Raw genomic sequence first — 72,089 nt, 5'->3', positions numbered from 1 at the left:
GAAGACTGCTTGAAGCCAGGAGTTTGAGACCAGCCTGGACAACAAAAAGTGAGACCCTCTACCTACCAGAAATAGAAATAATTAGCCAGGCATGTTGGTGCACACCAGTAGTCCCAGCTAGTGGGGAGGCTGAGGTGGGAGGATCACTTGAGCCCAGGAGTTACAGGCTGAAATGAAGTATGATTGTACCACTGCAATTCAGCCTGGGCAACAGAGCGAGACCCTGTCAATAAATAAATAAAAATATAAATTTGAGAAAAATGAAAATAAAAATAAATAAAGGAAATGGAAGCATCACAGGAATAAGGGCTGCGCTTATTCTTCCTTAATCTAAAATGAGTATCTTTGTAATGCCCTAAAATCTTTGAGCCTTTAGGTAGCATTTTCATAATCAACATTTTAAATAAAATTGTTAATTGTCTCTAAATTTTCATTAGTTAAATAATTTAATGGCAAAAGTAAAAGGAAAACATTTTCTATTGGTATTCCTTTATAAAAAATGAGATTATCTCCTCTAGGTATTTCACAGAAATTTATAAAAATTATATACCAATAGTCTCTTTTTTAACTTTTATTTTAGTTTCAGCGGTACATGTGCAGATTTGTTATACAGGTAAATTGCATATTATATGGGTTTGGTAGGGATTTGGTGTACAGATTACTTCATCACCCAGATAATAAGCATAGTACCCACTAGGTAGTTTTTTGATCCTCACCCTCCTCCCACCCTCCACCCTCATGTGGGCCCCAATTCTGATTTTTCTTTCTTTGTGTCCATGAGTACTCAATGTTTTGCTCCCACTTATAACTGAGAAAATGCTTATCAATATTCTTAATAAATATTGAATTAATTATTGGGTTACAAGTCTCCCATAAAAGGATAAGGCAACACTTTGAAGTATTTAAATTTCAGTTTATTACTTTCAAATAGGAGCCAAACAAAGCCAGTTGTAACTTGAAATTAATAGCTAAATTTAAATAATATTTTATTCACATATTCTACACTTAAGAGTCATGGAGTAAATGACACAACAAGTTAACATTTAAGAAAGACTGAAATATCATTTGGTCATTATTCTACTATTTTTGGAAAGGTGCAGTTGGTAGTATAAATAAAAAGTATTTATAAAATATCTACTTTATGTTAGACACTATTTGATATGCTAGGGAAACAGAAAAATTAAAGCAGATTAAAATCTTTGCCCCTCATGAGAACATTATTCTAGGTTTGGGAGTGATAAATAGACAATAGATAATAGAAAGATGAGATAATATTCAGAGTATAAGGGTTATGAGAATAAGTAACGTAGGACGATGTATTGCAAGGGTCAAAGGGGGGACCTGGTTTGTTTTCTTATATAGGATAGTCCCAGAAAGTCTAAGATAATGTTCAATAGACTTTGGAAAGACATGAGAGAGCAAAGGATGAAGCTATCTGCTGGAAGTGCCAACCAGATAGAACAAATATTTCAACCATGAGTCAAGTGTGTGTTACATGATAAATTTATTTTTCATTATTTTTCATGATTCATTCATTCAGAATGTTTTTGAACATCTAATAAAGTACTGTTTTAAGGGTAATATGTAATATTTTTAAAAAAGGACATGTTTCTTGCCATCAGGTGTCTAAAATAATTATAATCAAGGAGATAAATTTCATACAGATGATTATATAACTCAAAGGAGAAAACTATATAGGTTTCCAATTGTGGCAACATTTAGTAATTGCATTGAGAACACCAAGAGATCATATGAAATAAAGATGGTCAGAACGTGTTCAGAAGAATTGTAAGTACATTCAGGGGAAGGTTTGCTGTTCAAGAATTTTTTTGTAATAAATCATTTTCAAAAAAGGAGGAAATTATAAACATCTTTCATTAACATAATCTATTTGGGCAGCGTTAGAGATTGTCTTAAAGGTGGAAGATTTTTTTTTAAATGGAAACTTCCAGAAACTGTCTTTCAGAACTTTTTTTTTTCTTTTTTCTTTTTATTATTATACTTTAAGTTCTAGAGTACATGTGCACAACGTGCAGGTTTGTTACATACTTGTGCCATGTTGGTGTGTTGCACCCATCAACTCGTCAGCACCCGTCAACTCGTCATTTACATCAGGTATAACTCCCAATGCCATGCCTCCCCCCTTCCCCCTCCCCATAATAGGCCCCGGTGTGTGATGTTCCCCTTTCCAAGTCCAAGTGATCTCATTGTTCAACTCCCACCTATAAGAACGAACATGCGGTATTTGGTTTTCTGTTCTTGTGATAGTGTGCTAAGAATGATGGTTTCCAGCTGCACCCATGTCCCTACAAAGGACACAAACTCATCCTTTTTTATGACTGCATAATATTCCATGATGTATATGTGCCACATTTTCTTAATCCAGTCTGTCACTGATGGACATTTGGGTTGATTCCAAGTCTTTACTATTGAGTACTATATCTACATCTGTAAAAAATTTGCTATCAGGGTTTTGAGTTAGCATGTAACTAAATGCTCACTCTAATATTGGAATTACTAGGGGATAGAGAAATTAAAACAGATCCTATACATTTTAGATTAAAGTAATTGGAAAAGGAATTGAAAAAAGAAAGATGAGCCCTTAGTTGGACTTTAAAAGATACTGATTTTGTCATTAGGAAAGTCAAGATCCATACGTCAGAAAAATATTTCAGTAACAAACTCTAGCATAAAAAAAGTCAAATTTATCTATCCAGTTATATGATGAATCAACTGTACCTAAATTCCTTTTTTTTTTTTTTTTTTTTCTTTTTGAGAAGGAGTCTTGCTCTGTCGCCCAGGCTGGAGTGCAGTTGTGCGATCTCGGCTCACTGCAAGCTCCACCTCCCAGGTTCACGCCATTCTCCTGGCTCAGCCTCCGTAGCTGGGACTACAGGCGCCCTCCACCACACCCGGCTAATTTTTTATATTTTTTTAGTAGAGACGGGGTTTCACCGTGTTAGCCAGGATGGTCTCGATCTCCTGACCTCTCTATCCGCCCGTCTCGGCCTCCCAAAGTGCTGGGATTACAGGCTTGAGCCACCGCGCCCGGCCCTAAATTCTTTTTAAAAGTATGTTATTTTGTCTGCCTTAAAATCTTCCTCGTCCATTATGTTGATATTTGACAAAGTATTTATAATAGTACTAGTATATGGGTGTCTAATAGAGAAGAATGGGCTAAATAATTAATTTATTCAAAAAAATTTTAATTTGTTTTTCAAGACATTGGAATACAGATGTGAACAAAGAATGATCCTCTCACCTATTGAAATGTCTACTGTGACGAGGGTCAGCAGATTTTTCTGTGAAAAGTCCTAGAGTAAACATTTTCAGCCTCGCAGGTCAAGAATTGCTGCTGCAACTATTCAACTTGGTCACTGTATCACAAAAATAGCCATAGATAATACATAATTGAATGAGCATTTCCTTGTTCCAATAGGATTTTGTTTAGGAAAAAAAGGAGTTGGACTGAAGTTGGCCTACGGGATATAGTTTGCCAATCTCAGTTCTAACAGAATATTTCTCAGTTCTAGCACCATATGCTAGAAGGTGACAAGTCATAAAGGAAAAACAGAGAGGGACAAGGTTAGGGGAATGGAGGAGAGTGAGTAGATTAAAATTGTAAATGCAGTGATGAGTGTGGGCCTCATTAAGAAGGTGCAAGCTTAATATGAACAAAGAATAGAAGGAGTGGAAGACAGAAGTCACACGTCCTTTTGCCAAAGTTGATCCAAGTAGATGGAACATCCAGTACATAAGAGATGCCTGGTTTGCTTTGGGATGAGCAAGTTGGCCAGGGTTTCTACAATGGGGTAAGAGAAAGGTGGAAGAGAAGTGTGATCAAGTAATTTTCAGTGTGCAACATATGCCGATACATAGCTACTTGCTTTTACTCTGAGAAAAATGAGGAACCCTCATTCTTAATTGTATTTAGTAGTAATTTTCAGTAATGACTTTATATTACAATAATGGTATCTACTTAGTGTAATTGTGGAGGGGTTAAATTAGATAAGGTAAGCAAATAATTTAGTACAATAACTAGTACGTGGTAAGTGCTCAATAAATATTAACTAATATTATTAATGTTGGTGGTATTGCTTTTTATCATTAGCATTAGTAATTAATTCATTATAAAGATATAATTTTTATTTGCATAGTAGACCTTATAATTGCATTGGATACCTAAACCAGCTCTTCTTTTGTCCAACATGAAAAATATTTGAATACAATAGTCCACCTTTAAGTAGTTTAAAATACATGGAAAATGAGAACAATTTTAGATGATAAATGTAGCACGCTTTTGTTTAGGCTGCCAATTATGGAATTCCCGATGAAGCAGTAAAAGTGAAATATGTCTTCAAGATAAGTAATTTTTAAACACATTATTCTCATTTTTCTTCAGGGAAGATACTATTAAAGTTATATACGAAAAATTTCACTATTCTAAAATAATATGCTTATCTGCATATACCTGTTATGTTCTGATTATGAAGACTTTTCTTTTTTTTTTTTTTTTGAGACAGAGTCTCACTCTGTCATCCAGGCTGAAGTGCTGTGGCACAATCTCACCTCACTGCAGCCTCTGGCCCCCTGGTTCAAGAGATTCCCCTGCCTCAGTCTCCCAAGGAGCTGGGATTACAGGCACACATTACTATACCCAGGTAATTTTTGTATTTTTAATAGAGATGGAGTTTTGCCATGTTGGCCAGGCTTGTCTTGAACTCCTGACATCAGCTGATGTCAGGACCACCTGTTGGCTCACCTCAGCCCCCAAAGTGCTGGGATTACAGGCATAAGCTGCCGTGCTTGGTCTGATTATGAAGATATTGATAAATAATTAATAATAATATCTTAGCACTATTTCTTATCACCGAATGTCAGTGCCTTTTTCTGTTGCCCAGAAGGAGAATACTGTCATGCAGAGGTAAATGCTTTTTAGTCAAAGTTTTGTTGTGGAGTGTTAAAAATAATTCTCTATTTTAGAACCTCAATTAAACAGTAAACCATATGTTTAATAACCAAGTCTTGCATATTTTAACGTTACCATATCAGAAGCTCCTGAAGAGTAGGATTTGTGTGTGTGTCATTCACTCTTCAGTCCGTCCCATTGAAGACTGTTGTGCAGGTGATCTCGGTGCCAGTGTCACATCTCTTTGGACCATCTCTGATTTCACTCAACTCTTCCAAAAGTACTCATTTAGCTTGACTATAAGCACCAACCTCAAGCGCGTTTCTGACTTTTCAATGTTTCCCAGGACCTCCACCAAGGCTTATGCAGCTCTAGACACTGAAGAAATTTCATCTCAGAGTGGGGAACAGCTCTACAGCACTAGCTAGCAGTTAGACTCTGGTAGGTAGTGTTTCAGCCTTTCATCTTTCAACTGGATGACTTGAGAGGCATTCAGTCTGCCTCTCAATAAAGATGCCATCAGTAAGGCACGTGGGATTACCTTCCAAATAAACTACCCACACCCGAGTCCTTGTCTCAGGCATTGTGCTGGAGGAACTTGAACTAACACAACACTCTATCTCTATGTGTATTTAATAAAATCGTTTGCTTTGTTTTTGTTTGTTTGTTTTGTTTTGTTTTGAGACAGAGTATCGCTCTGTCGCCAGGCTGGAATGCAGTGGCGCAATCTCAGCTCATTGCAGCCTCTGCCTCCCAGGTTCAAATGATTCTCCTGCCTCAGCCTCCCAAGTAGCTGGCACTACAGGCATTTGCTACTGCGCCCGGCTAATTTTTGTATTTTTAGTAGAGAAGGGGTTTCACCACGTTGGCCAGGATGGTCTCGATCTCTTGACGCAGTGATCTGCCAGCCTTGGCCTCCCAAAGTGCTGTGATTACAGGTGTGAGCCACTGCGCCTGGACTGCTTTGTCTTTAAAAAAAAGTTGTTGACATTTCCATGACACTTTTACTTTTTGTGATATACTACCGTGGTCAAGGTAGAGATCTTAACATTCATGTAATAAACAGGAGGAAATAGATAAAACATGTACTCTACTAACTGAAACAAAACACGGTTTGCTATAAGTGCCTCCTTTTACTCTCAGTGAAAAAAAAGAAAAAAGGAAAAAAAAGCAGTTGGAAAGAAGAATGGAACAGAGAATTTGGAGTTTTCTTTTCACCAATTATTTTATAAATTATTATTATGTATTTATGTCAACAATGCAGTACTTAAATATAAATGGACAATTTAACAATTTAGGATCTTTCAGTCAAATGAGAATATAACTGATAACTTCAAGTTCACAGTTTAATACATGTGCCCCTTCATTTTTTTTTTTTACATTAATTAAACCAATATTTATTGAGCTCTTCCTTTTTCAGGTCCTGGGAAGTATAGATAGGATTTAGTCCTCAAGAATTAATGACTGAGACTGAGATGTATGTATTTTTTCATCACATCAAATGTAATAAATCCATACTCATATTTTATGTAATTTAAAAAATCAGTTTTAGAAATATAAATGTAAACAGTTATCTCATTAATATCTTCAGTTAGAAAAATGAACTAGTAAAAAGTACAACATTAGGCTATAAAGAAATAGTATAAGACACACATAATTAAAAATGTAGCTCAATGCAGAGAAAATGCATTGAGAAGAATTTAATTGTATTTAGATATAGATTATGAATTGCAAATTTAAGAAGTTTTATTGGCAGAAAATGAGTAGGCAGTGAGATCAAAATTAAAGAAGGTTTTAATGAGACTAATTGAGTTCATATCTTAATATAAGAGTTGTATTTCAATAAAATATTTTCATCATTGGAACTGTGGATTCATTCTTCCATAATAAGCATTGCTGACATATTTCCAAATAAAAAAAAAATATTTTAAGAATTAATTTTTAATACATTTTTAGCCATTGTTTTACTCTTAAGAATGTGAAATACTCTGTTGGCTTAAAAATGAGCCAATTGATTTGTCAAAGATCCTCCGCAGAGCAATAAAGGAGGGAATAGATTGGTAAATCAAAAGGTCAAATTTCACTATGATAAGCATATGATGGGATCAGTAATTGCCATATTCTGCTGTGGTTTTAAGCCCCTTGTTTAGCCAATAGAGTCATTTCTGGCACCTACCATTATAACATAAAACTTCCTTTGGCACATCAGAAAATAAATGACCTCATCAATCCTCCCTATACTAAAATGTGACTCTTTGAGTATGTATATATACTACTTGTGGAATACTGAGTGTATAACACTCTGACAGTTGTTGGGGAGACAGAAATGAATAACACACAATTATTTAAGATTATTATAATCTAGTGGAGCAATGCAGACTTGGTAATGGGAAAAGTCAGTGGTTGGAGTGTTATCATCCTTTCAAGACTAGATGCTATGGGACTACATAAGAAAGTCATTGATCCCCTTCTCAGAATATCTGCTGGACAATCATCTGAAGGAAAGTAACATGTAGGAGATTTGTAGATATAGACAAAATGAAAGAGTAAAAAAGGATAAAAATAACTGAACAGCTTTTACACCAGCTGAAGGCAAGTTTATGGTATATTTGGGGAACTAATAACTTAAAATAGTTGAAGCCAAAAATTTAAGTTGGTGATTGGTAAGATAAGAGGATAAGGAAATCAATGAGTCTAATTGTAGACAGATTTAGAAAATGATTTAAAGTGTTTTGTACTCTGTCCTCAAAGCAAAGAGGAAAAATCAAAGATTTTAAGGTAAAAACTAATACGAACTGATAATATTTAGAAATAAGTATCTGGTATCCATACTTTTATCCATTGAAAAATCTTTACCCTTTCTAACAGGTGATCATCTAGTCTCACCTTGAAAAATTCTAGGGATGGGCAAATTCCTATTGAAAATTTAATTTACACAAATATATTATACACGCTAAGCATCAGAAAGGTAATCATTGTCTGGTACTAAGAAATAATTTCTATAAGATTCCATTTTTAATTTAAAAGGAATTTTATCAATGACCAGTTACCAAATCCAGTATTTTTTTTTTTCTTTCTCAAGCCTCTTATAATTATCTTAAATTTGTAATGCTTGAAAATACCCACAAAAGTACTAAACAATTTTATTTTGACATGGTAAGTTCTTACTGAAGTAATTCTGTAGCTATTTCTTGAACCAAAATTTTCTTCTTTTCCCAGCTCTATGTCAAGTGTCAGGTTAAATAAATAAAATCGTTAATAAATATATACCATGATTACTGTGTATACATTTTTACAGATAACTTATCAAAAGGAAAATGTCTGCATTATCAATATGTAAAGGCAAATGTGGGATTCAAAAATGTTGATTAGAAAAGTTTAAATCAACATTTACATTCACAGCATTGAAATGCTTGGTTTCCCCTTGTCTAAAAGTAAGAAAAAAAAATAGAAATATTTGTAGTAACATCTCACAGGCTTAAAAATTGGCATTATAAACTTTCTAGTGACAATAGTTTAGGCTTAACATGCTCTTTGTTGGCTTTATGTATAATCTATATACATGTACCTTTTGAATAAGAAGAAGAGAAGAAAGAGAAGGAAAGTAATTGATGAAGCAAAAATTAAGGAAGCATGGGAAAAACAGAATAAGTTACTGCATGTTTTTGAAACCCTAATACACTGTGTTTGGTGCATACAAATTGCAGATCATGTTTTATGAATTAACAAAAATGCATGTTGAACAACTAGTTAATTTTCTCTTCCAAAAAAATGAAAAAAATAACTCACTGAAGTATAAGAAGGTAAAGATAATTGTGGAAAATTACTTATTTGCTACACTGAAAATTGATGTAGGAGAATGACAGTATTCCTTCTCTCTTTTACTTGTTTCCACTTTTGAGTTTGAATTAAGAAAATAAAATTATAAAATATTATTTTCATAAACATCTTTCATCCATCTCTTTATCACTGCTGTGCAAATCTTTGAAATCCACAGGAGAGTCTAGTACAGAAGAGATACAAGAACATGCAGAGAAAAAAAAATCACTGTATTTTCTTTTATTTGATTAAATACTAATCTGATGTGAGCCTTACTTGGTAGAAGATAAGTACAAACATAATATTTGATTCAAAGTTTTCTGATATGTAAATTAGGTATTTTGGAAAGCTTTATTAATCATATCTTTTGAATTTTGTATGTCTGTGTTTTCAATCAGTCCGCATATGTTTACTTAGCATTTACTATATGTTTTGTACTGGGTGAGGCACTGGGGGTAAAAACAATTGAGACCTATTTGCTGTCTTCAGCAAATTGCTGTATAATTTCTTCCTTTGACACAGAAGAAGTGTTTCCTATGTGTGTCTGGGAATTGAGAAGTAATTGTTGGATCCACTTACTGCCTCTGCGTGCTCATCTCTAAGTCCCGAGATGCCGCATTTTGCTTCTAATCATTGTTCTTTTAGGCTTGCAGAGCCACTTTTTTCAACACAAAGAAAATGTAGAGGCAGAAGAGAGTGACTGGGTGTTTGAGTTTCCACCTCTCCATCCTACTTTTTACGCACTCCTCCAAGATGGGACAAATTAAAAAATGTAATTATACTTCAATGCTCCCTGAGGAACAACAACAGGAATTCTTCTCCTTGGAAGTATTTTCATAAAGGACATTTTACCCAATTTATACCAGTTTTTACTAGAAATTTGTTTTTGGTAGACATAGAAACTCCATTCTACGTCTTTTTTTTTTTTTTTTTTTTTTGTCCTATAATGAATCTCATAGGAAACAAGAAAAAAAAGGAGAGTAAAAATCTTCAACCTTTTAAAGAATTTTCTGTATTAAAGAGTTGAAGTTTAGATTAAAAAGTAAGATAAAAGTATATCAAGTTACCACATAATAGTGATTGTTTAGTAGAAAAACAAAATAAAAAAAATTCAAGGCTTTAAATTGTTTTTAACAGATCTCAAGAGACCTAGTTAAATATGAACAGAGTTAAAGAAGGACATAAAAATTATATAAACATATATGCTATATAGAAATTTATCTATAAAACCCCAAACAGAGATTCACAGTACTTTATAGAAATTATCCATAAAAATAAACTAGGTACTTGGCCGAACTGTATTGTATCTCTAATTTCTAGGTATGACTATATGGCTAAGATTCTACGATCAATAGAATATGATGTGTCACTTTTAGAACTGTCCACAAAAACATCTTTCCTACAAACCTGACTCTCTTTAATTCATTGTTGCCTGATTGAAGAGGTCACTAAACATATTTAGGAGGGTGGAATACAAGGTGGTAAAAGCCTGGCCCTGTGTAGACCAAAGCCCTGGGCCCCTGGATGCCTTATCTTCCAAAGCACATAGGACCAAGTATTAAATGGGAAACATTTTTATTGAGATAACCCATGGAAATATTAGAATTTATCTGTTACTGCAAATAATATTACTTGCCATTCTCTAATAAGATGTTGCTTACATTTCAGCCTGCTATAAAGTCATGTGACAATGTGTACCTTCGAAATTTTGTTGAAAGTCTCTAAATAGGCTGTTAAAAAAATCTGTCTTCCATAAATAGCCTGTAGAAAGATGGACCACAGGTAGATGCCAAAATAGCCATGACCTTACAAACTCTCTTTCACCATTTCTCTTTCCATAATACAGACGGGAAATTGAAGGCATATATAAAGAACAGTGTTCCCAAGGCACTCCTAGATTATAGGCACTAAGTGGAACATACCATGCCTAATAACATAGGCAAATCAAAGTATTATCTTTTAGGTGGCTTTTTAACTTTGGGATTGAGTGTCCTATACAATTTAGACCTTGGCCTTGATAGTGGCATTTGAATAAACCAAGAAGGAGATGCTCCCTAGCATAGAAGGCTGCTATAACCAATACAATCTGTTGAAGCCTCTTGGATTGGGAGGTACAGGCCATCGAATATTAGCTGCAGTAAAAGCTGTGTCTATCGCTGGCAATAACAGAGCGATTTGCAGAACTTAAAAGGGGAAACATTAAAATATGAATCACAAAATAACATAAAATGTAAATATACAAGAAGATGCTTACATTTCAGTTTTTAAAGAAAGAAAGCACAATGTTTTCAAAAGGATTAACTCAAGCTTAACTCAATTCACTTAAACTTAAACTCTATTAGAGCTTTTGAAAAAGAGTCTAGCACTGAAAGGTTCTATACCAACTGGCACAAATTAAGGTGTGGAAGATATCATCATTAATTATATCATCATTCAATCCTAATTTTAAAAATGAAATGAAGTACATTTATTTGACATTGACTAGAGTAAATATTTTAAGCACTAGGTTTATATTTTTAAATGTCCTCTTCATTATGCTAAAAGCTCGCTAAACTCATAGCCCTAAATTTCAAAAAGCAAATTGAACCAGAAGAGCCAAGGATTAGAGAACAAAATTATACAAGTAAAATTAGTGTTCAAGAAACAAATACCTTTGTCATTCTATTTGTAAAAACAGCTAATTTATGGAAGATAAAACCATAATAGTAACATATTATAATGACTAATGTAACCAGATAAATTTAAAGCTAAAATTGGTCTTCAGAAAATATCAGAGGGTAGCATGGCATAATTGAGTAATTTTTCTTATTTAGTATTCCGTAGACTGTATGGTGTAACAAAAGATGTGAAGATCAAAATATGAACATAAAAGAGAGAAGAAATTTGGGGATAATGTTGAGTAGAAAAAAAAGCCATACTTCTCTTATAATCATTTCTTATCCAATTGTGAAAACTGACCATGAATGTGATCATTTATCAGATAAATATTTGTATCAATCACTGTCTTTACGTGATATAATTATATTTTTTTTTACCAGAGTGGAACAATAGAAAGTTACTGTTATAACTACAAAGATATTCAAGAGTATTGAACTTTTACAATGAAGTTTTTCATTTTATAAAAAAACAAATGATAAAAATTATTATAGTTTTAGGCATCATAAGGTTTAACCAAATGAAAAAAATTTAATGACTCAAATTGTAAAAAATCTTCTCACTTATTTTTTCTTAAAGATTTGCAGTGTACAAAGTATTGCACCAAAAGTCTTGTATATCCATATGATAAGATGAATTGACATTGATTGGTTTATCCGATCAAATTATAATAAAATTATGGAAAAACTAAGCAACAGACAAAAATGAAGAATCTACTTGTAAAGGTAACAAAAAAATATTGCTTTCTTATTACCCATAAGCCAGCTACATTTTTCTTTTTAAAAGGTCAATCAATGACAGCATGAACTTTTTCTTTTCCAATACTGAAAAGCAGCAATAAATTGCTTTCACTATATATGGTAGAAGTGTATACTCTTGGATAAGTTTTAATTCCAAAAATCACAGTAAGTGACCTTCTTTATAATATCACTATTGTTTGTCTAGTTTCAAAGATAGTCTTTGTGACAATATCCTCAAAACTTCACAATTCTGATATTTCTTGTCAAGTTGTCATTCACAAAAGTGAATTTATATTAAAGCAGATTTTTCCTCAAGAACTTTTATTTAAAAGTTCAAATACAATCAGAAGTGACAGAGGGCTCCATAAAATATAAATCATGTCATATAGATTTTTAAAAATTAAGACTTTTAAACAATTTAATACATTAAGTAGAGCAAATAGATGCTTAATACATTTAAACTTTGCTACAGAGAGTTTAGTTCTTCCAAACTCCTGTTAATTCTCTTTCCAATGTGCAGATGCATTCTTATTCCTTGGTCACATTCACATATCCTTTCAAATAACATGTGGTGAATGCAATTTGTAAGATTGATATTGTCCAATCGGCACTATCTGGAAACACACTGCAAAGGAAATTGCACACTACCTGGGTCAGAGTTGATAAAGAGTCTACAAAGGTAATTTAGCTTATTTATCAGCAGATGTATTGTCCTTAAAAGAAAATAATGCAAGCCAGAATCCCAACTCTTCTTATGTAAGTTAATTTCCCCTCAGGTGAAATTGCTTTTAGGTGATTTTGATCAGGTCCTTTAAAAAAGTTAACTCCAGTGATTGTTATATATTTATTGTGTATCAGAATTGCTTATAAAACTTTTGCTTATAAAACAAATCCCTGAGCCACAAAACTGATTTAATGAATCTGAAACTGTGGGATAGAGAAGTAACAAAAGGTTTTGGAAATAAAAATGCTCCAAGTGATTCTTCTTGCACTGTAATGCACAAATTTCTGATTAAAAATGTTAATACAGTTAGTGTTATATTTAGATAATTTATTTATCTTCTTCTATATGCTCTGGAAATGATTGAAGTCAGTAAGAATTTTCTTGACTCATTTTGTAATCGTACTTTTCAACTTATCAGAAAATTGGCTTTCTTTTTGGTACCAGATTCAGTATGATACTGGTTATGACGGGACCGCAAACAGAGAAGTAAAGAGCAGAAGCTTTTGAGACAGATGTATTTGCATTTAGATGTTAACTCATCTATTTCAGGCTGTGAGAAATTTGGCAAGTTATTTAACTTCTCTGAGGCTTAGTTTCCTCTACATGTTTACCCAATAAAGTTGTCATGGTAACTGAAAGAAATAATATATAAAAATTAGTTAACACAATAACTACAATTAGTAGTCACTCAAATAACAGCAATTTCCCTAATATTTTATATTGTAACTTGTCTGCCCTAGCAGGTAGAATTAATCATGGACACCAAGTTTACTATCAAAGAGTTCATCACGTTTATTTCTTCTTTCTCAGATATCCATTTAGCTGGCTGTCTTACTTTCTACAGGAATTTCTTAAAATATCATTTTAGTAATAATTTCCTTAGCTACCCTATCTAAAATTGCAGTCACCATTTCTCTCTCTTGTGTAAAAAGTACTTTGCTTAATATGTCACCACCTAACATACTAAATGTTTTACTTACATAGTGTATTCAGTCACACCCTTCTACTCAAGAATGTTAAGGTTTATAAAAGCAGAGTATATTGTTTATATTCTGCTGAATTTATACAACCCAGAAGAATGCTTGTATGTGATAATTACTCTGTGATATAAAAAGGATAACAGAGAAACACAGCATGTCACAAATTTGAAGGCTAAACTGAAGAATGTAAAACCCACAGTTTGCATTGATATGCCAAGAATATTAATGTGTGTTTTTCAACTTTCATTTGTGGACCTTGTTAAAAACGAAGATTATTATTCAACAGATCTTCAGTAGCCCCTAAAACTCTGCATTTCTATTAAATCTAGTTCATGTATGTATTGCTAGTTTCTGGACCTCACTTCCTAAATCCTTAATTGTTCTTTCAACAATGTTCACAACATCTTCTCCAGGAGTAGATATTAGCTCAAGATACCACTTTCTTTGTTCATCCATAAAAAGCAACTCTTCATTTGTTCAAGTTTTGTCATGGGATTGCAGCCATTCAATCACATCTTCAAGACCTACTTTTAATTCCAGTTATCTTGCAATTTCCATAGTCACTTCTTGCACTGAATTCTTGAATCCCTCAAATTCATCCACTAGCATTAGAATCAACTTCTTCCACACTCCTGTTAAGTTGCTATTTTTATCCCTTCCAATGAATCCTGAATGTTCTTAATGGCATCTAGAATAGTGAATCCCTTCCAGAAAGCTTTTAATTTTCTTGGTCTAGATCCATTAAAATAATCACTATCTATGGCAGCTATAGCCTTACAAAATGTATTTCTTAAATAAGACTTGAAAGTCAAAATAACTCCTTGATTCATGGGCTACAGAATGGATGTTGTGGTAGCAGGCATGAAAAGATTAATTTCCTTGTATATCTTCAGCAAAGCTCTTGGAGGATGAGGTGCTTTGTCAATGAGCAGAAATATTTTGAAAGAAATCATTTAAAAAAATTTTCTGAGCAGTAGGTCTCAACAGTGGGCTTAAAATACTCAACAAGCTATGCCATGAACAGAAGTGTTGTCATACAAACTTTGTTGTTTTATTTACAGAGCACAGGTAGAGTAAATTTAACATAATTCTTAAGGGCCCGAGAATTTTCAGAATGGTCAATGAGCATTGTCTCCAACCTCACTGACTGCATTGGCCCCTAATGAAAGAATCAGCTTATCCTTTGAAGCCAAGCTTTGATTCTCCTCTCTAGCTACGAAAGTCATAGGTGGCATCTTCTTTCAATGTAAGATATTTAATCTACATTGAAAACCTGTTGTTTATTGTACCCAGCTGTATGACTTATTTTAGCTAGATCTTCTGGATAATGTGCTATAGCTTCTTCCTTAGCAATTACTGTTGTACCTTGCACTTTTATGTTCTGGAGACAGCTTCTTTCCTTAAACCTCATGCATTAACCTCTGGAAATGGTACTTCGGCCAATTCCTCACATCCTTCAGCCTTCACATAATGAAGAGAGTTAGGGACTTGCTCTGGATTAGGCTTTGGCTTATGAGAATATTGAAGCTGGTTTGATCTTTTATCCAGATGAGTAAAACTTTCTCCATATCAGCACTAAGACTCTTTTGCTTTCTTATTTAGGGTTCACTGGAGTAGCACTTTAAATTCCATGAAGAACTTTCTCTTTGCATTTACAACTTGACTAACTGTTTGGCTCAAGATTCCTAGCTTTTAGCTCACCTGGGCTTTTGAAATGCTTCCTCATTAAACTTAATTATTTCTATCTTTTGATTTAAAGTGAGAGAAGTGTGGCTCTTCCTTTCTCTTGAAAAATTAGACATTATAGAATGATTATAAATTGGCTTAATATTAATATTGTTGTGTCTTGGGGAATAGGGAGGCTCAAGGCAAGAGACAGAGAGAGAGAGATGGGGGAAAATGGCCCACCATTGGAACAGAACGCATACAACATTTAATGATTGGTCACTGTAGATGGGTGCAATTCGTGGTGTCCCCCCAAAATTCCTGCAGTAGCATCAATGATCACTGATTATAGATCATTATAACAAATATAATAATAATAATAAAAATAAAATTTGAAATATTGTAGGCATTACCAAAATGTGACACAAACACATGGATTGAACACATGCTGTTGGATAAGGGTAGACTTGCTTGATGTAGAGTTGTCGCAAACTTTCAATTTTTAAAAAAACATGATATCTGCAAAGTACAATAAAGTTAAGCTAAAAAAAGAGACATGCTTGTAAGTTTTGGAGATGGTTGTTAATAGACTTTGTGGCAAACATAATTAGTATTTTAAATTCATCAAATGCAACCAAAATGAAAAATTGAATGCATAAACTTAAAAAATTTCTTTGAATTATTTATTTTAGAAAACAGAAAATAGATTGTAACTACTTTTTACATTTTTGACGTTCTACAACACATGAAATTGTTCTGCAGAAAGGTGAGTGATGGGACTTTTGAGCATATGTTTATTTCTAAGGTAGAATAAATGTCCAATAACTTCTAATTTTTTTCTCTTTAACATTTATTTCTTTCAGTATTGATTTATTTATCCTAATACTACTAAAGTTTCTTAAGCTATTGGTAGGTCCAGAAGATAGGTCCATAGCTAACCATTAAAGAATAGCCACTTTATCTACATCTGTAAATGGAGTATTTCATTTAGGATGTTTTGAAAACAATAAACTTGGTAAGACAGTGATACTTAGGGAATGCTAAAGTGTAAGATCTTCCAATGGAGGACTTATATCAGAAGGACAGAATTTATATACAATGACTATAAGATAATGATATGGTTTGACTGTGTCCCCACCCAAATCTCATCTTGAATTTCCACGTGTTGTGGGAGGCATCCAGTGGGAGGTAATGGAATCATGGGGGTAGGTCTTTCCCATGCTGTTCTTGTGATAGCGGCTCTCACGAGATCTAATGATATCATAAGGGAGAATTTCCCTGCCCAATCTCTCTCTTTGCCTGCTGCTATCCACTCAAGATGTCACTTGCTCCTGCTTGCTTTCCACCATGATTGTGAGGCTTCCCCAGTCACGTAGAACTGTAAGTCCAACTAAACCTCTTTCTTTTTAAATTGCCCAGTCTTAAGTATGTCTATACCCGCAGCATGAAAACGTACTAATACAGATAACATAGAAGGAGAACTTAGAAGGCATATCTCCTTTTTGAGGCAGTATCAAAAAGCAGTAAATATTAGATTACCTAACTTCTTTTCATAGGAAATGCAACCTTGTGTAAAATGAGGATTTAGGAGCCCTAATTGGGTGGCATTCCATGGGACAAACATAAGTCTTTATACACTGTACCTCCAGTGGAATAGATCTATCAGTATGTACTTTCTCTGATTTTAATTAATAACAGGATACTTCTGGGAGGCAACAGGATGGTTCCCTTCCCTCATACCTTTGTATTCCCACCTGCTGCTGCCTAAAATGATATTGTCTACAGCTATGGCAATAAGTGTACTATCTCCTTTCTGTTATGGAGTCAATATCCCCATTGCATTATCCTTCCAGCTTGGCATATAAATAAAAGTGATATTTTTCTTATATTTATAGTTAAAATGATATTTTCCTTATTTGCAGCAAGTTTCATAGTCCTTGATCCATTCTGAATTTTTGCTTTCCGAGTGCTGCTTTTCTGTGTAGAAATAAGGATGAATCGTAATACTCAAACTCAGATATGCATGTTATTATTTTACTCCAAGCTTCCTTTTGGATATTATAAAAGAATGCTTGATCTCAGTGCTTCTTCTTATCCTCTCTGACTGTGGTTGAGCCACAGCTATGTGATCTTAGTGCCAAGGTCTAGATGGGTAGAGTTGATGTGAACACTGGCTTCTGTGTGAGGTTTTCTGTCTACACCAACAGCTATTCAATTATAGCCATTATTTTTGTAATCTTTAATTTCTGGTAGCTTTGATATTTCCATGTCTCTCTTTTCTTAAACAAACTTTATCAGAGAGCTTCTTGCCATAAATGTTTTTTTGTTTTTCGTTTTTCTCATATTCTATGTGATTCTTAAGATCCCAGGAAAAAAGTCCATGCTCCTTGTGTTCAGGGCGCTGCACATGGCTCTTATTTATTCTTTTCACATAATTGAGGAGAATCTTTCATTTTAAATATGAGTTTAGCATTTTGGAAATGGATTTCCCCTAGAGGAAAAGTTTTTCTGTTTGCTATCTGTTGGGCTGGGTGGAAGACCCATGGGAAGACAATGGCAGAACAAAGATGATTTAAGATATTATTTAACATGAATATAAATGATGCATGAAACATGATGTATGTTTTGTTCATTATTTTGTTTGTATCATCCCTTCTATAGAAAGAATTTGTTATTATCACAAAGTAATCTCTGCACACAAACTAGTATCATTCACTTATTCTATCAGCACCACTAAAGAGTCACCATTTATTCGTTATATTTACATGTATATCTACATTTACGTCTGCATCAAGCTATTTAATTACTGTCCATGAAAAAATTTTTTATGTATTTAACTCTTTTAAACCTCTTGTTAATCCACATCCTACTTATTCTGTCTATAGTGTTTGCCAGTGACACTGAGAGTCACTAATTCCACAAGCTGCTATTTAAAGTGATAAACTAAAGTTCTTATACCCACTCCTAACTACTCGCCAGAAGGAGGAAATATCAATCCAGTCAATGATGTTCCACACTCTGATTGGGCTACATCTATTGAAGAGCAGCAGACTTTCTATTCATTGTCTCATACCCGATTGTGACACCAGCTCTGTTCTCCATATAATATCCATGTTACAGAAATGGTAAGTAGGAAGATTCAATGCCAAACCTAGCTTTGTTCTATTCTGCTTTATTCTTAAACATATGTTGATTAATAAATGCTCTGGGTGAAAATCACAACCACATGCACGTATGAAACTGAGTCCCTCCAACTAATTCAATTTGGTTACCTGAGCATTTTTCATCTAAGTTTTAGTATTAGGCACGGTTTAAACTTGAGGATATAATATTACTGTTTTATTGCTGCTCTTTTCCACATCATTTGAAGAAAACTTATAATAAAGAGAGGTGCCTAGGCCAAGAGCATTTGAGCTTCCCTCATGACTACCAAACTGTAAGAACACTCTACGTAAGTACTATCTGAATTCTTCATTCTTACTAGTATCTTTGATTTGAAATAAAAGAACTGTTTTTAATAGGGCCAGATGAGTCTCCACAGACAACAACTTATTTTAAATATTTAAATACTTAACTCACTCTCCTCACTATATTCAGTTGCCGTAAGGCTCTTCTATTCGTTCTAGACCTACTAACCTACTGTGCTCCTTTTACCACAGGACTTATGAACATAACATTTCATCTTCTTGGAAGATTCTCTTCTTTCCTTTTCTGGTTACTTGATTTCCATTCTTTATGCTTTTTCCTCTTAAACCAAGCATTACATCTTCAAGTCCTTCTGTGGCCTCTCTAAGCAGACTTCCTCAGAAGACTTCATCTAGTTGCCATTTTACACCTGTTTGCGTGAGTACTGGATAAATGTCCACCACATCCAGAGGCTGTGAGCTTCATGAGGAAAAGTTTCTGGCCATATTTGTTCCCTATTCTCAACTATAAAGTCTATTGTGTAATAAACCTCAGCAAACACTTTTGAAGAAAATGATTTTTTTTAACCACATTGTGTGTCCTTTTTGTGTAACAATTAACACTTAGTTTATTCTAATTTTTCTTATAATAAATTTTTCATGTGCCCTTCTTTTTTGCCCCACGTTTTTGAAGACCCTACATTCTGTGTACATTTTCTCATGGAACTTAGAATAGTTTGGGTGGTATGTTCATAACACACATTTGTAAATCTTTAAATGAATAAAAAAAGCCCTTTTAAGTGGTTTACTTCTGATAAGTAAAAGCTTTTTAATAGTCTAAATACAAAGAATGTAAAATATTTTAAATGAATACAAACATATTTGCATATTTAATATAATCTACCAAAAATAAAAGTACTTCTAATTAACTTTTTTTTTAAAAAAAATTAATTGACCCATTTATTTATTTATTTCAATAGGTTTTTGGGAAACAGATGGTGTTTGGTTACATGGATAAGTTCTTCAGTGGTGATTTCTGAGATTTTAGTGCATCCTTAACCCTAGCAGTGTACCCTGTCCCTAATGTGTAGTCTTTTTAATTGCACATATTTATCATGTATGATTTAATGTTTCAATGCATATAAGTTGTATAATGATTAAATAAGGGTGGTTAATGTATCTATCACCTCATGCATTAGCTTGCTTCTATTAAGAATATTAAAAAGCCTCATATTTAGCTGTTTTGTAATATACAATAACTTACTGTTAACTCTAGTCATTCTAATGTCCAATAGAACATTAGAACTTCTTCTTCATGTAAAATGGTAACTCTATACCCACTGATCTCTTCCAAACCTTCTCCTCCATTATTTGTTCCTCTGCTTTTATGAATATATATGAATATGAATATATATCCATATATAGGCATATATATGAATATGAATATATTTATATATGTGAATATATATCCATATAGTCACATATATGAATATATATGAATATGAATATATATGCCTATATATGAATATATATATTCATGGAATATAATCATTTTCCCATAATCAAGGAGAATCTTTCATCTCAAATGTGAGTTTAGCATTTTGGACATAAATTTCCCCTAGAGAAAAAGTTTTTCTGTTTGCTATCTGTTGGGTTGGGTGGAAGATCCATGGGAAGATAATGGTAGACTAAAAATGTTTTTAAGTTATTATTTAACATTAATATAAATGACACTTTAAACATGATGTATGCTTTATTCATCATTTTGTTTGTATCATCTCTTCTATAGGAAGAATTTGTGATTATCACAAAGTAATATATTCTACGAGTATATATATATTCATAGAAGTAGAGGGTCAAATTATATATACATATACGTATATATTCCACATATATATTCATAAAAGCAGAGGGTCTATATATATATATACACACATACATATATATATTCCACATATGACTTAGATCATACAGTATTTGACTTTGTCTGTCTGGTTTATTTCACTTAACAAGATGTCCTCCAAGTTCATCCATGTTGTCACAAATGACAGGATTTCATTGTTTTTTGTAGTTGAATAGTAATCCATTGTGCGTGTATAACACTCTTTCTTTATCCATTCATCTATTGTTGGACACTCAAATTGATAATATACCTTGACTATTGTGCATAGTGCTATAATAAACATGAAAGTACAGATATCTCCTTGACATAATGGTCTCATTTCTTTTGGATATATACCCAGTAGCAGGATTACTAGATCATATGATAGTTCTATTTTTAATTTTTTGATGAACTTCTATACTGTTCATCAAAAATGGCTGTACTGATTTATAATCTCACCAACAATGCATAAGTGTTCCCTGGGAAGTTTTCAGCTACTTTGTTAAGTAGGTTAACTGTGTATTTTTAAATCTCTTATCCCTCTTAAACTCCAATAAGAAAATATTTAAATGTTGGCTTTACAGTGTACCATTACCTCCATAGACCTTTTTTGGTTCACATTTATTACTTATTCTTTGACTGGATTACTTCAAAAAACTTGCTTTCAAGTTCGATAATATTTTCTTCTGCTGATCTAGTCTGTTGTTAAAGCTCTCAGTTTTGTTTCTTTAATTGCAGTTTTTATCTCCACGATTTGTATCTGATTCTTTTTTATAATATCTTTTTGTTGAATTGCTCATTCAGAACATGAATTGTCTTTCTGATTTCAATGCGTTGTTTGTTTGTCTATATTCTCTTATATTTCACTGAGTTTCCTTAAACTCATTATTTGGAATTCCCTTTCAGGCACTTTGTAAACATCCTTTTCTTTGAGATCTCTTACTGAAGACTTGCATTCCTTTGGGGGTGCCATGTTTCTTTATTTTTTTGCAGGTCTCTTATGTCCCTATGTGGATAACTGTACCTCCAATGGAACATATACATTTCACAATTTTATAGAGTAGATTTTGTAGGAGGAATGTTTTCTTGTAAATGTGTCCTAAGGTGTTGGTTGGGAAGAGTGCATTGGCTTTGATTCTGAGTGGATTGTCAGGCCAGACATGTGCATGTATGGCAGCCAATGGACTATGTGTCAGGCTCTTTGGGAGAGTGGAGTCACTGCTGGAGTGGCTGTTGCGTTATGGTCAGGTGTGTTGGCCTGGGTGTGCAGCTGTGCTGCGCTCTTTTTCAGGAGGCAAGGCTGCTCCTGACTGGCTGCTGAGTCACATATGAGTGTAGGCATGTGAACATGGAAAACCAGATGTCCGTATGGCAGTTTCTTTGGGGAGGCAGGTCCATTGCTGGGATAGCTGCTAGACTTGGCCCTAGCACTCACCAGCTGGCTGGGCTGTGCAGTCAAGCAGAGTGTGGGCACTGGGGACTGGCCAGCTGCTCAGTGGTTTCCCATTGAGTTGTTTTGTGAAGCCTAGACTCCAGACAGATGATTTAATGGTACTGCAGGTATTTATAATTATTATTATTTTTAGTGTGGTGTAATGCCAGCAGATCCTCAGTGATGGAGAAAATCAGTGGTTACTTGTCCCAAGGGCAGGACACACACTAGCAGAGGGTTTAGTTTCAAGGTGTTGCCGTGTAATAGCAACTTATATCATGGGGGTGAGGACTGGAAGAGAGGGTTCTTCTCTGATGCCAGGCAGCCACATGTACTCCTGGAAATTTTCCAAACTGCATTTAATGCCTAAGTGTATTGGCAACTCTCTTGAAGCATACATTACTGGTATCTTTGGCAGTATTGAGGACAGCTAGGGGTTTCCATATTACCTTTTCCTCTAAGTCTCCCCTGATTCTGAGCCCATCCAGCAGGGCAAACAATTTGACAGAGGCAGGGGGCCTCACTCCAAGCTCTGTAATGCTATGCTATGCATAAGTTTCACAAAGATCTTGAGGCTCCCTCTAGTGCTCTCCAGCATACTCCCTCAGTCAATACAGTTGAAATACAGTTGTTTATCTGCTATTTTGGTCACTTTTAGTAGGAGGCACAAGCACCAGGCAACTCTATTCAGCCATCTTTTCTGATATCACATAACTGTAAATATGTATTTAAGTAAAGTAAAAACAACTATTTATCATTAAAACAGTGTATTTAATTTTTCATTATAATAAGGTGAAATAATATTGCTTTTTAATTAGTAGGTGATAGAACAATGAAAAGTGTAGAATTACTTAACTTTAAGTCTTAAAAAATTAGAATTAATTAAGGAGTTGGGCTTAACTATGTAGTGTCTATGGAATAATTGAAGGTGTCTACAGTACAGTAATTCATAAAAATGCTAATTTGTTTTGACAAGCAGCTTAACAATAGTAAGGAAAATCAAATTTACAAAGATTACAATATCTTATACTATTAGGTATTAAAATATATCCATTGATTCTTTTAAGGTACAGACAGCCATGGAGGAGTGCAGAAATTGCAGGTAAAATATACCAACTTAAAATGGTCGAGAGTCATCTGTGAAGTGTAGGGGCTGAATAATATGTGCAGAGTGTTGAAGGAACTTTTTGGAATTGTCTGGCCTCTTTATGTTTCAACTGGCATATGATTCTAAAAATTACCTTCTTTTTACATTTTATCTTTATGTTAGTTTATGTATGTGCTTATTATTATTTGTTATTTTGCTAGAGGCAATTTTTCCAATACTATCAGATTGTTTGTCCATGGATTTTCTTTATGTCAAGGTTAAAATGTCTCTAAAATAAGGTGAAAGATGTCTTCACATGTGTTTTGATTCTGAGGGACCTGACCTCAATGTATTTATCCTATTTCATTTCTGAGTGTGAATGGGGGAATTTCTTTGTCATTTCCCCAAAGCTTAAACCAAGAATGGAATAAATATGGTCACACTGGCTTCTGAACTCTTCAGTTACCTCTTCAATGCATTCTAATTCCACAGGATCAAATAATGTCGTCCTCTTTCTCCCAACTACCACCTGGACCTGGGTAGCACAGCAGAACCTTAAGTCACTTTAGATTGGCTGACATTTTTACAATGTTATTGTGGAAGTCAAATTTAAACATGAATATTGTGCTTTATTTCTATAAACTGTCCTAATAACAATTCTCTGTCCTTAGATGGCTTACTTGAAGTACTAGAAAATAATCTGCATAAACACAAGAGTTTTGTTTTGGTCACTGATTTAAAAGTCTTTCTTGGTCACTCATGCATAGGTAAGACTTTGAGTGTTCACATATACCCTATTCTCTTCATTCGTTTTCCACCTTCACACTTCCAGTAAGGCCTGAGCATGGGACTGCTTCAAGCAAATTGGTCAAGACATAAGTGATATGCTTCACTTCCAGGACAAGCTATTTATTGATATAAGGCCAGCATTCTTGACCCTGCTTCAGCAATTTTGAAGAGAGTCTTGTGTTGAGGTTGTGACGTTACAAGATTAACAAAGTCTAAATTGATTCATCATTGCACACTGGACATTTCCCTGGGTGATTTACATATGTGAAAACTAAATCTTGTAGTATGAAACCACAAAGATTTGAAGGTTCGTCATTATCACTTTTGTGTTTTTGTGTTTTTTTTTTCACAAAATAACATAGCATGTACTGATTGTCTTTAAAGGGATCCAAAACAGTGCTTGATACAAATAAGGATGAATTAATTTTTCTAGTGCTACATGAACTGCCACAAATTTAGTGGCTTGTATCATCTCGCATTTTTTACCTCAGCATCTATAGGTCAGGACTTCAGCATAGCATGTTCGGGTGCTTAATCTAATCTGGAAACTCTGAGGAAAAATTCACTTGAAAGCTCATTCTTGTTGTGGAAAGAATACAACGACTTGTTGTTTTAGTACTAGGTCTCCACTTTCCTGACTCACAGTTAGGACCTAGCTCAGTTCCGTGACAGAAGCACATTGTTTTCCATGCCTCCTCCTCTATCTTCAAATTAACAATGGGAGATTAAATCTTATACTTGGATCACTGGATTCTTTTTTATCTGGCATTTAGGCACGAATTTAAAGGCACATATGATCAGCGCAGGCTCACGTAGATAATCTACCTTTCCATTAATTCAAAGTCTACTTGTTAGTAGTAATCATAATTACATCTTCAAAATCTCTTTTACCATAGAGTGTAATACAGCCTTAGGAGGTATACCTCATGTTCACCAGTCCTAACCACACTCATGAGAATAAATTATATAAACTAGAGGATATTTGAAGGTAATCTTAGGATTCTGCCTACCACAAAGTGCTTAGAAATTTTTTACTGAACAAAAAATGAATGAACAGTAAGAGAACAAGTGTATGGTCAAGTACAAAGAAACCAAACAGGGAAACCGACAGATACACACACATACAATGTCATTAGAATGATTACTTAAAAACAATTTTATACTAAATGATGTTGCACTGTAGCTGCTACTATAGATACTTTATAGTTTATTTGAGGATATAAAGATACCTCATTATGTAGAATAATCATCCTTCTGATTTCCTGCTGAGAAGTCCTTCTTAAGACTGCACACAAGTCCCATATTCTCCAGGTGGCTTTCCTGTTAGTCATTCATTATTTATAGAAAAATTACTTCCAGAGGTCCTTCTGTAACTTCATATTATAATCTGTGAAGTAATATCATAGTGCTCTCTCCATCTAACGTTAAAAGTAGCTCATCATTCCCGGCACTTGACTTAATCATGAGCTCATCACTTTATCCTTAAACCTTAGTACATGGTATTTATTGCATAAATTGTTTCAGTTTTTGTAAAAACCTTGCATTGTCCCCCCATTTCCTAAATTCTACACTATTAGTTCTTTTGTTATTAAGCACTCAAATTATCCTGAAATTGCTTTGAGTGTTATTTGTATTCCCCAAAATAAATTTTATGTTTCTTGAAGGCAGGTGTTATTTTTCCCCCTCTACTTTCCACAGTATCCAACATTATCATGAAAATAGGAAGTATTTTGTAGAGATCTATTATTTGGTGGGTCAATAAACAAGATAGTATCTGGCAGAGCAATTTTCATGAATCAGAGTAATTAGTAAATAAAATGGCATATGAGTTGTTAATTATTGAATACAGTGCCAAATTGGGAAAAGAAGGTGGAAACTTCATATAGGCTGGAGTCATTAGGGAAGAGACTTTGTAGATGGGTGGAGTATAGATACCTATCAATCGGACAAAAGGACATTTAAAAAAGTTATCCAGTTGAAAATGCTCCCATCACCCAAAGCTGGAAAAATTAAAGGAACATAAAAATTAATGCAGCATTGGATTCCAACCCAAACCACAAAACAAAAGCCCTTTTTCAGTATGAGCTGGTATTGACTTGTATCCAAAGAATAGACTATGGGAAGGAAAAGCATAGTAACATTATAGTGGAAAAACCTAGAAAACATACAATAAACAAGTAATCAATGTTAGCGTTGTCAGCATTAATCATATTGATATGATGTACCCTTCATATGATGTAGTAAAAGGATTCTTCACCTCTGGGATTTTCTACCCCCAAACCTATACACCAATCTAATATTGAGAAATTGAGGAACATTCTACAAGGTGAACAGTGTTCTTCAAATTCTCAAGGTCATGAAACAAATAGAAAGACTGATGCACTGCCATAAACATGAGGAGAAATGGAAAGTAAACGCAATGTGGTATTCTAAATCGGATGCTGGGACACTCAAAGGATATTATTGGGAAAAGTGATAAAATCTGAATAAAGTCTGTTATTTAGCTAATACTCATGAAATATTATCATTTTAAAAAAATTATTTATTGGAGATAGAGTCTCACTCTTTCGCCCAGGCTGGAGTTCAGTGGCATGATCTTAGTTGACTGCAACCTCTGTCTCCCAAGTTCAAGTGATTCTCCTGCCTCAGCCTTCTGAATAGCTGGGATTACAGGAGTGCACCACCATGCAGAGCTAATTTTTGTATTTTTAGTAGAAATGAGGTTTCACCATGTTGGCCAGGCTGGTCTCAAACTCCTGACCTCAGGTGATCCACCTGTCTTGGCCTTCCAAAGTGCTGGGATTACAGGCATGAGCCACTGTGCCTGGTCAGTTTTCTTAGTGTATTAGTCCATTCTCACATTGCTGTAAATAACCACCTGAGACTGTGTAATTTATAAACAAAAGAAGTTTAATTGACTCACAGTTTTGCAGCAGGCGTGACTGGGGAGGCCTCAGGAAACTTACAATCATGGCAGAAGTCAAAGGGAAAGCAGGCACATCTTACCATGGTGGAGCAGGAGAGAGAGCGTGGACGGGAGGTGCTACACACTCTAAAACAACCAGATCTCGTGAGAACTCACTCGCTATCATGAGAACAGCAAGGGGAAGATCTGCCTCCATGATCCAATTGCCTCCCACGAGATCCCTCCCCCAACAATGAGAATTACAATTCAACATGAGATTTGGGCTGGGACACACAGCCAAACCATATCCCTTAGGTCTGAAAAATACACAATGTTTATATGAGATGACAAATTAAAGGGAGATTTATTGGAGTGTGTATGGAACTCTAACGTCTGCAATTTTTCTGTAAATCAAAAATTATTCCCCAAAAAAGTTAAAAAGTTAACTCATACACACACACACACACACACACACATTTCCCATCTAACTCAGGAAATTTCCATGCAAAACATCACCTGTGAAGTCTTTAATTAATATTCTTAGCCCTGAAAAATGACCACCTTTGGATTATAGATAAGTATAACTTTGAAAACTAATGGAAGCAGGCACTCCATTAATACTTGCTTATAATCATGTAATTCATAGCATTTTGTTAAATAAAACCCACTCAAAGTAACCCTCAATAAAAGGAAATAAATGCACACATACACACATACATATATCCACAGAATTAAATAAACAGAACATAAGAATACAAGCAGGAACTCTTGATGGCAGACTCTGAAGTAGACTCCCAATCTCTGGCACCACCTCAAAACGAGTTATTTCTCTAAGTCCCAAGTTATTATCTGTGAGATGGGGATAATATTAATATGTCTTGTATTGCAGTAGTATTCTGAGGCTTAAATATGATAACATGTAAATTGTGCTTAATATTGACACATGGTAAATTCTTGTATAATAGCTATGAATACAATTATTTTGGGTTCCTGCTCTGGGTCTACCATGAAAATGCAATTACTATTTCCTCATAGAATAAGAGCGTTAATTAATACATATTGAGCAACTATTAAGTCTGCCAAGTACTATGCTAAATAAACTATCATTGAATCCTTGTTACAAACATATAAATCAGTATATCCCTATTATTCCCCCAAGAAAGTAGAATTAATTTGTTCAAATTTAGAACAGCAGCAGAGAAAAGTGCTGAATGTTTAAACTAGCTTGGTTAACTCCAAAACTTGTGTTTTCTGTGGTAAATTTCTTTCACTGGCAATTTCTTTTCTTTAAGGGTGTAACGTGATTTGGATAAGTTAAAATTTAGATTAGCTAGAACCATGACTGGCATATAGAATACTTTCTTAATAAAATTATATTATATTTTTAAATTTGTGTTTTAATTTTAAACAGTTGCTGTAGCTCAAGGAAGAAAAATAACAAATATTTTATATAAAAGTTTATCTGATAAAATAGACTTTCAGCTCCATTAATTTTTTCAGAAATTCTTATTTATCATTTCCCTTATAGTCACTGTTTTCTTGTATTAAAATACAGTTTTAAGAACTTTCATTGTTGTCATTTACTGAATTTTTTTCCTTTTAAAAATCTAATTATATTTTCCTCAAAAAGTAAAGAATGTATAGCAGTAAGCACAAAGACATTTAAACTGAAGTATAATGAAATTTTTATAGATTGTGAAAAGTAATTTTTTTCCAAAAATAAAACATATTTTACCATATAGAAGCTAAAGAGATATGCTACTAAATAGATAATTTGTGCAGCATATATAGCATTAAAAAAAGATTATTTAGATAGAATGGAAAATACTTAAATGATAAAACTGAGTTGTTTTGAGGATGCACACAAAGTTTTGAAGCTTGTATAACAGGATTGATGAAACAACTGATAGGATATCAGGGGAAATAGATCCCCCAGAGGTCCTTTCCAGCCCCAAAATTCTCACTCGCTGTTTGTGATTAGGTAGCTGATGCTTTTCCTAGCATTCCTTCCCAGATTGTTGAACAAGGATAGTTTTCATAATAGGTACATCAGTGTCTTGGAGAACTTGCCTGCTGTTGCAGGATCTGCTGCCCCATGACATTGAGTTCCCAGATTATCAGTGGAGTTCACAGGCGGTCTCTCACACATGTTCAAGCACAAGTCCTTCATTCATAACATAACAGATTCTATTTTCTTCTTCTCAGTCTCCCTTTGGAGAGACCTGACAACGAACTTTAACTCCCTGTTAAGAGCACCAGTTAATTCTTTGGCGTCTCCTCAAGACAGGCTGTGGGGAAAGTTTCTATTCAGGGTTTTGTTATACTTTATCATGTAGAAACCACAATATTCATGCGGCTGACATTATACACTTTATTACTCGAAGTTTCTTTTAGCTTTTAGCCAATCTTTTAACTCTCCTAAAAACTTATGTCTCTCTACAATTCATGACTGAAGCACAAGGTTTTGACGGTGGAGGAAGAATTTATGTATAAACCCTCCTATGCAAACACATAGATGGCCTTCCAAGGTAGGCGGGAAATTTATCTTGCTAATTTTCCTGATATGCAAGAACCAAGAGGAAGCTGAGCTGCTTCCTAATGGTAATAAATAATTAATAATAAAACTTAAAGATATGAAGGGCCTAGGAAAAAACATGAATGAAAAAAGGAAGAAAGAGCAGGCAAGAGTCAACACAAACTGTGTGACTGTGGAGAATAAAACTAGACAAATGCATCTTCATTTGTTTATTGTAATACAAATATTCCTTCTCTGTTTCCCAGTTAAAAATTACAGAAAATAAGCATTGCACAGTCATGTTTTCATTAGTGGAGTTTTAGGAGAGTCTGAAAATATGTTGAGCTTTACATCTAGTTGTAAACAAAAGAGCAAGAACCTAGGAGCCACCACGGGGAGATAAGATAACTGATGTCATTTTATAAAAATGACAGATGTTGGTTGGGTGTGGTGGCTCACGCCTGTAATCCCAGCACTTTGGGAGACAGAGGTGGGTGGATCACCTGAGGTCAGGAGTTCGTGACCAGCTTGGTCAACATGGTGAAATCCTATCTCTACCAAAAATACAAAAATCAGCCAGATGTGGTGGTACATGCCTGTAATCCCAGCTTCTCAGGAGGCTGAGGCAGGAGAATCGGCTTGAACCAAGGAGGCAGAGGTTGCAGTGAGCTGAGATAGTGACACTGTACTCCGGCCTGGGTGACAGAGCAAGACTCCATCTCAAATAAATAAATAAATAAATAAATATAAAATAAAATAAAATAAAATAAAATAAAATAAAATAAAATGACAGAGGTAAGAATCATCCATCTTTTGCAGGGAGTAAGGTTTTATTATGAGGTCATTGAGTCTTCCTTATCCTCTTCACTTTGGATGCATTCAATAACAGACAGTCCTTCAATCCTTTTGAAACACCTTTGCAAACAGTATGACTGAGAGAAATCTAACATGGCTGATTCCACCTTGCTTCTAGCTTCACAGGCTAGCTGTCTTCACTCATGACTGGGTGTAGGCCAAGTAAACTGTGGGAGAAATTTGGTTTATAGTTTAACTTTGAAACAAAGATAATCATAGCCCCTCCCTAAAACTGACCCCCTACTCCATCTTTAGGGGCTGAAACTGCCTTTGTGAAATTAATAAGAGGCCACAGGATTAGGATTATGGAAGGGGCCTGAATTATGTTAAAATGCAGGCATTGTTTCTGTAATCTCTTACTCTTAAGTAGTTATGTGGCCAGAGAGTGAAAGATTTCTGACTTCCCCAGTTGCTATTACAGGTAACATAACTATTTTAGAATGTAAGACTAGTCTTTTACGACGTTTTTTCAGATTGGCCCTACCTGGACTTCTGACTCATGGTTCAGCTAGTCCTGTGGCTCCATACTAAGTGACAGACTCAGTGCATGAAGACTCTTTACCACACCACTATGATCTCATTCCCAACCAATCAGCATGACTGATTCCCGGATCCCCCGCCCACCAAACTACCTTTGAAAAACCCCGATATTCAAGACTTCAAGGAGAATGATTTGAGTGATAACTCCAGTTCTTCCATGTGGGCAGCCTCATATTAATTGAACTCTTTCTTTACTGCAATACCAGTCTCTCAGTATACTGGTTTTTTCTGTGCAGTGGACAGGAAGAACCTGTCAGGCAAGTACACTTTCTTCAAATAGATTTATGGGCATATTTCCATTCATGTTTGAATACAGGTGATGGGTACAGTTTAAGCTTCAGAAGATAAGTCTTGCCAGTCGAAACAAATGTATGATCGAAACAATTATAAATGTGTATATACATGGTTCATGGGCAATGTTTTAAGTGTTTTTTCCATAGAATAAATTTTAAAACATGAAAACATAGGTACTTATGCTTTCCTTCTCTTTATGTTACAGTTATCCACAAAATAAACCCTAATAAAATACTGAAAAGAATAGAAAAACCTTACAAAGTTCTTGTTTCCAAGAAAACAGTGTGTAAGCCCAGCTTGAAAGGGTTAATGCTCTTTATTTTGTTTTTGCTAAATAAAACTTTTTTTTTTTTTTTTTTTTTTTTGAGATGGAGTCTCGTTCTGTCACCCAGGTTGGAGAGCAGTGGCACGATCTCGGCTCATTGCAACCTCCACTTCCTAGGTTTAAGTGATTCTCCTGCCTCAGCCTCCTGAGTAGCTGGGATTATGGGCACCTGCCACCTCGCCTGGCTAATTTTTGTATTTTTAGTAGAGATGGTGTTTCACCATGTTGATCAGGCTGGTCTCAAACTCCTGACCTCATGATCTGCCCACCTTAGCCTTCTGAAGTGCTGGGATTATGGGCATGAGCCACCAAATCCAGCCAATAAAACAGTTTTTTACACTGTTAAGGGATCCTTCTTCTGTTGTCCGAGAACAGGCAGCTCCTGCCATGAACCTGAGAACAAACAGGTATCCACTCTCAATTATTCCGACACAGTGGGAGCCATTAGAGAAGCTGGACTGCTCCCACATAAATGGCAGCTGCCCTCCAGGAACCTTCCAGTGTAAGGAGGCTGCCTTCAGGGTTCAAGGCTATAGTTGTACATGAATTTAGGCTCTGAAAGGAATGACCAAGGTATGTGACAAGGAGATTCTACATGACCCTCAGTGGAGAATTGAGAGAGGAAAAGCATCCCATCAGGCATCCAGTGTTTAAATGCTGACTACAGAGACAGCATTAATATCCAGACACCATCGTCCAGAGAATGGGACAACCAGCAGAGCTAAGACCAGCAGTCTTGCCTGTTAACTGTAAAGGCAACACATTTTCATTCTTTTTCTCTTCTCTCCTTACCATCACATTACATTGAAGTAGCTGAACTTCAAGAAAGAGGAGACAAGTGATGTCTCAGACAGATCAAGGAGAGACTGCTCTCCCATCCTCTTTCTATTCAATCAGCCTGTGCTCTGCAGGATTTCTGCAAGAAGAGATTTAAACTGAATAAGAGTTTTGATAGATAACTTGTTAGCTTTTCTCTATACTTCTCTTTCTCATTCAAGGGTTAGGTTTATTTCATAGTTGAAAGACAGTACTTCTTGATTTTTCCACTTCTCAGTTACTGTTCAGAATCCTCTGTGTCTTCTTGACTCTCTCAGCTTATCTAGACGCTCTTATCATGACCATACCTTAGTATTTTTGGACATGTCCTGCTAATGGAGTTTCACTCTGTTGGCACAGGCAGAAGTTGAAAGTAACGGGCTGCAGAGAGCCCACCCTTCTACTTTATTGTCTTCTCTCCTTATTCATGCCAAGTTCATCACTCAAGAAGCTTTGGATGCCTTTCCATTGATTTTTTTAAGAATTATAATAATTTAATGAACTTATGAAGAAATAGAAAATCTAAAATTGCAGGCTATATGACTTTTTATCCTTGTAAGGCACACACACACCCTAGGAAATTATTAATAGAATAGCAGTTTAAGTAGTAAAACAACATGATTGGATTTCATTAAGAAACAGTACTTTAGTAGCAGAGAGGAATGGGTGAAGTTAATGAAACTAATGAGAATGATATAGAAGATGCATATTTATAGGTCATCAATACGTCAATTAGTACATTTTAAGAACTTATTACTATTATATACATTTAAAAATATCTCATGGAAACTAAATACTCCATTCTTAGAAATATGCACATGTAAAAATTTCACAATTTCGAGGGTTGTATGGATCTCTTTTATCCATTGGAATCCAGAGAGGATCCCTTTTGCTACAAGTAAGGGAAAACTCCAGATTACAGCAATTTAAATTATAAGAAAAAAAATTATCATACTTAAGATCGAGTTCCATAGTTGGTGAAACAGTCACTCAAATTACCACTGTGGATATATACATATTTTTGTCTTTTTTTCTTCACCTTCCTTGGCATTTCAGTTTGTGTGTGTGTGTGTGTGTGTGTGTGTGTGTGTGTGTGTGTGTGTTTCTTCACCTTCCTTGGCATTTCAGTTTGCACTTGGACTAGTTCTCTTCATGGAAACAAGATGGATGCATGAGTTCCCAGAATAGCACTCAGAGCTGACAATACCCATGTAACGAACAATGACTATTTTTCTATATATATCTCTCTGTCTTTTTTTTACCAACAAAGAAAACTTTTCTGGAAACATTCTGGCCTTCCTCCAGACAACTTCATCTCCTGCTCATGTTTAATTACTAAGATTGATTCATATATTCATATATGACATTCTTCAATCAATCCATTAGAAAAGGAATGAAATCATCTTTCAATGTGCTACAATTTTTTACAAAAATTTGAGACACTGCCAGCTAAAAAACAAAAAAAGAATGACTATTAAGGCTGAGATAGCATTTGAATAGTTATTATTAAACTATATATAGACTGAATATCTTAGTCCCTAATTTAATTGCAGTTCAAGAATTGGAGTCCATATTTGAACAGCTTGCAGAATAAAACCTATATTTAAGGGATAAGCCCAAAAATGAATAAAGGAGATTGATAACAAATAGAGAGATGAATGGAAATAAAATGGAATGAGATCCCTTGAGCCTGAGATGAACAGTTTCAAAAATGTAGTAGTCAAGTGCTTTAAATGTTTCAGATATAATAATAAATATATATAGAGAGAAAGATTCTATTCAAACACTGTCATATAAACAAGGTTTTTCTTTCCTAAAGTTGTTGGTGGTAAAATTTCTCACATCTGAACCACCAAAGAAATATTCAATCTTTTCGATAGGAAGGCAACTCTAACTACTGCTCTAGACTTCAATATTTGGTGCCACATAACATCACAATTATGCCTAAATTAATTTACTTACGTAGTTGGGCAGAGCAGGAATGTTCTCCCTCCTTTACTAGACTTATTTAAATTCAGGCATTCTTCAGTGTCTATGGTGAGTCCCACTTCTCATTCCCAAACTCAATTACATACCCAAACTCAGTTATATTTTCCAGTGAAACTTTCTTTTACCATTACAGGCCACATTGTTCTCTCCAGAGTATCATAGAAGTTGAGAACCTGGGTATGTAAATGAAATTTACCTTGTTTTGAATGTCTCCTCTGATGACAGTTTCTGTGATCTTAGGTCAATACCTGTCCTCGTCTCAGTTTCTTCATTTGTAAATTGAGAATTCAAAACTTCTCTCTTTTTAGATTTAAGTTCGGTTTTTACCTAAAGTGCTTAGTACAGTACCTGACACATGGCAAATTTTCAATAATTGATATTAATAAACCAAATGCAGTGCATTTAAGGACAATTTACCACTTTCCAGTTTTCTATTTCTTAATATCTCATTTCTTTCAAGCCTTCTGATATGGTTTGGATTTGTGTTCCCACCCAAATCTCATGTCAAATTGTAAACCTCCATTACTGAAGGGAGGGCCTGATGATAGGTGGTTGGATCATGGGACAGATTTCCTCCTTGCTGTTCTCATGATAGTGAGTAAGTTTTCAAGAAATCTGGTTGTTTAAAAGTGTGTAGCACCTCCCTCTTTGCTCCCTTTTTTTCTGCTCCTGTCATATTAGACATGCCTCCTTCCTCTTTGCCTTCCTCCAAGAGTGTAAGTTTCCTGAGGCCTCCCCAGTCAGGCTTCCTGTACACCCTGAAGAACAATGAGTCAATTAAACCTCTTTTCTTTGTAAATTACTCAGTCTAGTCAGTTCTTTATAGCAACGTGAGAATGGACTAATACACTTTCACTGTTAGGTTCACAAATGAGGGTTTATCACTCCAGATAACATGTAAGGATTAGCACAACTAAGAAAGTGGCTCTCTTGCTTTACAGTGTATAATAATTTCACAGAAACCTGGCTGACATGGAAATTTTCTGGCTGTTCTTTGAGAGTTTGATGTGTAATTGTTATGTTTATGGCTAGAATATGCATTTTTACATAGTTCGGGTAATTCCCATCAGGTAGTCCATGAATGACTTTCAGAAAAGCTCTGTTTTACAGTTAAATGAAACAGTGAACTGAGAATTCTTCCTGCTATGCCCTGTTAGAAGCTCTATAATCTTGAAATTACTGTTTAAAAGAAATATCAGGAAGATAATATTACCCTTGCAAAGGTTAAATTCATTTACATATGCTAGAATAACACACACATTTTAGTTAATATAATTCTGACATCTTCAAAGCAATTGTCATGGTTTTCTATGCATGACCAAATAGTATTTGGAACATAGTAGAAAGTAATAGAATTTATTGATCCATTAATTTAACAATACAACTTAACTGTGTAGACAAACTCCTCTTGTAAATAGTTCATAATCAAATGTGATCATATGCTAACATCAAAGAATATGTACTGTGTAAATATCCCAGTGTAGAAATATCTTTTTAATGTAAAGTCTTTTGTCGTTTGCTCAATTTTCTTTATAAATTCAGAGTAGTAGCCTTTCCAACACTTCTCTAAAATATTAATAACCCTTTTTATAGGTTTTCTTAAGTAATCATAGAAGCAAAGACAATACAAAGTTAATATAGTGAGTAGGTCATACATTCGCTCCTGGGACACATTATTCCCTGCGTTACGATTGTTTAACTCTCCAGGGCTACATTTTTCCAATAATGTGCATGGATAGTTCCATTATCATCAAAGGTAGTTGAACATTAATGAATCACTCAGCATGAAAAGAATAATGTTCTATATCTTCCTGCATTTTCTAGGAATTCATCTAACAGTAGTTGGGTAAGTCTAAAAGAATGTTCCCTGAATAGGCATTCCTATTTTTGATCTGAGTTGGCTGTACCCATTAGTGTACAAGACACTATTAAATACACTGGATTTTTAAGCCAGATAGCTTCTCCATCTAAGAAATGTGGATTCTCATTGTAGCATATTCTTTGGATGTGAAACATTAACAGTGATACATTTTATTATCTTCTTTTCTGCACTATGTATACAATCCAGATTAAAAGAAAGCAACAGAAAAACTTCTGCAACTCAAGACAAATGCAACTGAGGAATGGAATCTGTGTTTAATTAACTGGACAGAACTTCTTCATTTACATCATTCTATAATATTGAACAGGATCATTTTAGTGAATAGCTACCTTGTAGTGCAACTTTATTTTTGACAGATTGTGTTGATGAGTTCCTTACATAATATGCACATGAACATGTTATTTGAAGAATGGTATGCAACATTTAATTGGCCAAAAAATGTGGTTTCCTAATGTTTTCTCTTGTGAGGATCTTCCAGTTGGCTAATAGGGATCAAGATTTCTCACTCATAGAAATTTGGAAAAATTTTTGCAGTAGACATATATTTACACAACTGTTATAGTAGGGATACTCTGAAAATGGCCTTTAAATATTCGTGCTTCCTAGTATTTACACCTTTGTGTAATTCTTTATTTTTGAGTGTGGGCTGGGCATAGTAACTTTCTTTTAATAAGCAAAATATGGCAGAGGTGACAGATGCCACTTCCATCTTGTTGGCACTCTTGCTCTCTCTCACTTGATCAATTTGATAAAACCAGCTGTCATGTTATGAGGTGACTTATGGAGAGAAGTTAGGACAGCCTCCAGACAACACTTAGACCAGTCAACAACTGAATCCTGCAGCTTAAAAGCTCAGGAGGAACCAGTCATGCCATCAACCTTGTGAGACAGCTTGGAACGAAATCTTCCCCAAGGAAAGGCTTATGATGACTGGAGCGTTGGCCAACACTCATTGCAGCCTTATGAGAGACTCACGATCAGAGGACGCAGCTAAATTATGCCCAGATTACTGACTCACAAAAGTTTAAGATCATGACTGTATGCTGCTTTAAGCCCCTAAATTCTGGGATAATTTGTTATGCTGCAATAAACAACTAATACATTCCCATTACACAGTTATTCATATGTATACAAATAGTATGAAGAGAAAATATGATTTGCTTTACCACCTCCCTTCTTACTAAATGCCATTCTTGTCAATTAAAGCATTCATATTTTACTTATTTTACATTTATATTTGCACAAAATGACTACGTTTATCATAATACTTCTCTCTAATACATTGGTGATGAAGACTATTGAAATATAGAAGTAAAAAGTTCTTTTTATGTTTACATAAAATATACTAAAATCCAAATATATGAAAACTAAACAAACAGTGCTTTACAGCATGTATATATGGATACTAGGTGTAGGGTTAAGGAGAAATCAATTATTTTGTATTTGTAAGTTTTCTAAAAGTTAGTTTTGAATAATTTTAAGGCATTTAAATTCCCAGGTGCCTGTAAGAACATACTACATTTTTACTAAATAGCTTTTGCAAGCATTTTCATTTGCAGAAATAAAAGTTTATGTATGAGAATATAAGCAATATAAAACACAAAAATGTTATGAAATACTAATGACATGTTAAGCACATACTGATACACAAAAAGAAGCAAAAACATCTTATTAAAAATTTCCTGAATATAACCTTTCTCATATGAGAAAAATTCCATATTATGAAATATTATTGATTAGAGAAACAGAACTATTACATTTAGATTGGATTTATATCTATTTATTTATTTTCTAATGTCTCATATGCTGTTCTAAGAGACAATCAGTATCATTAAAATATTTATTGGAGTAAAATCTATTTGAGAGCAAATTCCACAGTACTATTTTATTTAGCCAGCTTATGTTAATCAAAGTACTCTATTAATAAAATAATAGAAAAATGAGCTAAATATATAAAATCGCAGAAAGTTTTATAGTAACAATAATGCAAATATTACTGAAAAGGACCATAATAATTCTCATGGAGATAGTCTAATGAAAAGTAAAGAAAATTTGTTGCAAATATACACATTCACCACATTCAAATATTCAGAATGTTTCTTTGTGTTTTATGTTACAGAAATATGGTTTCATTTGAACTCATGTAAAGAATAAATTGATAACACTTTCAATGAACAAAACTACTTTGAACTATGTTTATAATTAACTTACTAATGTATATAAGCTTATCTTGTAATAATCTTGCTTTGAAAAATTAGTTTTTAAAATAGTTTTAGCCTCTAAAACATTTCACACTTTGATCTAAAGTTAAACAATTTTTTGGAAGAAAGACTCTTCATTTCTTGTATAAGAGTCATTTCTAAGAAGATTTTGAAATTGTTTAATATTTATCCTTAGGCAGTCTTCCAGCAGCATTACATGTAGATTTTACTTCAACTATACAAATTTAATTTCACACTTTTGATTTACAGTAAAGTTTAAATAATTGCTAACATTTTTATCTAAACTATAGAAAAAAATTGGAACACACAACCAAATGATACATTTTGGGGTTTCTAAAAATAATATTTAATGTTATGTATATGTTGGACTAGTTTTTTCCTAAAAAGGAAATATTTCAAGTAAGTTTATATAGATAATAAGACTAAATTGTATTCGATCGTACAGATGATTTACCAATACATTAAAATGAACCTTTCCATTTAATTCTTTTGAAATTATGCAGAATCTAAAACATCATATTTGAAGATAGAAATATTATCCAAAATATCTTCATTTAATTGTTTAATTTAAAGTTTATATTATATTGCAGAAATAAAACTAAAGAACTTCAGAACCTGAAGTTACAGTTTGATCATCTATTTTGTTATGCTGTTAGCTCCACTGGGCTAATTCTTTTTTTAATTTGACAAAAATCATATATTTTTATGCTGAGCCTCAACTCTAACATTTATACTAATATTTCTAACTTCTCTTCTGCTCCTCCCTCCTAGGGTAGGGCCAGATATTAATTTAATTAATGTATCATTTGACTTTTTCCATATCATAAGTTAAAGTTTAGCATCCAAATCCTAAATGTCTTCTCAATGGACACTTCATTTTCGTTTGTAATTTATTAATGCCAATGGGCAGTAATCCCTTTAAATATGTTAAGATGTTTTATGATCATAAAAAGTAATTCAACTCGACATACTGGGATTTCTCTGAAACTCATCTCATGAAAATAAAATATGCCTCAATTCCTGGGCCTTAGAAACTATATTTTCCTCTTCGTGAAGTACAGTGTCAGTTCTCTGCTTCTTTTATGATTATCCATACTTGCCATTTTTTCTATACTGCTCATAAGATAAGGTGACATAACAGTATTTCATCATTTACTCCTACTATATCATCCTGAATGTTTCCCTTCTAAGCTATAAATTGAGAAAACATACAAATGCATACAACATGCACAATTAAATGAGGGTGTTCTATGTGAAAAAACATACATATAGGAGATAAAGTCACAGGTAGGCAGTACATGCATTATGTGAAGCTAAGAACCTCAGAAAGGTGTACACACATACAGAATGTAAGAAAAGGCACGATTTTACCATCACACCAGAGCAATGGAATACAGTATCCCAAGTATTAAACTGGTCAGCTGATAGGGACCTTTGCAGCCATTACACGCATCTGTAAAACTCTGTCTCTACATAGTATTAATAAGAAATAATTGGTTTGAAGACACATTAAAGACAGTAGGTTAGACCCCAAAATTAAAGCACGTCCCTTAAAAAGGATCTATACAGGAAGAGGTCAGCCCATCTTCCTGTGATTCTAGGAGCACGCCTCAGAGTTGTGGTGATCACACAGTTTCAAAGTTTAAATCATGTCCTTTCCACCTGTTAAAAATTCTGAATGAATTTCATTGTCTTTAGAATTAAATCTAAGTATTTTAGCAATTTACATGGTTCCAAGCCCTGTGCCATCCCAGGGGTCCCATCTGTGACAGTTACCTGCTCACTTCCTGTGCTATCCCTACACTGTTTCTTAGTTCCTTGAACACAAACTTTCTTTCCCTTTGGCCATATTTGATCTAATACTTTCTGAGTAGTCTACCTTCCCCAATCTGTACTTCTTTGCTTTTCATAAATAATGCACACTCATTGTTCAAGTTTAAGCATAAATATCACTTTTTCAGAGAAGTAGGGAGCTCAGTTACTGTCTCTTTCATATGCAATTGTTTAGTATACTACATCTGTCTTTCATGGTCCTAAGAGAAAAAATTTTAACATTGCCGGGGGTTACTTTGTGTCTATTTCCTTACAATTTCTTACATATTTCTATCAGCAGGTATCTTTCTATATGTAGTATCCTCAGTGTTAAACTTGTGTAAGTCAAGAATGTCATTTTTTTTAACTTGTAGTTTTACATTACTTGCCTTCTTTTTTCTGAGACGAAGTCTTGCTCTGTCACCAGGCTGGAGTGCAGTGGCACGATCTCAGCTCACTGCAACCTCAGCCTCCCGGGTTCAAGCAATTCCCCTGCCTCAGCCTCCCAAGTAGCTGGGATTACAGGCATACACTACCACGCCCAGCTAATTTTTTGTATTTTAGTAGAGATGGGGTTTCACCATGTTGGCCAAGATGGTTTCAATCTCCTGACCTCGTGATCCACATGCCTTGTCCTTCCAAAGTGCTGGGATTACAGGAGTGAGCCACTGCGCCTGGCCTATGTTACTTTCTTGACATTCTTAGTATAAAACAGATCTTGACATAACACTTGAATTGCAAGTGGCACACATTTTTGAGCAACAAACAGGCTTGTGATTTCAAAGCCTGGCTTTTAAATAATAAACACCAAATATCTGAGTGAAAATGTTATCATTAAATGAGAGAATAAATAGAATTGGGGAAAAAAAATGAGGAACCATGTAAGTTTCCTCCTCCAAATGTATGGAGGAGAGGGTTGGAGATGGAAGAATCGAGGAGTCATCTATGTGGAATACCAATGTATGTACTATGTATATTAGCTCCTCTCAAGTCCAAAAAGTGTGTAATGAGAGATGGAGACTGCAGTAATGTAGAAAGAACAGCTTCAGGATACAAAATCAATGTGCAAAAACTACAAACATTTCTATACACCAATAATAGACAAACAGAAAGCCAAAACATGAGTGAACTTCCATTCACAATTGCTACAAATAGAATAAAATACCTAGGAATACAACTTACATGGGATGTGAAGGACCTCTTCAAGGAGAACTAGAAACCACTGCTCAAAGAAATAAGAGAGAACACAAACAAATGGAAAAACATTCTATGCTCATGGATAGAAAGAATTAATATCGTGAAAATTGCCATACTACCCAAAGTAGTTTATAGGTTCAATGCTATTCCCATCAAGGTACAATTGACTTTCTTCACAGAATTAGAAAAAAAACTACTTGAAGTTACACGTGGAACCAAAAAAGAGCCCAGAGAGCCAAGGCATTCCGAAGCAAAAAGAACAAAGCTGGAGGCATCATGCTACCTGACTTTAAACTATACTACAAGACTACAGTAACCAAAATAGCATGGTACTGGTACCAAAACAGAGATATAGACCAGTGGAACAGAACAGAGGCTTCAGAAATAATACCACATATCTACAACCACCTGATGTTTGACAAAGCTGACAAAAACAAGCAATGAGGAAAGGATTCCTTACTTAATAAATAATATTGGGAAAACTGGGTAGCCATATGCAGAAAACTGAAGTTGGACCCCTTCCTTAAACCTTATACAAAAAATTAACTCAAGATGGATTAAAGTTTTAAATGTAAGACCTCAAATCATAAAAGCCCTAGAAGAAAACCTCAGGCAATACCATTCAGGACATAGGCATGGGCAAAGTCTTCATGACTAAAACACCAAAAGCAACTGCAACAAAAGCCAAAATTGACAAATGGATCTAATTAAACTAAGGAGCTTCTGCACAGCAAAAGATACTATCATCAGAATAAACAGGCTACCTACAGAATGGGAGAAAGTTTTTGCAATCTATCCATCTGACAAAGGGCTAATATCCAGAATCTACAAGGAACTTAAACAAATTTACAAGAAAAAAAACAAACAACCCCATTAATAAGTGGGCAAAGGATATGAATAGATATTTTTCAAAAGAAGACATTTACGTGGCCAACAAATATGAAAAAAAGCTCATCATCACTGGTCATTAGAGAAATGCAAATCAAACCACAATAAGATACCATCTCATGAAAATTAGAATGGCAATTATTAAAATGTCAGGAAACAACACATGCTGGAGAGGATGTGGAGAAATAGAAAGGCTTTTACACTGTTGGTGGGAGTGTAAATTAGTTCAACCATTGTGGAGGACAGTGTGGCAACTCCTTAAGGATCTAGAACTAGAAATATCATTCGACCCAGGAATCCCATTATTAAGTATATACCCAAAGGATTATAACCATTCTACTATAAAGACACATGCACACTTACTTTATTGTGGCATTATTCACAATAGCAGAGACTTGGAACCAACCCAAATGCCCATCACTGAGGCCTGTCAGGGGGAGGGGGATAAGCTAGGGATAGTGTTAGGAGAAATACGTAATATAAATGATGGGTTGAAGGGTACAGCAAACCACGATGGCACTTGTATACCTATGTAACCAACCTGCACATTCTGCACATGTATCTCACAACTTAAAGTATAAAAAAAACCCACAACCTTATGAACATCTTTAAAATATATGCATAATCAAACATACACTTGATATTAACCAATTATTTATATAATATCAATATTATAAATATTATAGGCCTCAATTATGTTATATCATTATAATAATTATTAGCATTTATTACTCATCTATTATGTATAATATCACAAATATATTTGACATTATTTCTAAAACTTTACAATGAAATTTTGCACAAGTTAAAGTTGGCATGCTAGATATTCATAAGAAAACAAATTTTGCTTTCACACCTAATTCCACAAATATAGTTTACTTTAACATCCATGCATTCATGGTATTAGAAAATATTAATAAATTTTTAAAAAGAGAAAACAGCTTTGAAATTTAGAAAGCAAAAAGCAAAAGCATCTTAATCCTCTTTTCTATTTGCAAATCTGGGAAATTTCACGTTATATTATAGAATTACTCATATGGAATACACAGAGTTAAAGAGAAATGGCATCAAGGCAGGTCTAGGAAGTGAAGAAGTAAAATGTACTGTAAATTTATTTTTACTTTGACCTCCCAAATGTATAGTACCCTAAGTCAATGAAAAGGAATATCCCAAGATTCCTCTCCTAAGAGAGATACAGAAGATGCCTGAATTTTATGAGCAATTTTGAAGGGATTCCATGACTCAGACAAGAGGACAGAGATACGGTAATTTCAGCCTGGAAATGGAGAATGAAAAGGTAGCATATTTTCCAGGCTCTAGCATGAATAACTTCCCTTGACCATGGTGCAGACATCTTTCCAAATGAGGTAGAATTATATGGAATTTTCTCTGGATTTTAGATCATTGTATGGTAAGTAAAATAAGAAGATAAAAAGAATAATAAATTGACAGAATCAGTAGTGCTCACTATCTTGAATTTGCAAGACTATATTTTCTGCTACCACTGAGGAAGAGGGTTGAGCAATAAATAGAAGTGTAAATAAATTTTACTTTGAACACTGTGTCTCTGAGCTTTAAATATATAAATACACAAATGCTTTGGTTTGTGACTAGTTTATTAATATCTACCTCCTCTACTGGTTCATAAATTATTAATTCCCTAATAACTAGAACTTTGTGTTTTGTTTATCACAATATCGCTAGGGCCTGTTCTTGCAAATAGTAGTGTTCAATAAGTACTTGTTGAAAGAAGGAATGAAAGTGGGAGTAAAGAAGAAACGAAGGGAAGGAGGCAGAAAAAAATGTTGGAATTAAACAAGACTTCAGTAGAACAAGAAAACTACAGTACAGGCTCAGTCATTGATGATTTAGGATCCTGACATGCAAATGATGACAACTATGCACAACCCTAGTTAAATGGTTTTACTTCATTTTTGTAAATAATGGTATATGGGAGAAGAAATTATTAGACACTGCATAAACTCTAATGTTTCTTAGTAAAAACTTTGAAGTAGGGCAGTGCATCTTTTTCTCCTGTGACTGTCCCATGTCTTTCATATTCTTATTTAATTTAATGCCCTCATCCATCCTCCAAGATCTTGAATATGACCTATCCTCAAACATGTTGTTAATTTCCAGCCCTGTGCATCATTTTGGGGATATAACGCAAAAGAAAAAACTGTAATTTCTCTAAAGTGATTCATAATCTCAAAAAAATATTATTTTACTCTAAACATATTTATTGAATCAAACAGCACCCTGAAAATTATAATCAGAATTTATCAGCAGATGAAAGATTGGATTTTTCTTACTTTCCATCTTGAAAAATGAATCCATTAAAGTTAGAGGTGACTTTTTTCAAATTTCACAGTAAGATTGAAGAGCAGGGATTCTCCTCAACCTCTTCACAGTCAGTATTCCTAAATATATTAAACCGATTGTCTAAAAAAAAAAAAAAAAGAAAAAAAAAAAAACAAACAACTAGAATTTTCACGACTATATGGTGTGAAATCAGACTTCCAAGCTCTGCCTAAACATTACAACATCAAGGAAACCTCCCTAACTTTCCATATGTAGTTCATGTTCATTCTCATAATGCAATGTTTTTCCTTTCCAGAGTACTTATGAAAATTAATTAATTATTATTTGATGTTTTGTTTCTGTCTAGAATGTACATTCTATTAAATAGCTGTATTTCTCTTTTTTCAAGTCTATATTCTCCCTACTTTGTAAGAATCCTTCACATAATTAACATTTATTAAATAGTATTGACTAGCATATAACTTTTGAACTAATTAAACAGAAGCGATCAATTCTCTGAGTAGCAAGGCTCTATTGTTTGAAAATAACAGAAGGTAAACCTGACACTGTCAACAAAAGGGAAGTTTATTGAAAGAATCCTGGTTTATCCACGATATAACTAGAGCAAAAACAGCACTGTGGCTGGTTAGCAGGAAAAAAACAAAACCAAGGATTCAAATGCGGGCAGTTTTCTCTTCTACCCATTACTCACTTGGGAAAATCTTGGTGCCAGCTTTATTCTCTGATTCTTCACACCGACTTACCCTACATGGCAGAAATGTGAGCACTAATGCCCAGGAATAAAATCTCAGTCTAGCCCCTGGAAGGGAGTCAGCGTTATGTATTCAATCCAGTTCAAAAATCCCCAGTAAAAGTTATTTCCCACTGTGAGCTCATTCCTGGACCATTCAACTGAGACCCGGGATCGTTGGTGCCATAGTAAATAGCATAAGGTCTCTTGCAAGGCCTTGTCTGAATTTCAGGTCATGAATTTAGTTTGCTAACCACTTTGGGAGAAGTCTACTCAATATATTAGACTTTGTAATATAGATGACTCTCAGGAAAGGCTCCTGGATGTGCCTGAGGCCAACTTGACATTCTCATTTAAAGTTTTTTCCTTATTACTGAGACAACGTGTATAATATGCTGCCATTACTATCAGAAAGAAGGTATCTTAGAGTCTAGTTTTCCCAACCAAAAAGAGTACACACACCCCCCCATAAAATGAAAGGTATTTAAGGAGTGTTTTATAATCTGTTGTTAGAAATTGCTTTTTATGTTTAACTTTATGTTAAATTTGAAGGCGTATTACCCACTAACCACTGATATTCCACCTACAGAAATAATATTTATTATTGGATATAATTATAACTCTTAACATAATATCTTTCTCAAGACACCTACAGACAGGAGTATTACATAGTTGCATTTAATTTATGTATGTGACCACCTTTAATAAGTTCATATTACATGAGGTCTATTCCTTGGCTTTCTAACAGGCTGAAATTTTTACCTTCAGGCAGGAAGACTAGAAGCAATATGGCTACTAAAGTTTTAATGAACAGGACACCAACTTTACTTGGTATTAGGCTATGAGTCTTTCAGTTTATATTTTATTAGGCTTCTAAATCATACTAAGTTTGGGACTATTTACAGAAAAACGTAATATGATCAAGAGTCTTTTTTCAAACATTCATATAGGAAGTAAGCATGATACAAAGAATGAGCAAAGGATAATTTAAAAAATTGTCCAGGATTCTTAAGTCATTTTGTTGACTTACGCCATGCCAAGCAATGATCTATTTTCTCTTAGTTTACGTCCCTATCACCATAGGTGGAGCTGATATAAATCAAACACTACTAATTTAAATGTTAATATTAAATAAATAATCAATAAACTATGAGAACTGATATAAATCAAAAATTTTAATCACACAATGTATATTATCCATTAGAAGGCTAATTAATCATGCTCACTGAGTATATCATTACATTAGCTTATTCAACTACTCAGCAAACATTCACTCAATATGGTAACCTACAGAAAAATAGTGAAAAATTCTATGAACAATTCAATAATATACAGTTGGAGATGCCATATAAGTATGTACTAAAGAAGACAATAGTAGCTATAGGATTTTGCTTTGACTCTGCAAATGAAGAAATTATAAATGATTATATTTATTGATTTTCTGAATAAAAAGTCCTTACTCCTATATAATGGCTTACCACTGTAGTTTGCCAATTCTGTTTAATCTTCTTACTCTGAGATAAAACTCAAATTCTGGTATTTAAACTTTAACTTCTGGCACTGTGCTAGATAGTGTTCTGAGCATCTAATAAGGGTTAGTCATCCAAATCTATCTACTTCCTCTTATAAGCTCTTCATTATTATGCTATTACTAATAGCGTTAATGTAAACATTAATAGTAATAATGGTGATATAATAAGCAGTACATATTTCATGCTAGTCACTAAGCATGTTCAAATCTCTCTACATATATTAATTTATGTAATCCTCATTATTGGCCTTATAGATAGGTATTAGATATTGTTACCCACTCTATAGTTTAAATGTTTTTTTTAAAATTAATTTGAAAATTTGAAGCAATTTAACAAGTGATCTTCAAATATAGTTATTCAATTGCAAAGGTTCTTCAGTCTAGCACAATACCAGGTTGCTTAGAAAAATTGTGTTGCATTATACTGAATAACAATCTTTATGGATATATAATATTAAACAACCATAGAAGTTATAAGGTTACAGTTAAACACATTTTTATTTATATTATCATATGTGTGGTGCTCTTATGTATAAAATTATAAATCTCTTAAACTATAATGTTGGTTTCAAAAACGTGTGTTTTAACAAACAAGTTTAATTCACTAATTGTTGCTGTACAGCAGTTACAAAAAATCAATTTTATTTTATAATTTTGTATTTATAATTATATATTGAGCTAATTCCATTGTCAAGAAAATTAAGTTTATGTGTACTTGTGAATAACTGGAATTTGTATTTCTAAAAAAATATTAAAATGAGCTTTTGAATTTTAAAATGGACATTAAATATCCTTTCTTTTAAAATCATTTGTGAAATGATTACTAAATATTAGAAATCTAAATATTTAAAACACTTTTCTCCCCTTTCAACTCTCAAGGGGAAAATACTATCTAATATTATCTAAGAGAATTATTGGAAGATTCTCTCCACTTCCTATATATACACACACACATATAAATGTATATATGTGTGTATATATACATACATACATATATATGTACATGTATGTATATATGTATGCATACATGTACATATATATGTATGTATGTATATATACAGACATATGCACTATATATAGATAAAGATCATGCCTGGTCATTGGAGTCTAAATTCTTCTTTTCTTTTCCCCTCCCTATAGCTAGGACCAACTTATCTCTCAGTGCTCCATTGGTCCTTAATATTTTTCCATGGATATTATGTTTAAGCTGAGATATGAATGACAAAATGCCTTCTATGTGAAGATCAGGGGAAATAAAGATAAAACAAAGGTGAATTGAACACATTTAGAAACAGCTTTCGTCTCTCAGTGCTCTACTGCTCTTCAAGGAAGGGAGGCTGTGTAAGAGAATATGAGGATTTGGACATCCGCAGATCTAAGACTCCACTGATTTAGGCCCCCCTCCCCTTCTAATACGGGCCCAGTCACCAAATCTAAGCCTCCATTTGATCAGCCTGAAATTAACCAGTACGTTGGGCTTTATATTCAGAACACTTTAGCTTTTATTTTATTTCTGACTTCTCTTTCAGTTTTAAGAGCTTCACTTTTCCTCAACCATGAGACATATTTTTTCCCATATTCTTCCAGGACACTCCTATCTCTATTGCCAGCTGTCATCCTGGGCTCAGGTCACTTGTTGCCAGCGCTTTTCTTCATCTTTGTGTAACTCCATGGACTAAGGCAAGGAGAGTTCACAGCCAGGTGAATGTGCAGTGGGAAGGTGGTTTTTAGGATTGTCTCCAAGATAATTCAATTATTTTATACAATCCAAATCTAGTTTTATTTTAGAAGATAAATAACATACAATATAGGGCAGTAAGGCAAGAAGGTCAATTCAAACATGTTTACTGAAAAGGCCACTCAGACTCAAAAAGCCAGAGCTGATGGAAGATGGTTAAAGTGAAGTTTGGAGGGGTGGATTTGGTCCATTCTTTACATATTTGATGAGTTCGTTCTGTATGTCAGACACAGCGTTAGCCATAAACAAGGTAGTTGCTCTCATGCTGTTTATATCAGTACGTAAATAACCTGAAATCAATCAATAAATCCAAAAGTATCTATGACTCTGTACCATATAGAGAATTAAGACAAGGGAACAGGACATGATATTAAACATCAAATAGGAGGAGGTAGTCTGGTAAGATTTTTCTGTGGACATTATGTTAAACTAAGATATGAATGACAAAATGCCTTCTGTGTAAAATTAGGGGGAGCAAAGATAACACAAAGGTGAATTACACATGTTTAGAAATAGTTTCTGTTAGTAAGGCATGCTTAAAGTAGTTCGAGTGAGATTTGCCAAACCAGACAGAAAACTATTTCTAAAGAAGTAGAAATATCCCTTCATTTATTCATATTTATTTCTTAAGCACCAACTCTGTGTCAGTAACTCTACAACATATCTGGATATAATGATGAACAAAATCTCTTCTGCCTTTTAGGTACTTAAGTTCCAAGGAAAGAATAAATATATGGATAATATTATTATTTTAGAGACAGGATTTTGCTCTGTCACCAAGAGTGCTGGAACATCACAGCTCACTGCAGCTTTTAACTCCTAGGCTCAAACAATCTTCCAGCCTCAGCCTCCTGAGTAGCTGGGAACAAATGGATAATATTGTGGCAGATATTATAGATATTGTGGCTCATTTACATTCACTCTCAATGTCTACTTCCTTTTCCCACAATATAGAGATAGGAAGCTGAAACAATACATAATTTATAGATGTCCCGGCTTCAAATTGTCCATATATGGTCAATGTTTCTGCCTAGTGGTCTTGGAAGTATGTATGAGGAGCATGTATTAGGAAACACAGGACACCAGCTCTTTCGGGGAGTAGGGTAGAGGGGAAGGAGCTTTTGCATCTTTTGAAGTAGTTGTAGTGGTATGGTTCATCTTTGGTCACAAGCCTCATAAATGCAGAGCTGTAAGTATATAACTGTGAGGTTTCTATCTAGAACAGTCTTATGGTACAGTTACATGTCTTTCCCATATGTAGACTCCTGGATGTTTGAATTTAATCATTTTATTTCTATATTCTACATGAAGTTCTATAAGTTACTCAATACCCAGTTATAGACAGAATTTAGCTTCAAATGCTTTATAACAAATTATCCTATAACTGAGCCGTTTATTTTGGCTCATTGATTCTGTGGGCCTGGAATCAATACAGAAAACAGCAGACATGGCTTGATTTTGCTCCAAAATATCTCGGTCTTCTGCTGGTAAGATATGATGGCTCAATATCTGTGTCTGGGAGCTGGAATCATTAGGTGATGTCTTCACTCACATGTCTCACTACTGATGCTGGCTGTCACCTGGGACCTCCGCTGAGCCTGTCATCTAGAACAACTATGTGTGGCCTTTGCAAGTGTTCCCAGCTTTCATATAGCATAATGATCTTGGGGTACTCAGATGTTTAATATTGTGACTCAGGAAGTATTAGTTTTCTATGCTGTGTAACAAATTATGACAAATTGAGTGTGACATGACTCAGAAAAGTGGTCACTTAATATCTCGCCAGTCTGTTTGTCCAAAGTCTGGGTTCGGTCTTGGCTGGATTCTCTACTCAGAGTTTCACATTCAACTTTTTGGCCAGCTGTGTTGTCATTTGAAACTCTAAGGAAGAACTGGCTTCCTAGCTCATTTTGTTGGCAGAATTGAGTCCCTTGCGGTTGTGAAACTGAGGACCCCATTTTCTGATTGTCAGTGGAGGGCTGCTGTCATCTCCTGCGGGCCAGCAGAAGCCCTGTGCCCCAGAATTTCTCCCAGACACTCGGACAATTCCTCAAACACTGCAATTAGCATCAGGATCTCTCACCTCAAATCCCCACTATGCTTCACGTCTCTGTAAATTCTTATTCTGCTTCTAGACAAAAGAAATTTCTATGATGTTAAAGGTTTCATGTGATTAGGTCAGGTCCAGCCAGATAGTCTGTTGATCAATATGAAGCCTAATACAGATACCTTTAATTATGTTTTAAAAGCTTCCTTTTGCATGTAACAAAACATAACCACAGGTGTGTAGTCCTCAGGATGAGGGCAAGGAAACTTGGGGTACCAGTAAAGAATTCTGCCTCCAACAGTGTGCAGGGTGGAGCCTGCATCACCTTTTCGCTACAGTGCCAGGGGTCATGGAGCATCACATCTGGAACATTCTCTTGGCTAAAAGTGAGACCCTCTGATTAGCCCAGATTCAAGCGAAGAGAATATTGAACCTGGAATTATATTTTTCTATAATAACTGTATTTATCTATAATCACAATTCCTGATCACTGTTAATTACAATACAGAAGTGCTTTGAAGACTCCTGTGAGCACACAGAACAGGTCCCTCAAATCGAGAGTTAAGATTTTGAAGGGTGATATTTCCTGAAGGAAATATCTAAGTTGACACATGGAGGTTTGGTACAAGTTTGGTATGTCAAAGAAGGGGATAAACAGAGAGCATTGACAGAGAGAAGAGAGACATCACATACGTAATGTCCTAGGTTTGAGAAAAAGTAAGATACATTTGGAAATAAAAAGGAATTTGGTGTGGCAAAAATGCTACATTAGAGATAAAAGAGTGGAAGGAAATAAAATTGAAGAAGTTAGTCAAGACCAATCTCTAAAGGATTTTGTAAGTCATATTCAAGAGTAGAAAATATGAAAAAATGCTCATCATCACTGGTCATTAGAGAAATGCAAACCAAAACCACAATGAGATACCCATCTCATGCCAGTTAGAATGGCGACCATTAAAAAGTCATGAAACAACAGATGCTAGAGAGGATGTGGAGAAATAGGAATGCTTTTACACTCTTGGTGGGAGTGTAAATAAGTTCAACCACTGTGGAAGACAGTGTGGCGATTCCTCAAGGATCTAGAACTAGAAATACCATTTGACTCAGCAATTCCATTACAAGGTATATACCCAAAGGATTATAAGTCATTCTACTATAAAGACACATGCACATGTATGTTTATTGTGGCACTGTTCACAATAGCAAAGACTTGAAACCAACCCAAATGTCCATCAATGATAGACTGGATAAAGAAAATGTGTCACATATACACATGGAACACTATGCAGTCATAAAAATGGATGAGTTCATGCTCTTTGCAGGGACATGGATGAAGCTGGAAACCATCATTCTCAGCAAATTATCACAAGAACAGAAAACCAAACACCACATGCTCTCACTCACAAGTGGGAGCTGAACAATGAAAACACATGGACACAGGGTGGGGAACATCACACACTGGGGACTGTTCTGGTGAGTGGGGCTAGGGGATGGATAACATTAAGAAAAATACCTAATGTAGGTGACAGGTTAATGGGTGCAGCAAACCACCATGGCATGTGTATACCTATGTAACAAACCTGCACATTCTGCACTCGTACCCCAGAACTTAAGTATATAAAAACAAAAGAGTAGAAAATAATGGGAAGTGAAACCTTGCTACTGTCACAACTCATAAACAATTCCAGTGGCCACCTGATGGCTTTATGGATCTCTGTTACCAGAGTCCCTGCAACCACACTCAGCTTGTGTGGATGTCAATCTGTTACCTATCACTAGCATATCTTAATAGTGACTTTGGTCAGTGGAATGGCCTTCCACAGACACCAGCATCAGTATTTTCACAATTTACCTGCTCCTTCTAGGTCTTGGCTCCTGTGCTGTTTGCTCTGGCTCCTCGCAGTGATGCAGTGTATTCTGAAATACGAAATTGAACTACTTGTTGTTATAATTATGTGGTTGCATTCAGAGATTCTGTACTACCTATGTTTTCATCCAGACATAAATTTTCCTGACATTTAGACACCATCAGTGTAATCATTAATAATGACACACTTATAATAATATACACTTATATACCACTTCAGCTGTTTCAATCCCTTTTAAATGAATTTTCATACTGTATCTATCTCTGAACTTTCCCTAATCCCAGTTGTGCACCCAATACTGAAGCAACACATTTACACTTTGTCTAGCTGATTCTTTCTTATGTTCTCTTTAGGTCTCAGGTTAAATGTTTCTTCCTTAAATGTTGCTCTTACACCCTTGCAATGAATCTAAATTTCATTCTGCTACCATCTTTCATCATATTTCATGCTCTTTCCTGTAGAATTATATATTGATTTTTGTTATTTGTTTAATGTCTGCTTCTCCCATGATAATGTGTTGTCTCACAGGAAGTCTGCTTTTCTCACTTACCACGTATTACCAGCATCTCATAGATTTTAATAAGTATTTCTTAAATTGATGTATAATTCATTGGCATTTCCTGGTTCCAGTAGAGAAGTAGAGGTGAAAGATGATTAAAAGTATGAAAAAAGTATCTTCAGTATAATTTACAATGTGCATTGATTTTGACACAAAATGTAAGTAAAAACGTCCTTATAGGTAAATACAATTTGAAGATATGTCCCATTGCCACCCATGTTTTCCTCCCCACCTCAAAGAATATATTGATGTGCTCACCAATCTAGTTACAGTAATCTCAGAGCTGCTGTTGGATTAGAGAATCTTGCTCGAGCTTTTCTAACATGTGACATGACTTAGGGCAGATTTTCCCCAATGACATAGATGTCCTGTGACTGTGCAGTGAAGAAGTGGCAAAGCCTTGGAAGTCTCATACATGTTACAAATGAGGATCTCTAAAACCATACTTTATCCTTCTTGCCAAACTGCTCTTGCTATAGTTTTCCTAATTTTAATAGAAAAAACCTCCATTCTTCCAGTTGTTCAAACCAAAACACCTAGAAATCTTCTTAACCTTTCACTTTCTCTCATACGCAATGTTTAATCCATCACGATACCCTGTTGACTGTCCCTTGAAATACCTCAGAGCCTGGTTCCTTCTCACCATGCATGTGCTCCTGGGACAAGCCAAACAAAACCTTTCACCCCTATCAGGTCATCATTCTTGTCAGCATTGCCTTTCACTTCTAATCAGAACTTCCTATTTCAACTTTGTCCTCCACATTCTATTTCCTTATTAAGCATTTATCTATATGCCTCTATGATATATACAATAGAGCTTGTATATATGTTTATATAGCTTGTATTTGTTATATATATTTCTATGACATATGATAAGATGTATGCTTACAATATGTATATTATGATATGTCTATGATATATAAGATATACGCTTATAATATAAGCATTATATTGCATATATAAAGAGCATATATCACTCTATATGCTCTATATGCTCCTTCTTTGCTCAAAACCATCCAATGACTTGACATTTCCTTCAGAGAAAAATCCAAAGTTTTCCAAAAGCCTAATATGCCTGCCCTGAAATCCCTAATACATCTTTTCCTACCCATTCTCTTCTTGCTCACCAGCTCAAACCACAGCTTTGTTGTTTCATCAGCTTACCAGGAATTTTGCATTTGCTCTTGCCCCAGCCTGAATGTTTCTTGTGTTCAGTGTCCACATGATTCTTCTTTTAATTCAGGAGTCTAAAGTGGTGTCTAACCTGGTGTCAGGTGTTTAAATGACTGCCACCTTGTGGGTCTTTCTTGGCTACTTTACATAAGAGTTTATGCTCTTTGCCCTTAATCCCCGATTTAGTTTAGATTTCTCCAAAAGCAGGCCATGAGTGATAGTTCATTTTATGTGTGAACTTGACTGGGCTGAAGGATCCCCAGATATCTGGTTAAACGTTATTTTGGGGCATATCTGTGAGAGTGTTTCTGGAAGAGGTTAATGTTTGTATTGATAGACTAAATAAAGAAGCACATCCTAACCAATGCAGATGTACAAAATCCAATTAGTTAAGGGTCTGAATACAACAAAAAGATGAATGAAGGGCAAATTTGATCTCTGCTTGAGCTGAGATGTTTGCCTTCTCCTCCCCTAAGACATCATAATTCCTGATTCTTGGGCCTTCACATTCAGACAGGGTCTCCCGGCTTCTCAATACCATTGGTCTCCTGGCTTCTCAAGCCTTTGAATTTGGACTGGAACTATATCATCACCTTCCTGGGACCTCTAGTTTGTCAATTTTCAGTCTTAGCTTCCATAATCATGTGAACCAGGCTTTCATAATAAGTCTCTCTTCTTGTATCTACAAATATCCTATTGGTTCTATTTCTCTGAATCACCCTAATAGATCCTGAGAAAAATATTTGGGTGTAAGTTGTTTTTTTCAGGAGATGACCCCAGGAACACAATGGGGAGGGAGTTTACGGCAGTTAATACAAAGTGTGTTACTGAGTAGGTTAATGCTATGGGATAGCTGTAAAACTCAGTAGATTTCATGAAACAAATCAGTGTTGTCCCACCTGAGGCAAAAGGGGGCTACAATAGCCACCCTGCATTACATAATGAAAAAAGAATTGCTCCTGGGTTACTACAGCCTCATCTTTTATCTTTCCTACCTATAGCTGCAGTGCACTGAGGCCCCAGAAAAAGACCTCAGTCACATGTTACTTTGCTAAGAAGTGTTTACATCCCTACACATAGAGACAAAGAGTACAGGTATGGGGACGGGGCTCTGACAATGTGTAAAACCTCTTCCCCTTTCATGAGATGATCTGTTTATCATATCATATCATATATCATATCATATCATATCATATATCATATCATAGCAATTATCTATCAGCCCTCTTCTCTAAATAAAATGGTAACAACTTAGAAGAAAAAAAATATTATTTTGGCCATTGTTCTATTTTCAATGTCTGCCAGGTACTTGTTAGATTCCCCCAAATTATTTTTTATTTCAGCAAATAAAATCAAAGTTTGCAGTCACATCTCTAGATTCTCAGACCTTACCACCTACTAATGGACAGTACATTATGCAGGACATCTTTAGTAGATATAAGGCATAACTATACCCAGTTCATAAGATAGGAGTATAAAAAGATTGTCAGGAAATTTACCCATTTGATATCCATAATTCTAAGACCTCTTGCTTTCCCTTTTTGCCAAATCTTGTTCAGGAAAAAAAAAGACTGGCATTTTAAATATTATAAATCTTAACGTGCATGCAGGAATAGGCACTTATTTTAAAAATCTAAGATGTTGGTAAACTTTCTGACCATCTGTGTATTTGAACAAAGCAGATGCCCTTTTGACCTTTTCCTAGAGCTATGGCAGTGCAGTTAGTGAAATGAAACTGAGAGAGCAGTGTGAATGCAGATGACCTATTTGAGCGGTCTCAAAGAAGGGAAGGCAGATTTAAATATTAGATCCATCATATCCCTTGAATTTGAAAAGGTATCTCCCTAAACTTCATTTTTAATAAGACTTGACTATGCAAAGACTAGAAACCACTCATCTGGCCTCTCTTACAAGAAAATCTGCCATTACTGGAATCCATTACTGGAATCAGCTAGTATTTTATTTGAAATCACTAAAATATCTATTTTATGCCAATATTGATTATATAGATGTTTACATTTTTCTTCTTGAGATCATATTTTTTATTGAATATCATTGTCTAAGAGAGACTGTAAGAGTCTTAAGAATACATAGATGTGTCTCTTTCGGTTCATTTATCAGTTGTCTTCCTGTGAGTTTGTGCAAAGCAAGAGAAGGCTGGTAGCACATAAGAAATCCTGAATAGATATGCAAAAGCTATTTAGGTTTTGCAAATTTCCTTAAAATCTTTATGATCACAGAAATAGAAATATCTATAAAGGTCAAAACAGTGGTTACAGAGGAAGGATGTTTAGTGACTTTTAGTTTTAAATGAATAGCTCCCCAAAAATAGAATGTGAAAGGTAAGTCAAAGATCTTTATTTCGCTTTTTAGTATTCTAAGATTTTGGTCAAGGTAAAGTTTAACAAGAAAAAAAGTTCCAGCTGAAATGTTTTCTCTTCTTTCTTCCAGTTTTTATATATTCAACTTATATGCAGAGACTTGTAAAAATGATGTCTTGCAGAGAATTGGAAAAATGACGTCTTTTTTGTATTGCTTTGTTTATCCAAGTCTTCTAAATTATACTTACTTTTTCATTTTCCAGTCAAAAGCTTTTCACCATACAATTGTAGTCTAAATTCTTAAAATAAGAAAACAAATGTTAATGAAGTATATATTTGTCAATGCATATTCAATAACAGTTTTTCTTCTCTGTCTGTATCTAGAAAAAGCCATGTGTAGTAAATAGCAAAAATCAAAACACTCTTCCTTTCTCTTGAAGATGTGGAGACTGACACTTCCCCCCCCCACTTTTTAATCTGGGCAGGATGTGTGACTAGCTTTGGCGACAGTGTGGCAGAAGGGGCAATGTATGAGTTTAGAACCTAAGCCTCCAGAGACTGCACCATTATGCTCTCTCTTGGAATTCTGGGACTGCGACTTTAACAAGTGCTATACTCTCCTGCTAGAAAATGAGAAAAAAAGGTGAAGTGAGGCCCCAGTTGGCCTTTCCTTATGACTGTTTCATACAAGGCTCTCATAAAGCAGCCTGATGTCTAGTTGATCGCAGCTGTAAAATTTACCACATTAAGATTTCATATCAGAAGTACCACATAGCTGAACCCAGTCTAGCAGATTTGTTAGATTCATCAATATTTGTGGTAGGTAGGATTTCTCACCTGCCAGATATATATATATACACCATGTGCATAAGCACACTGTAAATTTGGTGTGTTTTCATGATTAAGTTATAGTATATGGCATCGTTGGCCTTAATATAGATTATCTGGGTAAGCCTGACCTAATTACATGAACCTTCTAAAAGTTTTCTCTAGCTACTCTCAGAAAGAGATATTAAAAAGATCAGAAGCATAAGACGGTTTTCGACACAGGGGCGCTGTTCTCCATGACTCAGTGGAGCCCAGATGGCAAAAACTGGAGAGCAATCTCTAATTGCTGAGAGAACTAACTAGCCAATAGTTAACAAGACGAAGGAGACCTCAGTTCTGCAACCACAGAAAGTGAATTCTGCCAACAACCTGAGGGATCTGGGAAATAGATCTTTCCTAAGTCAAGCCTAGAGATAAGTACACAACCAGTCAATGCCTTGATTCAATCTTAGGAGATCCTGAACTGAGATAGAAAATGCTGGATTCTTGACACATGGACATTGTGAGATAATACTATTACGTTGTTTTAAGCACTAAATTTGTAGCAATTTGTTACATAGAAAACTAATGCATTTGTTCTTGTTTTAAACTGTTAAGTTGTGTTGATGTTTTATTATAATGCAAAAATTAACTGCTACCTTGAGAGTAGAAATCATAAGATTGCAGTTGATGGTCTGCTGTTGAGTTGGCTAGATTGGAGCTACATTTCTGATGTAGAATCACATCATCCTAAATATAATTAATTTTTAAATGTTCATGTAGGGCATCCCCTTTTCTTACTTCTCTTCTAAGGGAGCACTCTCCTCTTTAGGGTACTATTTTTTCTCAATCATAATAATAAGCAAATACATAAATAATTAACATAGTGAATAATATTAGAAAAGGCAAATTTGTTAACCCAGTTTTTGTGGGTTTTTTTTTAATCTTGAATATTTATCTGAAGATAACCATAGTAATTACCATTCTAGCACAATTGGTAGATCATTTCAAAAGATTCGAGCCATTTATTTGAATATCTGGATCATGCCTCCATTAAGTTTCTTGATTCTCATTTGCCTTTTCCATATTAGCTTAGGTCAGCAACTTAAAAATATTAGGAGATCAATAAAAATTTTGGTGAAGTTATTGCAAAATTGTTTTAGAAAAGATCAAAAGTATGCTGCAAAATATTACCTCTTGACTTTCCACCAAGAAACAGCAGCTAATCATCTAACTTCTATAACAGGAAATGAAATCAATGATTTTAGCTCATCCATGTCATTTTTCTTAGATTACTGTAGATAACAGCACAGTGAGACTCAATTGCAAACATACCTTTAACAGGGGTTATTAAAACTAATGGGTAAGATATCGTCATAGCAAAGAGCTGCTTCTCAATATGTGCACCTTTGCATTTAACCTCCCTATGAATAAATCTTTATGGACTAAGAATATATACAGAGAGAAAGAAAAATATAATATTATATACCAGATAACTGAGAAGCAAGTCTCAGAGTAAATTAGCATAGGCAACTAGGCAATTCAAGGAAAATATCAAATATTACAGACAATATTTTAGAAGTAGTTATGCTTTTAAAATATATTTTATTTGTTATCTGAGTCTGAAAATGTCTCTTTTCTAAAATTCCTTTTATATTATGATCCTACCCTGGAAGTATTCCTTTATCTCTAGTTTTCAAGCTGATGTAAGATTTCAAAGTTATGGACTTATATTTCTTTATAGTAGAATTTCTTTTGTTAGCCTAACAAGAACTGCAAAAACTTCACTAAATGCCTCAGAATAATTATACCACAGTTAGAATAAGCCAAATGGATACTTTTTAAAAAGATAGTCTATTATTACAAACAAGTTTCATGTTTAATTCTAACAATAGTGGTAGCCATTTATAACACAATGAGTACAAATAAAATAGGTTCTGTTTTGAGTACTGTATTTATATATTGTTCAAGGTCATGCTTAAAGAAGTCTGACCATTATATTTGTAGATGCATATAATCTTTCAGCTTTATAATTCAAAACTGAGTGCATAAAAGGATAGAAACACAAATAATAAAAATGTGAAGTCAGGTCCAAGAAAAATGTGAACTCAATTTTTTTCTGATGACATATTTAAATAATAACTAAATACACAATGAATTGTGAGGAGAAAAGAGAACATATATTATTGCATCCACATTATATTGGGAAGGATAAGAACTAGAAAAATCTCCAAATACATCGTAAGTTATATGATCACAGTATTTAAAACATCAGGCCAGATTAAGAACACAATTTCTATCACATTAAGAATATTAACTACTATTGACTTTTTAAATGACATATGAGAGGGCTCCAAATAAAACCTCAGAAGTTTAAAAAGTGCTTTAAGAAAGCTTGAAGATAGAACCACCAGTCTGAAAATGAAACGTCTAGAACGGACTGTCCTAGAAAATCAGCAAAGAGCAGAAATTGGAAACTGGAAGCAGAGAGATTGTACAGTGTTCGTACATACGACATTTACCAATCAATAATAATGATAGCGATGATGGTATTAAAATTACTAGCTGTTATTTCAAAATACACATTTAAGATTATCTTATAAAAATCAGAGTATCTAGCCACATTTGGTGGTCAGCATTCTCACACGGCAAAAATAAGCCAGAATTAAGAAGCAACCTTACCATTAAAGAGGGCTACGCTTATGTTCCCCAGAGTCTTCAAACTCCCTTTTGCATTATTTTAGTTATTTTTTTTTCTTTCCTCTCACTACATCAATTTTAGAACCTTATCAAAAAACAAACAAATGAAAATAAAAACTTTCGGGGAAAGGAGCAAATATAATTGGTTTCTAATCTAGTCCTTCTGCCCTTTCATCATTTAATCCCCCCTTTCCTCCTTTTCTCTCTTCCTCCCATTTTATTCATTGATACATTTAGCAAAAATAAATCAAGCATCATCTATGTGCCAGGATTTGTGCAAAGAGCAGTGGGCAAGACATAGCATCTCTTCTTATTTACAAAACATTTCAGCCAGAAACAGAGAGAGGTAAGATGCCAATAATCACAGAAAGTGACAGATGCTATGTCAGTGTTCAGTGTTAAGTGTTCAAACACAATACATGAGTAGTATTTGGGGGTCAGAGAATATTCAACTGAGGAGATGATGTAAAAATGATGACAAGAAATTAGCCAGGTGAAAACTTTGAGCAATTTCTGCCAAAAATGAACAGAATATGCAAAGTTTGATTTTAAGAAAGTGTAAAGTATACTCAGGATGCATAAGATACATGTTTCAATGAAACATGTAAAGCATGTAAAGAAAGAAAGAGAGGACTAAGCCATCGTAATAAATTCAGAGTTCATCCAGAGGGCACGGGTATTCAAACAAGGACATTAAGTAGTGGAATGTTAGTTCATAAATTATTGTATTCATGAAATGTATGATGACACAAATGTTCACATGACACATGTGTACTCCTTGTTCACGTCTGAAAGACACTCCAACCATTTTTCATCTGTTCTTACACCACAGCATCATCAACAAAGAAGAAGACTTCCGTAACCAAATGTTCGGGGAGGAGTTTCTCCCCACCACTAAGCAAGAAAACATTTCTTCAGCAAACAACTGAGTGTCCTCCAATTCAATTCTGACCCTATCTACTTGGAGATAGCATCAGATCCTACAGGTTCTGGGCTCAGTCCCCAAAGCTATCCCCACTTCCCCTTGGGGTTCAATTAATTTAATAGAGCAACTCACAAAACTCAGGGAAATATACACTACTCTTATGCCCTTTCCTGTTTTATTTTTCTTTATAATGTTATTTTACTTAACGTCACATTATATATCTACTTAATTTTATTTATTATCTATCTCCCTCACTAGAATATATATTTCAAGACACGAAGCCAGGATATTTTCTGGATTTTCCCTGTTGTAACTCCCTTCTGTAGATTATTTTCACACCCTCTTTGAAACCATTGAGATCCATTCCCAAATAAATAAATGAAAACATGTGTAGTTTAATTCCTAATTGTCCTCATTTCATTCTTTACCAGAGCTCTACTGCATCATAGTTGGCATCTCTAAGAGTCAAATATCAGGATAGCGAGCGCTTTTGAATTCTGTGCCCAGAGTCTCAGAAGGCTGATTTTCGTAACCAGACAACTAGAAATTGGAGAACATAGCACCAGACAATAGTACTTCGTGGAGTATGAGGATGAATAGTGAGAAAAAGCTAAATGTGGATTGAAATTAGGTCCTGAGACAATTAGAGAAAATGAATTGGTCCCCGCTTTGAGTAAAACTCTATCCGAAACAACTGACACAATGATTTAAACACATGTATACAATAAATAATTAGAAGAACCAGGAGGAAGAAGAGCAAAAGGGACAAAGAGAACTGGAAGGAACTGGAAATGGCAGAGTGACCAAAAATGACTCTGAGCATCACGTAACAAGGCAATTTTGCCATCACAACATTAAGGCTGTAATCTGTCTTTTGTGGCCTGGCTTGCATGGTATCTCTCTAATCTTTAACACAGGATACAGACATTGCTTTAAAGCTAGAAACTTGGGCTTAAATATTTTGAGTAATTAGTTTGGCAGTCAGAGCCATATCATGTTTCCTCATTACGTCAAATTTTCATCATGAATATAATCAAGTTGAAGATGAATGTTCTGAGATCTATTTCTATTTTAAGTGGCTGACATTCCTATATGAAAAGTCAATGTCAATGTATACTCTGTCTTGCTTACGTTTTCTAGGAGCAAGAAATTTTGTAATATCAAACCATATTGTCCACAGAAGTCTGAAATATTAAAGTATCCCCAGTGGAGTCAGTAGGCAATGATAGATAGAGCAGAGTGTCATTGGCATAACAGTGATGAATCAAGCTATTTTGTTGGAAAATTGAAGACCATGATAGATAGATAGTAAGGAATTTATTTGGTGAGCAGGCAATCTCTCACAAAAAAAAAAAAAAAAAAAAAAATGTGTGTCGCAGTCAGACACACTAACATTTTGTATTCTCTTAAAGCCTTAAATACCCATATTTTTGGGGCTGCTCATCTCCTAGCTAATTAAGATGTACACAAGTAGAATGTGTAAGTGACAGGGTTAAAATCTATTTCTTAAAAAAGACTATAACTATTTGGCTGATTTTATTAAAATTTGTCAATTTAAAGTCTTCAATGTGAAAGGTCAATATCGGGGGAGACTAGACTTTGGCTCTGAAAAATCCTTACTGATTAGTAGTCCTTTTTTCTGATGGTTAAATAGATTCATGTCCACTTTGATATATATGTTTGGAAAATTAAGTCAGTTGGACAAAAATGTTCACTAAGAGTAACCAACTTCATAGGCAAAGGTTTCCTAGTCTTTCCATTCTGACACCAAGACACCAATTTGGTGGATATACATATGAATACCCCTCTGTCCCGGAGTAGGAAGAACTTGTGACTAGGAGGATCAACCAAAAATGACAACATTAATGGGATGTCACTCCCTTTATTAGGTTATACTATATTCCAGAGGTGTTGAGATTTATTTTCATGAACACAATATGTTATAAATGATGCCACTTTAGGAGACTGGGGAGACAGATTATCCTTCTGGCCATGAACAAGTAAGCTGCCACGCTGTAAGAAAACCACGTGTCAAAGAATCGCAGGGGGCTTTTAGGGGTTGAGACCAACCCTCAACTAACAGTAAGTGAGAAAATGGGACTCTCAGACCCACAGCCATAAGAAAATAAATGCTGCCAACATTTAGAGGGAACTTAGAAGCAGATTCTTCCTCAGCTAAGCATCCAGGTGACCATACTACTTGGCCGACCCTTGATTGCATACCTTGTGAGACCCTTAGCAGAGGACTCAGCTAAATAGTGCCCAGGCGGCCGGGCGCGGTGGCTCAAGCCTGTAATCCCAGCACTTTGGGAGGCCGAGACGGGTGGATCACGAGGTCAGGAGATCGAGACCATCCTGGCTAACACGGTGAAACCCCGTCTCTACTAAAAAATAGAAAAAACTAGCCGGGCGAGGTGGCGGGCGCCTGTAGTCCCAGCTACTTGGGAGGCTGAGGCAGGAGAATGGCGTGAACCCGGGAGGCGGAGCTTGCAGTGAGCTGAGATTCGGCCACTGCACTCCAGCCTGGGCGGCAGAGCGAGACTCCGTCTCAAAAAATAAAAATAAATAAAAAAATAAATAGTGCCCAGGCTCCTCAACTGCACAGGATTAAATAATAAGGGTGTTGTTTTCAGCCATTAGGTCTGTTGTCATTTGTCATGCAGCAATAGAAAACTACTACACCCACTGTGGTAAGCATTATTTTAAACATCTAGCAATGGCAGAATATAAAGTTAAGGAACATATAGAGACAAAATAATGATGTCAGTTGTTTGACATGCACCTGAAATAATTATATTCATTACACAATTTTATTGTCTGCTTCTTGCCTAACATTGCCGTATATTAGGCCTACAAAAAGTTATACCAAAATAGAAGATGTTTGCTCATTATCTTTAAAAATCTTGCAATGTGAAGGATAAGCTTCCACTTATAAAAGAAAAGGTGATATATCAAAGAGAAAATTTTGGCAAATGGTAAATCATAATTAAAGTTTGTCATTTACACACCCATATTTTATTTATAAAACAAATCACCATCTCCAATTTGGGTTAACCTGTGTTTTTATAATACATTTTTATAGGGTATGAGAACATCAGAATACTGAACTTTTATTTAGTTTAGTTGTAAGATACAGTCTTATCATTTTTGAAGAGTGGATTTGGTAAAGGGGTTACAAATACATTAAAATTTAATCAGATAATTTGTAAATCTTAAAGCTCAGTTGAATTTAGATATCATATATTTCAGTTATAGTAAAAAAAAATCATATGGATATCTATCTGTGAGTAAATCAAGAGAAAGAAATGTAACTTGTGTTCATTCTTACATTTCCAATCTCTAGCATAGCAGTATGCATGTTGAGGCATGAAAATGGTTGTGGACAGAAAAAAAGTTTAGAGTATAGAAAGTATAATGCAGTAAATTACAGTCTCCGGGGCAGATGATCCCTACAGTTACAAAAGAGAGTGAAATTGGTATGAGTTATAGGATATAGGGGAAGTATTAGGGGAAAATGCAGCACTTAGATTATAAGATAGTGGAGGCAGAATAAAGAATACATTCAAAGATGAAAAAAATAGCAATTTAGAAACAGAAAATCACTTGGTTAAAGCAATGAACCAAGTTCAATGTATAATAATAAACACACTGACTGATGTGGAGTCGACTGATTATACAGAGGCATAATAAAAAATCAGGAAAATTTTCAAGTGTCTAAAATATTTTGGACATCTGAGATACTCAGTTGGATGTACAAATCAATGCAATGTAACAGCATGCCCATACGAATAAAAATTGCATAAAGATAACGTTATTTAAGAAAGGAAAATGTATACATGAGATAAATTTTGTTACCTCTTATATATAGCAACTGAGAAAGTGTGTCCAGAAGTCAGAAAGCATGAATTAAAAACCAAGCTTTTTAATTATCTTGCTGTGCTCTGTTCTTTAATATATCCTTAATCCCAGCTACTCGGGAGGCTAAGGAAGGAGAATTGCTTGAACCCAGGAGGCAGAGGTGAGCTAAGATTGCGCTACTGCACTCCAGCCTGGGTGACAGAGCTAGATTCTGTCCCCTTCCAAAAAAAAAAAAAAATAGACTTATTATGACAGGATGCCTACTGTCGACTGTAGGGTGTGAGTGTTGACCAAGTGAATTTAGGACAATTAAAGACTATTTGTTAGGATTATTTTACTAAGTCTTTAATTTATAAACTACTTGGTTTCTCCCAAAATAGTCGGAGTATGTAGGATCACATAGGTACGCATAGTTGTTCTCTTTTTCAGAATTGTTTTTCTTTACACTTTTTTATAGCTTAGATTTCTGTAATGCATTAACACTTAGTGACAAAAAAATGAGTTAGACAAAAAAAAAAATTACTTAATAGCTAGACATATTTGAGAAGTTACAGATAGGTTTAAAGAGTCTCTAAAGTGTCCTACACCTTACACTTAATAACTGGCCTTTCCCAGGACGTGCAAGTCAATCTTAAATTGTGAAATTTGAGCAACTTAACTTTGTTAAGAAAATAAAATTATGAATTCACATTCTCTGTCTCTGTGTGTATGTGGGTGTGTGTGTGTGTGTGTGTGTGTGTCTGTCTGTCTATCTGTCTCTCAGTCATTTTCAAATGGTGAAGTTGCATAAATATAAACACTGGCCCTGGGAATATCTCATTTTATAAACATGCAGAAAGAAATACTGCCTCTTTCTTTAATTCAGGCACTTAGGATCTGCTAGTAGAACTTGTGAGTGGAGTCAGGCACTTTCTACTATTACTGCTTTTGGTAGGAAAGGAAGCCATTGCTTTCACATCTGTGAAAATCCCAGAAATTGAATCTTCAAGCCATTGACTTCTGAATTAAAAATCAATCTGGATGAGAGACTTGGAATGGTCCGCCTGGATTTAAATTCCAGTTGCACCATAGGAACCAAATATTTCCTCTTCCGTGTTGAAAATTGTGAGCCATGCTCTATGACAAATATCCTTTTGATTAAACACCCACTCACATTTGTCAAGGTTCTGTCAAGCGAAAATTTCTGATTCTAAGGGGACCCTTATCCTCCAATTATTTTGTTCAGAACATTTGGTGTTTTGATTTCTGGGAAAGTTTGCTTTCCTGCAGCATGAATGAGCCTTGCCAAGTACTGAGACGATTAGTACCAACAATGATAATTGAGCCATCATACAGGGGGAACATTTGAATATGGATAGATTCTCAGTTCCTGCTTTATATATAAAAAAGAAAGCCAAATCTTCTGTGGAAACCAAGGAACCATCACAGCTGTAAAACTGCAATTTTGTCTTATTATTAGAAGTTTCAAGAAAATAAAACCTCGGCATAACAATCAAAAGTTTAGTATTGTAAAGAAAACTCATGTTATGATTCTGGACATACTCACTTCAAATGAGTTACAAATTCCAAAATAAAGGTACCTTTTAATAAATATTTATTGAATTAATGTTAATTATAATTGCATTAAAAAATGAAGAAATTCTCAGCTCCACACCAAGGTGTGTAGTATAATTTTAGATTCTTCTTGACTTATTTGTATGTGGTAATTATTTTCAAGTAATGCCATTAAATGATAAATTGACACTGTTTTTGCTTACCTAAGAGTCATCAGTAATTTCTTGGGGCCACTTTCAAAGTTTCTAAGTATTTATTTCCATCAAGTATTTAAATGAAATAATTTTGAACTGTCTTTTCAGAAAAAAATAGCCGATCAGTATATTCACGAAGGCCAACAATATATTTAGTTCTTTAACAAATAGTTTCTTATTCTGACTGTATGCAAAGGCTGTAGACAAGATGTATATAGTGAAGAGAGAATATTTTACGGCTTTGACCATTATGGATATAATATTCCGATAAGTGACGTAGAAGTAACACATAATTATAATATTTACTTTAAAATAATAGAATTATGAAATAGAAGTATATGGTATCATGAGCATATACAGTCAAACATTCATTATACTCTTGGGAATCAGCAAAGGCTTACATAAGGAAGTCATGATTGAACATTTTTGGAGTAGAGTCAGAGGAGGTATTCTAAATGGTGAATGTAAAATTTTTTTTTGAGGGCCCAAAGGAAGCAGAGGCATGACAAAGTCAAGAAGTAAACACTTTTACATAGTAAATGACATGAGAAGGCACGTTACAATGATAAAGAGCTTTTATATCAAATTAGTAGCTTTCCGTGATACCTCCTGGATGATCAGTTCTTGCATTGCTATAAGAAATACCTGAAACTGGATAAATTATGTCACATATACACACATACATAATTTAGGTCATATAGATACATATATATGTCATATATATACATATGTCATGTATACATATATAATGATGTCATATATACATATATGGAGTTTCACTGGCTCACAGTTCTGCAGGCTGTACAGGAAACATGGCAACATCTGCTTCTGGGGAGGCCTCAGGGAGCCTTTACTCAGGGCAGAAAGCTCTCACATGGCAGGAGCAGGACCGAGAGAGTGAGGGAAGGTGTCACACACTTTGAAACACCTAGCTCTTCGAAGCACTCATTCACTACACAGTACCAAGTGGGAACGGGGCTCAACCATCCATGAGAATTCTGCCTTCACGATCGAATCACCTCCCACCAGACCTCACTTCCAACACTGGGGATTACAACTCAGCATCAGATTTGGGTGAGGACACAGATCCAAACCATATTACCTCCTTAGATACTCCCAGCACTGATTCCTATTCTCAGTCATCAGGGATTCTTCTTGTTTTTTTCTTTATTTTAAGTATAGGCTCATGAGGTTTATTTTACTATAAGTGGCCACAGTACCTCCTTTTGCTTTGAGTACTGACAGCCTCTTATTTGTGCCTTGCCTGCTACAACAACTTTTAAGTGACAAGTTCAATTCTCTTCCTTCTGAATGGTAGTTTTGGAGAATTCACATTTGTCTTTTACCATGCTGCCATAATACTGTAAATAAATTATCCAGAATATTTTTCAAAACCCTACATTGACACATTGGGGCAGGCTTCATACACAATTTTGGTGGTTAAAAATTACATACACATATGTTTACATTGGCACAGAAAGTGTTGTCACACAGTATTAAACATAAACTACTTTCCCAGTATTTAAAAATGGATAATGCCTGTAATCCTAGCACTTCGGGAGACCGAGGCAGACGGATCACGAGGTCAGGAGATGGAGACCATCCTGGCTAACATGGTGAAACCTCGTCTCTACTAAAAATACAAAAAAAAAACCAAACAAACAAACAAAAAAAAACTAGCCAGGTGTAGTGGCGGGCACCTGTAGTCCCAGCTACTTGGGAGGCTGAGGGACGAGAATGGCTTAAACCCAGGAGGCGGAGCTTGCAGTGAGCCGAGATCGTGCCATGGTGCCATGGCATTCCAGCCTGGGTGACAGAGTGAGACTCTGTAAAAAAAAAAAAAAAAAAAAAAAAAGGATAGATTTAGAGATTTAGCAAAAAAACAAGAATAGCTAACACAATACTGACAGGACGAATAAAGTCAGAGGATTGACACAACTCAACTTCAAGACTTACTATAAAGCTCTATTACTCATCAAGACTGCTGAAAGAACAGACAAACGAATGGAATAGGCTAGAGAATGCAGAACCAAAACCACATATGAAGAGTCAACTGATCTCTCATAAAAGAGCAAGGAAAATACAATGGAGAACAGATAGTCTTTTTTACAAATTGTGTTGATGGAACTAGATAACCATATGTTAAATATATAGAGAGACAGACACACTTACACCGTTCCCAAAAGTCAATTAAAAATGAAACATAGACTTGCTTGTAAAATGAAAAATTATAAACTTCCTAGAAAATAACACACATAAAATCTAGATGACCTTGGATATGATGACTTTAGATACAATACCAAAGACAATACGAATAATTGATCAAACTAGATCATTAAAATTAAAGACTTCTGCTCTGTAACAGACACTGTGGAGAGAAGGAGAGAATAAGAAAAGCCAAAGACTAAGAGAAAATATTTGCATAAGGCAAATCTGGGAAAAAAAAAAACACTTTTATTCAAAATATACAATGGATTCTCTCTTTTTTTTTTATTACTATACTTTGAGTTCTAGGGTACATGTGCATAACGTGCAGGTTTGTTACATATGTATACTTGTGCCATGTTGGTGTGCTGCAGCCATCAACTCGTCAGCACCCATCAACTCGTCATTTACATCAGGTATAACTCCCAATGCAATCCCTCCCCCCTCCCCCCTCCCCCCTCCCCATGATAGGCCCCAGTGTGTGATGTTCCCCTTCCCGAGGGATATGAACAGACATTTCTCAAAAGAAGACATTCATACAGCCAACAGACACATGAGAAAATGCTCATCATCACTGGCCATCAGAGAAATGCAAATCAAAACCACAATGAGATACCATCTCACACCAGTTAGAATGGTGATCATTAAAAAGTCAGGAAACAACAGGTGCTGGAGAGGATGTGGAGAAATAGGAACACTTTTACACTGTTGGTGGGATTGTAAACTAGTTCAACCATTATGGAAAGCAGTATGGCGATTCCTTAAGGATCTAGAACTAGATGTACCATATGACCCAGCCATCCCATTACTGGGTATATACCCAAAGGATTATAAATCATGCTGCTATAAAGACACATGCACACGTATGTTTATTGCGGCACTATTCACAATAGCAAAGACTTGGAACAATGGATTCTTAAAACTCAACAATAAGGAAATGAATAGCTCAAATTTAAAAATTGACAAAAATCTGAAAAGAAACTGCTTCAGAAATATGAAGATGGCAACTAAACATATGAAAAGATGTTCAACATCATATGTCATTGGGGAATTGCAAATTAAAACAAGTTACCACTACACACCTATTTGAGTAGCCAAGACACTGATGATACCAAATACTGGTGATAATGTGAAGCATTAGAAACTTCATTTCATTGCTGGTGGAAATGCAAAATGGTACAGCCATACCGGAAAACAGTTTGGCAGAACTGCTTCTGCAAAATGAAACATATTTTTAATCATAAGATGCAGCAATTGTACTCCTTGATATTTACTAAAATGCATTGAAACTTATGTCCACGGAAACCTACAGAGTAGCTTTATTCATAATTGCTAAAACTTGGAAGCAACCAAAATGTCCTTCAGTAGGTGAATGAATAAACAAACTGTGGTACATCCAGACAATGAAATATTACTCAATGCTAAAAAATGATCTATCAAGTCATGAAAAGATATGGAGCAACTTTAAATGTGTATTACTAAGTGAAATAAGCCAATCTAAAAGGCTATATACTCTATGATTAGAGCTCTATGAAATTAGTGAGAAGGCAACACTATGGAGACAGTTAAAAAAAAAAAAAAAACCATCAGTGGCTATCAGGAGTTAATCAAAAGGAAAGCATGGATTGGTGGGCCACCCAGGATTTTTAGAGCAACAACACTATGCTGTATGATACCATAATGACAGATACATATAGTATATGTAACAGATATGCATAAAGGTGGATACATTTGCTCAAACTCACAGAATGTACAACACCAATAGAACTATGGACTTTGGTTCACAGTAATATCTTAATGTAGGTTTATGGATTGTAACAAATTTACCACTTTGGTGGGGGATGTTGATAGAGGAGGAGGCTGTGCATCTATGCTATGCTTCTACTTCCTTTGACCCCCTTGTTAGAGGGGGAGGCTGTCCAGTATATGGGTTATCTCTGTACTTTCCACTCAATTTTGCTGTGAACCTGAAACTGCTCTAAAAATGATAGTTTATTTAAAAATAAGGAAATAGTTAAAAAAGCAAACTCCCCCCTTCTAGTAGAAAAAAAAATAGATTTCCAAAAACTATTTATACTTTTCTTTGTGAAAAATATGACAGTAATAGATTATCATATAAATCAGCAAATGAGTGGTAGACTCTCTTCGTAGTTGATGCACGCTCTCCAGTTCATCACATTCCAACATTTTCAATGGATCTTGAATACGGAGGCCAAATGTTAGATGCCATTTAGTCCACTTAATTCTATTAAGAAATCTGTGTCCCATCTGGGCAATTACACTGATGACCCTGACAATGTGGATACAAGTTTCATCATACTCCTAACTGCATTCCCATTTCTTTTATATCATATGGTGTGTCTATTAACTCTCTCCTCACTCAGTTTAATTCTTATAGTATTCTGTTTTTCACTGTAATTCATGTTGACATTATAATTTAGCTTATCAATGCCTTCTAATATTTTAGTATAGAATTGATCACTTCTTCTGTGAAAAATTGCCTGAGCACTGGTATACAGTGAATTTGATGAAAGGGGTTAATATCTCCTCAGTCTCTCTGCACTCCAATTGGCTGCTTCATAGGTGAAAGTCCCTATGACATACCAAATATATCTATATTCCTTGATAATTTTATAGTCTTCCAAAGACAAATAAATAAGTTAATGTTAAAAGTAACTTTGGACTATACTACCTTTTATATTTTTAATGCATCATTTCTCATAAATAAAATACAAATGTCTAATATTAAATATTCAATGATTATGTTCAAAGCCAAAAGTGGTATCTTTCTTACATAAATGATTAAATATAGAATCACAACAAATACTTTGTTGACAGTTAACAAATTGGTAACTGGGATCAAAGATCTGGCTTCAAACCTGGAATTCTGAAATCAGAACTTTGCTGTAATGGCAGATAAGGTAAGAATGCATTATAAAATAACAACCTGTTCTTTTCAATTTTTTCTAGTAGATTAAACATTTAATCATATAGTATTTCTTATTATGAAGGTTTTCATGAAATATTTTATTCTTTAAGAAAAGAAAAAGAAAATATAATACAAACAGAAATATAATTAAGATGAAACACACTATCTTATTGTATTTATTTTGAATTTGGTTATAATTCTATGCATATTAATTAAATACTAGCCTAACAAATACATAACATTGTTCTAATAAGAAATTAGCATTACTTGTAATTTGGTCATTACAAATCTATTCAGTAGTT

Source organism: Theropithecus gelada, chromosome 5 (assembly GCF_003255815.1).
Source record: "Theropithecus gelada isolate Dixy chromosome 5, Tgel_1.0, whole genome shotgun sequence".
Classification (NCBI taxonomy): Eukaryota; Metazoa; Chordata; class Mammalia; order Primates; family Cercopithecidae; genus Theropithecus; species Theropithecus gelada.
Note: the sequence above shows the minus strand (reverse complement) of the source record.